General features: G+C 42.7%; 2 protein-coding genes across 4 annotated transcripts; one reads left to right on the forward strand and one right to left on the reverse strand.

The window, feature by feature from the left end:
* Positions 1-7950: 7950 nt before the first annotated feature.
* On the reverse strand, positions 7951-16029 carry kiaa0895 (KIAA0895 ortholog). 2 transcript variants are annotated; one of them, XM_047384514.1, is made up of 8 exons: positions 15782-16026; positions 13882-13946; positions 13264-13804; positions 12707-12850; positions 11709-11841; positions 10609-10914; positions 10425-10522; positions 7951-8475 (listed from the first exon to the last, which is right to left on the reverse strand). In XM_047384514.1, the coding sequence occupies exons 3-8, from the start codon at positions 13546-13548 to the stop codon at positions 8317-8319; spliced, it is 1125 nt and encodes a 374-aa protein (XP_047240470.1). In that variant the 5' UTR covers positions 13549-13804; positions 13882-13946; positions 15782-16026; the 3' UTR covers positions 7951-8316. The 2 variants fall into 2 exon arrangements, with proteins under 2 accessions (XP_047240470.1, XP_047240469.1); XM_047384513.1 differs by having other exon boundaries at positions 13264-13946; positions 15782-16029.
* Positions 16030-16523: 494 nt separating this feature from the next.
* Positions 16524-30090, forward strand: anln (anillin, actin binding protein). Of its 2 annotated transcripts, XM_047384577.1 has the most exons (24): positions 16524-16714; positions 17669-17819; positions 17900-18337; positions 18547-18857; positions 19514-19832; positions 20138-20340; positions 20420-20524; positions 20833-20944; positions 21642-21934; positions 22007-22158; positions 22245-22386; positions 22527-22662; positions 22889-23068; positions 24819-24945; positions 25047-25095; positions 26475-26528; positions 26683-26727; positions 26901-26933; positions 27021-27039; positions 27128-27240; positions 28378-28464; positions 28559-28666; positions 28772-28944; positions 29033-30090. In XM_047384577.1, exons 1-24 carry the CDS (start codon positions 16697-16699, stop codon positions 29145-29147), a joined length of 3483 nt encoding a protein of 1160 aa, XP_047240533.1. In that variant the 5' UTR covers positions 16524-16696; the 3' UTR covers positions 29148-30090. The 2 variants fall into 2 exon arrangements, with proteins under 2 accessions (XP_047240533.1, XP_047240534.1); XM_047384578.1 differs by lacking the exon at positions 26683-26727.
* The last annotated feature ends 27388 nt before the right edge of the window (positions 30091-57478 follow it).

A 57478-nucleotide genomic window follows, 5' to 3' on the forward strand; every position in this document is an offset into this window, starting at 1 on the left:
TGAACAACAAAAGCAGTTATGTTGTCATAATGTGGAGATTTCCTTGTAACCCAGCTAAACAAGAGCTATGGATTACTGAAGTTATTAATCGCTACTTTAAGGAGCGTAGAGCGGACAGCTGAAACATTAGTTTGGATGTAAGGATTAACAGTGAATTAATTACACCGAGAAGAAGCTCTCATTGTTAAAAAAGACTTGTGAATTGTTTAGTGCAGGTGTCTGCAACCTTTACGTCTAAAAAGACATTTCTGTATTGTCCTAGGAAATAAACTTTGTCTGGAGCTGCTGAATCCCACATGACCCCAGGTTATCAAAGTGGATAAATACTAACAATAGAAAATTCCACAGTTTAAGAACGACAAATCTTCGTTATTTTCTTTTTCTGTTGGGGTCACTACAGAGATCTGCCTCTATCTGGCCTTTCCTAGCATCCTCCTTTGTCATACCAACCCTGTGCTCATCCTTCACCTGAACCTGTTCTGTGGTCAACCACCTTAGACTGAAGCAGTAGTTAGGTTTCATCAAACCCTGACACCTTTTAACTATAGCTGCATATCAAGGGATTTAGCATCCATATGGAGTTTGTCCTGTGTATTCCAGTGGTTAAATATGTAGGAATGGGAAATTAGACCATAAGGTTTTAGACATGAAGCAGAATGTGGAGAGTTGGATGCCACCATTCCCACTAAATCTCATTCTGAAGCCTGGGTAACTCGCCTGGCAAAGGTTTAGTATGATTAGTTTGTGATCAATAATAGTAGTTATCAATAGTTTTGATACACTGACATGCTGAAGTATGACATCATATCATGCTCCTACATCAGTACCAGACAAATGACATAATCTAACCCAGCAACACGCACAGGGGTTGGACAATGAAACTGAAACACCTGTCATTTTAGTGTGGGAGGTTTCATGGCTAAATTGGACCAGCCTGGTAGCCAGTCTTCATTGATTGCACATTGCACCAGTAAGAGCAGAGTGTGAAGGTTCTATTAGCAGGGTAGGAGCACAGTTTTGCTCAAAATATTGAAATGCACACAACATTATGGGTGACATACCAGAGTTCAAAAGAGGACAAATTGTTGGTGCACGTCTTGCTGGCGCATCTGTGACCAAGACAGCAAGTCTTTGTGATGTATCAAGAGCCACGGTATCCAGGGTAATGTCAGCATACCACCAAGAAGGACGAACCACATCCAACAGGATTAACTGTGGACGCAAGAGGAAGCTGTCTGAAAGGGATGTTCGGGTGCTAACCCGGATTGTATCCAAAAAACATAAAACCACGGCTGCCCAAATCACGGCAGAATTAAATGTGCTCCTCAACTCTCCTGTTTCCACCAGAACTGTCCGTCGGGAGCTCCACAGGGTCAATATACACGGCCGGGCTGCTATAGCGAAACCTTTGGTCACTCATGCCAATGCCAAACGTCAGTTTCAATGGTGCAAGGAGCGCAAATCTTGGGCTTTGGACAATGTGAATCATGTATTGTTCTCTGATGAGTCTACCTTTACTGTTTTCCCCACATCCAGGAGAGTTATGGTGTGGAGAAGCTCCAAAGAAGCGTACCACCCAGACTGTTGCATGCCCAGAGTGAAGCATGGGGGTGGATCAGTGATGGTTTGGGCTGCCATATCATGGCATTCCCTTGGCCCAATACTTGTGCTAGATGGACTACCGAACCATTCTTGAGGACCATGTGCATCCAATGGTTCAAACATTGTATCATGAAGGCGGTGCCGTGTATCAGGATGACAATGCACCAATACACACAGCAAGACTGGTGAAAGATGGGTTAGAGGAACATGAAAGTGAAGTTGAACATCTCCCATGGCCTGCACAGTCACCAGATCTAAATATTATTGAGCCACTTGGGGTGTTTTGGAGGAGCGAGTCAGGAAACGTTTTCCTCCACCAGTATCACGTAGTGACCTGGCCACTATCCTGCAAGAAGAATGGCTTAAAACCCCTCTGACCACTGTGCAGGACTTGTATATGTCATTCACAAGACAAATTGACGCTGTATTGGCCGCATAAGGAGGCCCTACATCATACTAATAAATTATTGTGGTCTAAAACCAGGTGTTTCAGTTTCACTGTCAACCCCTGTACATCTGCACCCGTCCAAATGAGTTCCACTGCGTCATGCAGGTCACTTGTCAGCTTCTGTGTCCTGAGTCTATCATCTGGCTGAGTATAGGGAGCCACCTAGTGGGCTAAAGATATCGTGAATTTTTGTCTGTACTATTACCTTGATGTAGGTGCCTGTTAATGGTGTTGTCTCCCCTGACTATAACTTTAGGTAAATCAGTGGCAGCAGCAGGGGGCATTCAGGGCACATTATGTCTCGTTGTGTACGCAGATGTTTATTCAGTCATGGCTTGGCTGCCGTTGGTGGATTTAAAGGGTGGGAAAGGTTGAGGCGGTAAAGCATTAATTTCCCCAGACCAGACAATGAAGTCCCCACTAGGCCTGATCTGTTTAGCAGTGTGTGAGCAGGCAGCAAAAACTCAGTGTGACAGCTGGTCACAGCACAACAGACAATAACCATACTAGGGATACAGTACATTTTATGAACCTTGTGTTATCTGTACAGCCTAATGTACACAGGTTCAAGTGTGTGAACACTTCACACTCACTGTGCAGTGTGCCAGGGTTCCTCGCTCTCATTCACCTGTCTTTGGCCCTTGTTGGTGTCAGGTCTCCCAGTTAACTAGAAGCTAAGATGGTGGCAGTGTGTTGAGAGAGATTTGGTTACTACAAAGCATCATCAGTCCAGGCACCATGCATAATGATGGTCTCTGACTGAGTAGAGCTTCACTACTTCATCAGGCTAATGTGTTATTTGTTAGACTAACTATAATTTACTCTGTTGACCAAGATTGTAAAGATCCAAAATTCTTTATTGTCATTATGTCACCATAAGGAAATTTAGCAGAGCCCTGGCTCAAAACATTGTGTGCACAAACAAGGAAACTGACGTTGGTTTCATACACTCACAGCTTACAGACATTAACTTTAAGTACAGAAACCATAGAGAAAAATAACTACGATTAAAAGGAACAATATTTTAAATTAAAAAACATTATATTAAACATTCATGTGCAGGTATTGTTTTTGTTTATATAGAGAAGATGATAAAAAACGAAAGGCAGGTTGTGATAACTGGTTGTCCAAACATGCTTTTTTGTTTCACAGCAGGGTAGCTGACTAGCCTGGCTGTAAGGTGTTCATCGGGTTCATCAGAGAGACAGCCTGGGGGAAGAAACTGTCTCTGTGGCGGCTCATTTTTGCAAATAGCGCTCTGCAGCGCCACCTGAAGGTAAACGTCTACGCAGTTTGTTTCCAGGGTGTGTGGGGTCTGCAAAGATTTTAGCTGCCCTTTTCCTGACCCTAGACCTTTACAGGTCCTGGATGGAGGGAAGGTCAGCCCTGATGATTCTCTCTGTAGAACTAATTGTTCATTGTAGTCTGGACCTGTCCTGATTTGTAGATGAGCCAAACCACACTGAGATGGACAAACACAGGACAGACTGAATGATAGCAGTATAGAAGATGACTAGCGGCTTCTGTGATAGGATGTACTTCTTGAGTTGCTGCAGGAAGTGCAGGTTCTGCTGGGCCATCTGCCGATGTGTGAGGACCATCACAGGTCCCTAGAAAGTCTGGTTCCGAGGAACTGGTTTCCTAAGATGGAAAACCTTTTAGCCAGTTTGAATAATAAACTGAATGTATTGCATTCTTTGATAACTAGGATCAGTTGTATCTACTTGACTTAGAATCTGTATGAATCGATAAAATTGCCTTTTCTTTTCTAAAAAGATTAAATGTGTTGTGATTTAGTGCTAGATACTCGTACTCGTTGTACTCGTCGTCTTCCGCTTATCCGGGACCGGGTCGCGGGGGCAGCAGACTCAGCAGAGACACCCAGACGTCCCTCTCTCCAGACACCTCCTCCAGTTCCTCCAGGGGGAGCCCAAGGCGTTCCCAGGCCAGCCGAGAGACATAGTCCCTCCAGCGTGTCCTGGGCCGTCCCCTGGCCCTCCTCCCGGTGGGACGTGCCTGGAACACCTCCCGAGGAAGGCGTCCAGGAAACATCCGGTATAGATGCCCGAGCCACCTCAACTAGCTCCTCTCGATGTGGAGGAGCAGCGGCTCTACTCCGAGCTCCTCCCGGATGGCCGAACTCCTCACCCTATCTCTAAGGGAGTGCCCGGCCACCCTACGGAGGAAGCTCATTTCAGCCGCTTGAATCCAGAATCTCGTTCTTTCGGTCATGACCCAAAGTTCATGGCCATAGGTGAGGGTAGGAACGTAGACCGACCAGTAAATTGAGAGCTTCGCTTTTCGGCTCAGCTCTCTCTTCACCACAACAGACCGGCACTGCGTTACTGTGGCAGCCGCACCGATCCGTCTGTTGATTTCCCGCTCCATTCTCCCCTCACTCGTGAACAAGACCCCGAGATACTTAAACTCCTCCACTTGAGGCAGGACCTCCCCTCCAACCTGAAGAGGACAAGCCACCCTTTTCCGGTCGAGAACCATGACCTCTGACTTGGAGGAGCTGATCTCCACCACCTGCAGGGGGAACCGTGAGGGACCGGTGCAAAGAAGATTGGGCGGCGGACGAAGGTGGAGACCTCGGCGGCCCGATCCCCGGATGCTTAGGCTGGCTCTAGGGATATAGTGCTAGATAAATAAACTGAATTGAATTAAAACTAAACTGAATTTATCTAAAGTCTGATGGTTCAGGCTGGACCAGTGGACCAGCCAGTCCGCCTCCTGTCTATATGCAGACCCATCATTGTCCTGGATCAGACCAGTGACGGTAGTGTCATCTGCGCACGTCAGGAGTTTCATCTTCGGGTCCGATGAGGTGCAGTCATTTGTGTAAAGAGAGAAGAGAAGTGGGGAGAGAACACACCAGTTGGTGGGCCGGAGCTGATGGTTCTTGTGTGGGACTAGAGGCTCCCCAGTTTCACCTCCTGCTGCTGGTCAGTTAGGAAGTTGATCATCCAGACAGACACACAACCTGCACACAGCCCTGTGGATATGACAGCCCCTTAGATGCTTCAACACCAGTTGGATCCTTTGTGATTTTGTGACTGTCAGGGTCACAGGAGTGTCCCAACCTTTCAGAAAGAGGTAACTCATTCAATTGAATCCAATTATATTCATTTTATCTCTATAGTCCCAATTTACAACTAAATTTTGTCTCAAGGCACTTTTCAAAAAACATCCAATTTATATACAAAGTCAGTTTAATCCTATTTTAAAAGTCAATGAGATACATTCCAATTTAATCCTGGCTATTAAACTAATGAAGCACTCAGAGAACACAGACCTCCGACAAGGTAATAAATAGGGCCATTGATGCACGCCAACTTTTTTCTGTACTAATGAGCTTCTGGCCACTGACAGGGTGAGGAACCTTGTGGGAATTCCAAGTTGTCGCATCATGGTCTGACAATAATACAGAAACCTTGAAAATAATCCCGGATTGGGATTGGGGCTCCACACCACCACCGAAATCCACACCTTGTCTGAAAACTTAATCCAAATCCATTCATAACTTTTTGAGATTTTTTTGAGAAGTATAAAATTGTGTATTTCCATTTGAATGGTTATCATAAGAGTTATTGTAATACTCTCTTATCTGAGCTAGGGGGGCATTTAGCTTTGAAGTAAAACTGGCCTGAGAATGGAGCCTTGGAGAATACTGTGCATGAACTATACCATCTCAGTCCTACCTTGAAGTTTGATAATATTACTTTTTTATAATTATCACAATAGCAATACTATAACATGTGTTGAATGCACTGGCAGGTATTTAAGTAATAAAATAAAAATTCACAGCAGGTTGATCATTTCCTGCCACTCAAAATGAAAAACAAACACACATTTTCTGGAAGATTGGGAGCATTTCAGTTCTGTTCTTTATTGAAGGATTCTTTCATTCAAACAGAACATTGTAATAAACAGTGAAACTGGATTAGTTTAGAATGAGGCCTTTGTTTTAATTAGTTAGCTTAGATTAAACCAACACTAACAGCTCATGCAGGTAGTGGTAGAAATGTAGCTCACAAGTCAGAAGGTGCAAAGAGGTGAGTCCACCACAATCATCAGGACGACCTGAACAGTTGGAAAAATAACTTTTACTATAAAATTAACAAATATTCCCTCTTCAGCAGCATGTCTTTTTGGAACAAGGCTAGTGAAGCAGCCTACTAAGCAGCAAAAACTGTTCATTATCTAACGGAGACGCTACAGAAAACGGTGCCAGAAGGTATTTGTCGGACAGATCTCAACCACAGGATCAGCTCACTTAGATAAGAGGCATTAGTTTGCATGGATATAAAGAATCTTAATATTGGCATTTTCTATAGAAAACAAATGATTTTTAATGTATCTGCAACATGCGTTGATGAGTTATTTCCAATCCAAGCTAATAAACTTCAGTCTAGTTTGGGCTTGTTTAAATGCAACATGGTCTAAACACTGGATCATGGCTTACTTTGTACTCCGGCAGAGGAAAAATGTTAAATTCACCAGTTCATCTGTATCCCAGCCATGGAATTAACCAGGCTGCTAAAAGATTTGTGTTAATATTATTGACCACAGTAAGATTCAGACATGATCTGCACAATGAAAGGAAACACTTAATGATGGTTCTGGCTCAGTCTGGACAGCTTCCCCTGAGGATTGGGCACCTGCAGGACATGGAAACATGCTCACTTAAACAGAACTAAAGGCATGCATTGTGAACAGCTATGGCCAAAAATGTTATCAGTGAGAATAATTTATGTTGTACATAGTTTGCAGGTTGTTTTTAAGGTGACAGTTGAAACTGATGTTAGACCATTGTGCAGAATATTCATATGCATATTAATTCAACCCAAAGAGCTTCATTACCTTCAGTAGTTTGGATCAAAAAGCTGCTTTGGGTTTTGCTTGGGCACTAAATCATCAGCTAATTTTATTTCCTTGCAGTAACAAGCAGGCGTGGGACTGCTCTTCTGTGCATCAAATGGACAGAAGCTGCTGCTACGGATATTACTGGATCATCAAAACCAACAAGGTGGCTCTGGGGAGCAAAAAGTCTTCATTAAGTAGTCGTGATGCTCAACACAGGCTGCAGGTGTGTTTCAGCACATGGGCAGTGAGGTGAAAACTTTGTAACAACTAATATGTAACAATGAGGGCAGCAAGAAGACATTTTTGTCCAAGAAAAATAAAAAGGACATAATGGAATTCTGCAGCAAGAACTGGTGCAAAGTGATGTTGTTCGATCTCCTGCTGATTGTTTGGAACAGGTGAAAATGTGTTTGTCTGCAGAAGAAAAAATAAGGGGTTAAAACAGGTCCGGTGTTCGGTCAAAAATAAAGAATCCTGATAGAAACCATTAGTTATGTTGCTACTCCTGGATGGGAGTGTGATCACTGACAATGCTGCCCAACAACAGCGCCATGAAGAAAGTGTTTCAAACAACTTGAAAGAGAAACCTTCCATCAATCCAGAAACAATCAGCTGAGGACCAGAGGATTAACCATCATAATGGACCCACATGTCACAAAGCAGAAGTGCGAAAACAAAGTTGCTCAAAGATCAGAACATAAATTTCATGTATTTGCTAACAAATGCTTTTTAAGTTCTGAATATGAGAGGTTTTGGTCCTGAGATGTGGGACTAGAGGGGGAGTAGTTTAAGTGTGTTCTTTTTTAACCAAAATTGAATTATTTCAGGAATCTTTTGTCCATTCCTGTACAGTCTCTGATTACATATTAAACCATCCTGGAATGAGCATAGTTCTACTCTGAACTCCTTGAACTGAAAAGATTTGCAGATTTTGATTATGACTAAAGAAGAACTAGATTTAGCCAATTTATAAAATAGATGTGCTTTATAAAACAGCACAGAAACTTTAGACAATGAAACCAGCATCCGGCTCTAGGTGGCAGCATTTAATAAAATGGAAAAAACTTGGCACCTCACTTAATACAGGCCAGGAAAAATACAGTTTGTATTGATACTGCATCCATCTGTATTGGCATAAAAAACAGCGATAACATCAAAACTGAAAACACACCAGTGTCATTTAAAGGGCTTGTGTTCCTTATCTGTGGCTAAGGCTGATTCAACATGAAGAACCTGAACTAACCGATTAGTCTTACAGTTTAACACCAAAGACAGAACAACACAATTCACTGCTTTGCTACCATGTGTGAGGACTGCGTTAGTGATGTGATGCATGCAGGCAGGAGCTGAGTAGAGCAGGTTTTATTAGGGACAGTGGAGGATGAAGAGGGCAGTGCTCAGATGAGGATCTTCAGCTCTTCATCAGTCAGCTGGTTGACCACCATAATTTTTGTCAGCTGCTCAGCATATCTCGCCTGGTCCTGCATGAAGTGTGGGATGCGGACGTTCTCCATCTGACCGAGAGGTTTCAGACGATCCACGTCTTCAAATGACACCTGAAGCCAGCAGAAAGACACAGGACACCATCTTTAGACTGGCTGCCCTGCTGCTCCGATTGGACAAACATGTCTGCTCCAACTCCAGACAATTATTCCACCTTCATCATGAAAACACAACTGGGGACTTCCAAACAGCACCTCTTACATAACATCTATAGCTGGTATGGTTTCATCATCATTGCATTCACTCCTTTGAAGCAGAAGAAGGTGTCGTGTTCCTTCATCAGGGAGGTTATGTAAGTCCATCCTCTGCACAGACACTTCATTTAATATGACTGCATGTCACCAAGTATAGTTACCTTTTAATGATGATGTGCTGAGGGAGGAATAACAGAAGACCAACTAGAATCTTAGCTATAGTGCAAAACATCCAGAGCTCCAAAAGAACACAGCTTTAAAGTAACATAAAGAAGGTATTTACCTTCTTAAGACAGCCTTGCTTTAATATAATGAAACCAGGGGAGCAGCGATTGATTGGCCGGCCGATCGATCAGCCCGATTTCCTTCATTTTGGGGGGTTGGTGATTAGCCGATACTGTCATGTGAAACCAATCTTATCCACCAATCTTATCTACCTGCTCAAATGTCTGAAAATCACCCACTGCCCCCATTGCTCTGCCGTGAGAGAGCGCTGACTGACAGAACTTTCCACCAGGTCACGTCTACATGTGCGCAGTTCACAACTATTGACAATATAAGATTGGAACATTGAAATTGTTGATGTTGTGACCTTATGACACCTGACAATGTCAGTTATAAAGAAACTCGGTATCAACCAAAATCAGAATCAGCAGATCAGGCTTTTTAAAGATCGGTAATCTGTGATTGGCCAAAAAACTGCAATCAGTGCATCCCTAAATGAAACCCTTCTTACTGCAGTATGTTGGAGCAGCTGCACTAATAGCAGGGACAGGTAATGCATCCAGTACATTTCAGGTTCTTTTAGCTAGAAGTATTTACTGAAGAACAAGACGGTGGAGATGGACATGTTTACCCAAACAGTCTTTAGTTTTGGCTAGAGAGCTTCTACGTGTTTTATAACAACAAGTCATTTCTTAAACTGTAGTAATTTGAAGGTATTTGTTCTTCTGCCTTCACCACAGATGATGTTTGGTGACACTTCATTCTTAATCCACAGGGTTGATGTCCAGCCTTTGCAGCTTTAACAGCTCCAATTCTTCAGGGTTTAGGAATGTTTATGGGATTTCTAACCATTCTGACCAGTGAGTTCACTGGTGTTGGAGTCTCTGTAGGCCAGTTTGGTTCTTCTTCACCAAACTCTCTCATCTCATGTCTTTTTGGACCTTGCTCAGTGTCCTGGTGTTCAGTCATGTTGGAACAGGAAGACATCGTCCACAAACTCTTCTCACAGTGTTGGGAGCGTAAAATCGTCCCAAATATCTTGGAATGCTGAAGCATTGAGTTCCTTTCAGTGGAAGTAAAGGGCCGAGCCCAACTGCTTAAAGGCAGCTGCATGTCATAATCCTCCCCCCACCTAACTTTACACTTGACACTGTGTCGTCAGGTAAGTACTGTTCTCTTGGTTACTGAAACCCAAACTGGTCCACTGAGGTTCTGGGATGAGAGGCATGATTCTCATATTGCTTTATTGTGTGAATAGATGAATAGTCTAGGTGAGTCATAAAAACACAATGGTGGTTTGCTGGTATTTCCAGGTGTAAATAACTGATCGTGTATTTTAAGGGACAAACATTAAGAAAGTGGTGATCAGCTCTAAGCTGTACACTCCTTCGCCACAACAAGCCCACCACGATTCTCCATTCCTCACTGGAGGCCAACCTAAGCTTCACTGTGAAACAACAGAAAACTCTGCAGCACATGAAGTCCAAATTGAACAGAAATATTCTAGGACTCTAGCTTCTTGAGTCCTATTCTAGGACTCAAGAAGCTAGAGTCCTTAGGGTGTAACACTTGAGATTCCTCACCTTTCCAAGAGCCATCAGCATTGGAAAGTCAATCTTGTCTCTGTTTCTCAGAATCTTCAGTATCCCCTCCAGATAAACCTGATCTTTACTGAAGCATCCTTCAGGATTAGAGATCAGAAACATTCAGTCAAGTTTGTATAAAGAACAACAGTGAAAATATAAGGCCAGCTGGTGTTCTACATACCTGGCAGGGCTGTGTCGGTCTGGCCTCTCTTGGCCCGGACGCAGTAGTCCCAGCGTGTGTTTGGGTCCTGGACAAAGTGCCCCAGGTTGTGGAACAGCTGACAGAAGGACGTGTGTCTGGCCTGATAGACGGTATAATAGAGCAGAGCAGCGCGCCACAGAGTCGGATCCTTCCTGAACAGAACACTGTGGATGCTGGCGAGGCCTTCCTCTGTTGGGTTCAGAGGCTTCAGGTTGTGCTTCTTCCTTCCGACGCTGCTGCTCCAAGGCTGCTGGCAGTTGTTGATGCCCCGGAAGTAATGAGTGCCTGACAGACAGAGACAAGAACTTTTAACATAGCTGTGGTTCAGTTAGATTTATCAGTGCCGTTATCCGTCTTCCCAACTAAGATGCCCATCATCCCATCCACCACCCATACCCATCAACTCTACCCAGCTTCCCTGTCCCTGCTTAAGGAAAAACTTCCACACAGTATGATGCTGTCACCACGTTTCACAGTTGGGGTGATGTGTTTAGAGTGGTGTGCAGTGTTAGTTTTCTATCTCACACACTGTTTTACATGACAGCCAAAGACTTCAGTTTTAGTCTCATCTGAGCACAGCTGCTTCTTTACTACGTCCTGCTGTGTCCTCTTCGTGGCTCATGGGAAACTTTAAATGAGACTTTCTATTGCCTTCTTTCAAAAATGGCTGTCTTTGTGCTACTCCATAAAGGTAAGATTTGTTTGTCTGTTATAATCTCAGAAAACAGCTCTATTTATTATTTATGTGACTTCTGAAGGCCATTGGTGGAGTTTATTAAGGCGAACCAACCAGAGTAAAGAGGGCTAAAACTAATGCACACCACATCTTTCAGATTTTTATTCATTAAACGTTTTGCAAACCATGTATCATGTAGCTTTAAATGTATGCACTACTTTATGTTAGTCTGTCATATAAAATCCTTGAACTGTTGTAATTTGACTTAATGTGCAAAAGTTTAAAGGGTGTGAATACTTCTGCAAGGCACTGTTGTGCATTGTGTTCAGCTGAAACCAACATGGTACGATGAAACAAATCAAAGTAGACGATGTGAAGTTTGTGTCAGACCTTCTGCACCCACCAATCTCATGCCTTAGCATGCCTTCCAGCCAGTGCTCCCGTGCACTGGAGGTGTTGATGGTCATGGTGGGTCTGCCGTTCACCACCGTCATCGAGGCTCTGGACAGTAGGTCGTCTGTCACCTGGACTACTATCTATCAGCAGAGCAAAAAGTAAGAAGAAAAGTAAGACGTTTATATGCAGTATTGTTAAATGACAGATTGTTTTTCAGTTTTTCCATTTCTTGTGAATAGTCTGTTGCTTTTTATCCTCAGACAGACATGCATATTTTGTATATTTTCTTAATTATCATACTCAGTTGCGCATTTCTCTGATTGTTTTAAATTTGTATGTTTTAAATTTGCCCTTACTGTCAGTCTCTCTTATATTTCTATTCTATCTATTCTAGTTTTGTGCTGCTCTGATGTTCGGATGTTTTTTCTGTTGGCTGTCTTTCCTCATTCCGGCCAGACCAGATTAAATGCTATTCCGTTTTGGGATGATGTTATGCCTCACTTTAGGGAAACCATTAGGGGCTTTAACAGCTACTAATATATATAATTAAAACACCACATGGTAACATCTGATCCAGGACACTGAGGATGACAACTTCATACAGAAATATCCCAGGGACCAAGTTTTTTAGGACCGGCCATGGTTATATGGTCTATATGTGACAGTGCTCAACAGGAAATTATTAACATGCTGATGTAACATAAATTTGTTTAATTTGATCAATTCTGGTTCACAAAAGCAAACTGAAAGAAGACTCGGGAAAAGTGGACACTCTTTGGAAGACATTGCTTTTCCCTGGATTATTTTCAGTACCATGATCTCGTGTGTGCTGTACTGTCAACACGACGCACAACTGAAGCAAAGGAAACGCTCTGCAGGCTGCAGCCAGGGAAAAACATTAAACCAAACTGCTTTTTCTCAAAAACTACAGTCAGCTTGAATCCAAACTGGATGAAGCAATACCAACAGCAGGAATGCAGTGAACAGACTGTATTCTCCTCCTACCTCGCCCACACAGCCTTCCTTCTCCATGTATCTCTTCACACTGCTCCAGATACGACTCTTGGTTAGGAGGATACCACCAGTAAGTTGCTCAAACATCTCATAGCTGCCATATCTCTCCAAGGCAAGCTCCATGATGTTCACCGCCTGCAAGAGAAGAGACCCTCACAACGTTTAACTGTCTTTTATCTGCTAGCTGTGTAGGTTGGTAAAAACCTCTGAGGTGTTGGCGGACGTTTGAATCACCTGTGGACTGTGACCTTACTGTAGGACTACGTCAGGACCCGTGTGTGTTTGTGGTTGCGTCTAGAATATTTTGGTCAGTAAATTAATCTGTGCTGAGCTTAATGTTCCGTTCTTGACTTCTGTTCTTTAAATAGTTCATCCAGAACTTTATTTCTAGAGCATCTATTTAATGTTCTGATACGTAGCTTTTGTTTGACAAGAGTTCACACTCCAGCCGAATTATTTGACAGAACTATGACCATGCATATGTACTCTTGTTATTGTCGCTGTAAGTTCACTAAATGTACTGAGGAGGAGGAATTAAACAGCTGTACCTGTGTTAGAAAGTGATCCGAGGCATTGTTATGGCGTGCCAGGATAACTGCAGAAACTGGGTTGCTGTACTCAAACTGGGGATTGTAGTTAAAGTCAGACTTGAAGAACTTGTCCTTCTCTTTCTCAACATTAGATGGCTTGACGGCTGTGAGGATGCAGAGCTTCTTGACATTTTCTACCTCCTGTGAGGTTGCTGCTTTGTGGAGGGATGGAAGCACAGGACGATGCACATTATGGACGTACGTTTTCCTGGGCTGTGGAAGTGTGCGAGGGGTCATTCCCATCTTGCTGCCCACTACTGTGAGGGTTTGAGTCGGCTTGAGAAGATTGCCGTTGCAGCCTGAGAGGACACAGTTTGTCTGGATGGGTTTTTCACCACCACCTAGAATGTGGGTCTTTTTCTGGGCCAGGCTCAGACGGTTTCTTTTACTGGAACTGCCTTTCACAGAGGTCTTCGGCCTTTTGCACAGGGACTGCTTCTGCTTCTTCTTCTTCTTCTTCTTCTTCTTCACCTCCTCAGCTTGCAGCAGGACGTTGTAACTGTTTGAGCCAGAACCACAGAGGCCATTCAGAACAGTGGAAGAAATCTTTTCAAGGCACACCTGGGTTGGACTCACCACCCTGTCAGCAGAGTTGAAGATGGACTTTTTAGACAAATCTACCTCTGGCCAGTGAAGTTGCTCTGAAAGAGAGACCAGGAAGAGAGGCTGATTGTTCTGATCAGGTTTTCTTCAGCATCACTCTGATGTGCTGCCAGTACAAATAAGACAGACTAATCCTCTTATCTAGGAGTAGAAAATGAAATGTGTTCTGGTACAGAAAAACATGATTTACTAATAATCTCGGTAGAAACACAACTCTCCGTACAACTCAGAAAGCAACACAACAGCTATGAGTCATTCTGATGTAATCTGTTATAAATACTCCTGATTGGCTGTGCCTTCAGCTGCTGCTCAGTCAGGACAGCACAGCTCGGGTTTTTTTAGGATCACGAGTCAGTACCCTGACTTTCAGTGGAATTGATTCCCATCATGCCTGCAGAGGCTGGCAGTATAGAATGAAGAGCTCAGCTTGGACACAGTCACAGAAACAACGCGCTCCCTTCAGTCTACACGGCACAAACGAATGAAGTCAGCGGCACAGTCAGACACCAGGAGGGAACAGAACAATTTAAAGCTCCACTGGTTCACTCAGCTGCCTAATCAAATACCATTACCTAACAGATCAGCTGGGTTCTGAACCATCAATATTAGCTTCAGTCTTTGAGTTATTCTAATGGTAAATACAGATCATTTCAGTTCTGCATATTAGTGTTGTCAGAAGTTAGAGAAAGAACAGAAAGAAGTTTATATCCACTCATGATGGGCCATAACTGTTCTATTCATTTTGGTCCTGGATATGAACGTCTGTCCCTCCAGGGTGGAACACTCATCCAACTTTAATCTAAACACGGTGAAAATTATACTTACAGGCCCAAATAAATACATCCATTCCCCATGAAACAAGAAGCAGTGTTGAAGTCTTTTTTTTTTTTATTGAATTGAATGACCTTTAACCTGATGAGATCAAACTTCTGCTTAGTGATCATGATTTACTGCATCTGCTGATTTCTGCTCATTTCTCAGCATGAAAATGGTTCTGCTTGAGAACAATCACTGGATGGTACTCTCTGAACTGGTACTGCTAATCCATTTTCCAAACCAGTATACTGCTTCTTTACAAAGTGTCATTTATTTGTTTACCTGTACTCCATCGTGTCCCACGATGCTTAAAGACTATTTGTCTTCTAAACAATCTTCATTTTAATTTGTTCTTTCAGTTTGTATTGTAAGCGATTTGATCTTAAAAATGGTTGTTCATTTAAAACAGTAGTGATAATGACCAAAACTGTGCAGCACAGAACAAAATATTGTGATATGTTTTTGTCCATATGATCCAGATCTAAGCAGAACCATCAGTTCCAACACCTGTACACCAGTTATTTGAATGTGTTGCCATATTGCCAAGTCCTGGAGCCCTCAGGGGAAAGAACATCAGTGAGGGTGTTCAGAAAAAAACCCAGAAACCAGGCCCTGACCTTAATCCTGTTGGAAATGTGTGAACTATGCTCCCAGAGAAAAATCGAATAAATTAAAATGAAACAGATGTACAGAAAACAGGCCAAATATCTAGCCGTCATGGTGCCACAATCATTGTTTAATGTAAAATCATACCGCAGGAAAAGGACGCGTTAAAATGATTTTAAAGCCCGAAATAACCAAGAAGAGTGGATGTAAACGGTTTCTTTCCATCTCAGCAGCCGATTAGCAACTGATCAGGAAACATCTGCACTAACTAAGCCAAGCAAAGCCTGTCAGTATGCCGGGAACCTTCAAGCTAACGCACATATGTCTGGGTTAAAATAGCTCTAAGCGGTATCTGTGTGAGCCTCGAAGTAATGAACAGGAGCTGTCAGGTTATCATAAATATTAGGCACTTTATTCATGCTTAAAAATTATAAAACACTTATTATATTACCTGTAACTTTAATTGACTCCAGCATCTTCTTGAACGTAATCTATTCGAAAACGAACGTTTAATAGTCTGCCAAATGAACCCAGCTAAAGCCCCATAAATAAAACGTAGGAAACCACGCGTCGCGAGTGGAATGATGTTTCCAGCCGAGTGGATCTCCCTCCTACACCGACCACTAGCCACACTACTGTCACAGGAATCAACGCATTAAACTGCTCTGCAGTGGCGGACTGGTTTCCATGGTTTCAGCTTTAACGTCGCACGTCTACTGTCCTGGGAAATGTAGTCCTTCTGCGAAATTACGTCATTATAAGCTCCATAGGGGCTTGGCTTGTTATATCTTGTGTCTAAATAAATCTATGATATAATTGCAATATATAATTGATATTTTAAATATATCTACATACAATGTAAATAGTCAAACATGAAGATAGATAGATAGATAGATAGATAGATAGATAGATAGATAGATAGATAGATAGATAGATAGATAGATAGATAGATAGATAGATAGATAGATATTTTTAAACGTTTGTTTTACTTTGCATGGACATGACTCGTGACAAATGTAGGAGTGGTTTATACACTTCATAAAAAAAAAAAAAAAAAAAAACTGCCATTTTTTTTTCACACTCTTAGGCTGTGATTGGGTCGTCAAAGCGTGATGTCCAGGCCGTGGTTTCTGATTGGTTCTTAGGAGTCCCTCTGAACTGTTGGAGTCTGCGTAGTAGTCACAGCGCTGAAATTCAAATTTGAACAGAAACTGTTTGTATCGAAGAAGAGGAACCGAGTAGAAAGGAGCTCTGTGCGCTTCTCGTCTTGTTTCGTTAGTTTATTTTTATACAGAGAGGCAGCGCATAGAACTGGTAGCATACTCCGTTTATTAAGTACTTCTCAAGTGGATACTAACTGTCCGAGATGGACCCGTTTACTGAGGTGAGTTGAAGTCAATGAAGCTAGTTGACGCAAAACTCTTTTGAATTATAATTAATTATAATTAATGTTACCTGCTAACCTAACACGCAGAAATGGCACCAGTTGAATTGCCAGTGAGAATGTATTAAGCGCAGTTTCTTTGTCTTATACCTGTCAGGAGTATGAGGTCATGTGTGGTTAGTTTTTATAGTTGTTTAGCTTTATTTATTGAGCTCAAATACAGACACAACAGTCATGAAACGTTAACCGAATCAGACTGAAGGATTTTTTGTGATAGCTGGCTCAGTCGTATGCTGATGCTGTCTAACTTTAAGGACGGATGTTCTTCTTGTGACCCCAGTAAGCTGGCCTGTTCAGTTAGGCCCTTCAGATGCAGGCAGGCGTGGCTCGTTCCTGAAGAATGTGATCTCACATTTTCCACATATGGGTTGTTTGCTTGGTGAAACTGTGGTGGCCTGCAGCAGAGACTCAGGAATGTGTTGGGGCTTGCACAGCACAGTAAATCAGATTATATGACAGACTTGGCAAAGGGAAAGAGACGAGGAAAAAAAGAGAAGAGAATAGTCCCCTGTTTTAAACTTGGTATGGAGAGCAGTTTTGAATTTAATAAGCTGTTTAGTGAGAAATTCAAAGTATATTTAACTGTTACCAGTATTATTCTTGAGAACTGAAATATATTTAAAACTTAGAAACCTATCTGAGCCGGCATGAGTAAGTTAGGTGAGCAGAACATTATGATGTGACTGTGAACCGGACCTCTGAATCAGCTGTACATTACTTTAATAATCTAACATGTTTTGTGTGTTCTGATTTCCACACTTGTGTATCTGATGGCAAATTGACTGTTGTGCATTAAATCTCTTAAACAGGTTTAAAAAAGCAAGATCATAAGAGCGACATTGGTCTGATCTGTCTTCTGTATGTCTGATTTTCTTATTTTGTTGGTCATATTAGAAACTTCTGGAGCGGACCCGGGCCCGCAGGGAAAATCTACAGAGGAAACTAGCAGAGCGTCCAAATGCAGTAAACAGACAGATGGTCAAAAGGCCCAGGGAGCCTCTAACTGAATCAAACAGTACCATCGCTGACTCTGTCATTGAGAAAGGTGAGCGCATTTGTTGAGATTATTGTCTTTAATGTTGTGTAACAAGTGTTTGTTATATTTTCCTTGCAATCCCTTTCCAGTTCCACAGATATCTTCCAAGCCATCCCCTTCTAAACGCAGATGCTCAGAGGAAAACAACCAAGTGGCTCCAGATGAGGAGAACCAGGTGCCAGTGATGACCCGAGCTGTGGCCCCTGTACTATCAGACCCTCTGACGGACAAGAAGCCACCAGTGGACCCAGCCAGCGTTCGAGCTTCCTCTTCGCTTGAGAAGACTTCGACCCGACCTGTTGCTCAGTGTCACCCTGAGGAGATGAAAACTGCACAGCCAGAGAATATCGTCGCCACTCCGTGTCCTGATCCTCCGAGCAACAGAGAGGCGCCAACGGGACCTTCTGGTTCTGCCCTGCAGAGAAACACGGCAGATCTGGTAGAGGATCTGACTCCTTTTAGTGCTGGAATGAAATCACGCCTGCAGATGCTGGCAGAGCAGAGGAAATGCTGGGATGGCGATGATGGTAAATAGGTTTTTATAGGGATTTGATAGTAATCCCCCGTAGTAACATTCTGAGTGTGAATGTTTCTTGTTTTGTTGGTATTACCTCGGGAATGATGACTAAAGAATTCAGGAATTCTGCAGGTGGTTGCATTTAGATGTGGAAACAAAGTCAGATAACTTTATGCTTCATCTTGACCTAAATTAAACCTCACTGCTTGTTTTGTCCAGACTCTTCAGATGCCGTGCCGGACAGCACCCCCCTGACCTTGTTAAAGAAGCAAGTTGATGTCCAACCACCTACCACACCTCCCCCCTCAGAAGCTCCAGTGGGGCGGAGAGGCAGGCTGGCCAACCTGGCTGCCACCATTGGATCCTGGGAGGATGACCTCAGTCATGCCCACATTCCCAAAGAGAAGCCTGGAACGGCTTCTGTTCCCAAGTTTGCTGTCAAAGCGGCCTCTGTTGCTGTCAGTTCAAAGCAAAGTGCAGCGATGTCCAGTTCAACAGCAGCCAACAAGTCTGCTTCCAACCGTAACCAGGTGGATGCACCTCCATTTACATTGTTCTCAACAGTAAACCTGAAGCAGCACCTTGTTACGCTTCGAAGTGTTAAAGAATCCCTTTTTGAATTAGAGATTTCTGGCTATCTGCCGATTAGAACCAGAGGTGATGTTAAAGCTGTGTGTTTCAGAGAGGACTCGGTGTAAACAGGGTTTTACAAATATTTTAACACAAAGATTGAGTAATTAGTTGTTTTTGTTTTGTTTTTTACATCTCATGTTAGCCATTAGCATCGCTAACAGTAGCATCCTGAAGGACAAGCCAGCATGTCTCTGCAGTAAACGGCTTCATTTTAAATAGTGTCCTACATCTTTTCTGCTTATTTTCACGTAGTTTCTAAACAATTCTCTGATACAGACAATAGCTAACTTTGAGTCTTCTTCACCCACTAACAGCTACCACTGTTACGTCCCACTCAGTGCTGTTGTCAGGGTAACCTGGTATTGCTCAGAAATGATGCGTTCACTGGTCAGAAAAAGGGTTTAGGACCAGCTGGGTGCTAGTCAGGGCCGATCAAGCTCAACATTATTTGATTCCATTCATTAACTAACCGTTTGCCTCAGCTCTATTTTGTCTCCTTAAAACTAGATCATAATTATATTCAAACTAAATCTGTGATGTCTTTGTTTTTCAGGAGGCTTTGTATTCTCCAGTTAAGTCTAGTCAGGTGGTTCTTCCAAGGGCCCAGAAGGCTGACGTTCCAGCATCTAAACCCACTGTTCAGTCGGTGCCAAATCCCCTGAAGAACTCCAACCGGGGAGCCGTCCTCCAATCCAGTCCATACAAGGCAACCTCCTCAGATGCAACATCAGGACGCCAGAGTCCACTAAAGACTCAGGTTTTCCCCAGGAGTCCTAGTCACACCGCCAGCCCCCATAGGCCAGAACTCTGTGATAAACTCATCAGTTCTGCTTCATCGGGCCACCAGGAAACAGTCACTGTTGGAGGTCCAGGTGAGTCCATTCAGAAAATAGGAGTTTCTTTGTTGATGCACTTTGTTAGTTTAATAAAAACTAGATAAAAATTAGGGACACGTGCCGATGCATATCAAAGAACCTACTGCAGTTTTTCTTCCTATGTGTTATAGTTAGACGACAAAGAAATCCGTATTGAAATCAGCAGGTCAGATCTTAAAGAAAACTGGAAATCCATATTAATTCTATAATCCAAGGAACCCCTGACTGTTAGATCTCTAATAATTCTTTGTTCTTTAATGAAATGCAAAATTGACCATTTTGATTATCTTCACTCCGAACAGGTGTAAAATCTTTCCTGGAGCGCTTTGGAGAGAGATGCCAGGAGCACAAAGGACAGAGCACTCCGGCCAGAGTTCCTGCAGGAGCCAAGATGGCTCCGATAACTCCATCAGCCACAGCAAACAACAAGCTGGTGCAGGAGAGGCTCCGCACCGCCCAGGCTGCACACACAGCCACTGCTGAGCTCACTCAGAGACAGAAGATGGTAGGTTTAATGTTACACATGCCCCAGTGTGCCCACAGTCTGTCATTGTGAAAGTAATAATAAAATCACCTCGCTACAGGAGCGTGAGTCTGAGCTGGCTCAGATCCGCAGCCGCTTCCAGAAGGGGAAAAATGTGTGGGAAAACAAGGATAAACAGGCGGACAAGACAAACGCACACGTCAAGGTTGGCTTGTTAGCTTCTGATGCACAGATGACACTTATGTTAGACCTCTGATTATAGAAACAATATTGGAGTCTCATATATGTAGTTCGTTAATGGTTTATTACTATAAGATATCTAAGAAAAACCGGCAGTCTGATCCCAGGCTGAATCTTACAACCTTGGAACTGCAGTATAGAAACAGTAACGGTTGTCCTGCAATGAGTTAACTCTATAAAAATAGACAGGGTTCAATGTGATGATTCATAAGCCAAGCCTAAATGTCTGTTTTCTATGAACAGAGGTGGGTTAATCGATCATATGCTTAGCAGGAACAACCTGTTGAACCTTACCAGAGTGAAGTTTCCTCGTGTGACCCACAAGATGAAGCCGCAACACCTTCTAGTGAGGAACTGAATACACCTATCAAGAGTCCTCCTCCAGGTACTTCATCATATCTGTGATTATTGTCTGGACCTTTATGTGACTGAGTTGATACCTTGATGTTACCTAACGTACTGTTTAACGCCTGATTTCTCTACTGCATAGCACATGATGAGTGTTTATGCTGTTTCCTGGAATGAAAAGTTTCAGAAAGCTAACATCTGGTGATGGTTCTGTCTGCAGAATACAGGTTACACTGAGCCCAAAGATATCATACTAAAGCTTATGCATGATGCATGGGTAGCACCAGTATGTAGAGAAGTGATCAAGATAATTCCAATGGCGGGTCATTTATAGGCTACTTAACTGTATAACAGCATTAACGGTATAATCAGTCTGATTAATATCTTATGTCTCTATCAAAAATCCATCTGAAAGATTAACTTTTCTTTTCATGGCAGTCTGAATGACATACTTCATAGAAAGTAATGAAAGGAATATATAAGAAGGAAATATTTACTGTCACAATCACAATATTAACACTTCAGGTGGAGATTAGATGATTATGTTGGACCCAAACACCAACAGACTCGATAAATCACCTACTGGTAATCATTCTAATCTATTTCCAGGAACAACTGAGGAAATGAATTCTGTGGGGAGCTGAGAACGAGCATTCAGATTATTCTGTGATGATAAATGAGCAAACAAAATCATGTTTAAATGACCTTCTAACATGTGTTGCATTAAACCGCAGGTCGTGGAAAAATGATGACCCCTCCAGCCTCAACCTCTAGCCCCATGCAGCCTGTCAGCCAAACTGTAGAGAAGCTGAGTGAAGAAACTCTGGAGGTGATCCAGGAGAAGGAGATGAATGTGGACCAGTCCATCAACTCAGCTGTTATAAACGAGCTGTTTGATGAAGTCCTGGAGCAGAGTGAGGATGAAGAGGAGGAGGAAGATGCTTTAAATATCTCCTCCATGTCCCTCCTTACTCCACTGGCAGAGACTGTCGCTGCTGTAGTGAAGAGTCCAGAAAGAAGATTAATGGTGAGAACCATCCTGCATCTCTTTCAAATACAAACAGCTTTACTGAATTACTTACATCACTGCTTTCCCCAGACGTCAACTCCAGCCAGTTCATTCCTTGTGAAGAGCAACAGCCCAGAAAACAGAAGCAGTCCCAGTAAGTTCCAGCAAGCCAACGTGGCAAGGACCGCCTCCTCCTCTGACAGTGTCGACATCTCACACGAGGACCACAAACTGCCGTATAGGTAGGAACACACGTTATCCCCGGCTGTTAGCGGCCTAGTCTGTAAAGGCGAACCTTAAACTAAATCTAAAGGTGTGTGTATGTTAGCATCGATGCATACAGATCCATTAGAGTGAAGGAACCAGAGAGGCCTGCAGTAAAGCAGGTTATTGTGAGAAAGGAAGATGTTTCTAGGAGAACAGAGGAGCCCCGGGCAGCTAGTCTCTTCAGCATGAAACAGAAGATGAAGGTACGGACTTGATATCCTGGTAACAATGTACTCATCAACCGTTTCTGCAGTTACGTCTGCAGATTCGTTTTAGACGCAGCTTGCTTTTTTACACCAGGGAGCATTTCCTATGCAAAATAACCAAGTATCTGTTTGTTTAGATATTGACCAATGAGATAAACCTACAGCAGACAGTCATCCATCAGGCCAGCCAGGCCCTCAACTGCTGCGTTGATGAAGAGCATGGCAAAGGATCCCAGGTGGAGGCTGAGGCAGAGAGACTGCTGCTCGTAGCCAGTGAGTTCATCCACACTGTGACTCTGAATATTGGCATATTTATACTTTTAGTTAAAGGTCATTTATTTATTCTTAAAAGGAATTTTGTCAACATCAAATCCAGAAGCATAACTTCAAATTGCAGTTTGAAAGCACTGTTCCACTCCCAGGATCCTGGCAGGATTTAATGCTCTTATTAGTAATGTAATGATCCATGGCTGACTTCATATCTTTCTGTCTTTCTAAGCGGAGAAAAGGGAAGTCTTAAAGGCAGAGCTAGACTGTCTGAAAGGAGACCCAGTAGGGCAGAAGAAGATTCCTGCTACAGAACCTGCTGCCGTGTCCGCCTCCAAGGGTTCCATCACCCTGCAGGACCTCCGCCTGCCTCTTAAGGCTGACTTTGTTTGCTCCACTGCCAACAAACCTGGTAAAATGGAGTCTTCTTCAGACATTGCATCTGGTCACCAATGCTCTGCCTGTGGAACTACAGGTCCTTCTCAAAATATTAGCATATTGTGATAAAGTTCATTATTTTCCATAATGTCATGATGAAAATTTAACATTCATATATTTTAGATTCATTGCACAATAACTGAAATATTTCAGGTCTTTTATTGTCTTAATACGGATGATTTTGGCATACAGCTCATGAAAACCCAAAATTCCTGTCTCACAAAATTAGTATATTTCATCCGACCAATAAAAGAAAAGTGTTTTTAATACAAAAAACATCAACCTTCAAATAATCATGTACAGTTATGCACTCAATACTTGGTCGGGAATCCTTTTGCAGAAATGACTGCTTCAATGCGGCGTGGCATGGAGGCAATCAGCCTATGGCACTGCTGAGGTCTTATGGAGGCCTAGGATGCTTCGATAGCGGCCTTTAGCTCATCCAGAGTGTTGGGTCTTGAGTCTCTCAACGTTCTCTTCACAATATTCCACAGATTATCTATGGGGTTCAGGTCAGGAGAGTTGGCAGGCCAATTGAGCACAGTGATACCATGGTCAGTAAACCATTTACCAGTGGTTTTGGCACTGTGAGCAGGTGCCAGGTCGTGCTGAAAAATGAAATCTTCATCTCCATAAAGCTTTTCAGCAGATGGAAGCATGAAGTGCTCCAAAATCTCCTGATAGCTAGCTGCATTGACCCTGCCCTTGATAAAACACAGTGGACCAACACCAGCAGCTGACACAGCACCCCAGACCATCACTGACTGTGGGTACTTGACACTGGACTTCTGGCATTTTGGCATTTCCTTCTCCCCAGTCTTCCTCCAGACTCTGGCACCTTGATTTCCGAATGACATGCAGAATTTGCTTTCATCTGAAAAAAGTACTTTGGACCACTGAGCAACAGTCCAGTGCTGCTTCTCTGTAGCCCAGGTCAGGCGCTTCTGCCGCTGTTTCTGGTTCAAAAGTGGCTTGACCTGGGGAATGCGGCACCTGTAGCCCATTTCCTGCACACGCCTGTACACGGTGGCTCTGGATGTTTCTACTCCAGACTCAGTCCACTGCTTCAGCAGGTCCCCCAAGGTCTGGAATCGGCCCTTCTCCACAATCTTCCTCAGGGTCCGGTCACCTCTTCTCGTTGTGCAGCGTTTTCTGCCACACTTTTTCCTTCCCACAGACTTCCCACTGAGGTGCCTTGATACAGCACTCTGGGAACAGCCTATTCGTTCAGAAATGTCTTTCTGTGTCTTACCCTCTTGGTTGAGGGTGTCAATAGTGGCCTTCTGGACAGCAGTCAGGTTGGCAGTCTTACCCATGATTGGGGTTTTGAGTGATGAACCAGGCTGGGAGTTTTAAAGGCCTCAAGAATCTTTTGCAGGTGTTTAGAGTTAACTCGTTGATTCAGATGATTAGGTTCATAGCTCGTTTAGAGACCCTTTTAATGATATGCTAATTTTGTGAGATAGGAAATTTGGGTTTTCATGAGCTGTATGCCACAATCATCCATATTAAGACAATAAAAGACCTGAAATATTTCAGTTAGTGTGCAATGAATCTAAAATATATGAATGTTACATTTTCATCATGACATTATGGAAAATAATGAACTTTATCACAATATGCTAATATTTTGAGAAGGACCTGTATCTTCTGATATCTGGTATTCTGCTGTTTGCCAGCTTCACTGTATAATTATATTCTCTTCCCCCCCCCCCCCCTCCCAGATTCAACTAAACATTCATTTTTCATCATGATGCGCGCTGGAGCCGAGAAGACTGTGGCTACTCCATTAGCCAGCACTCACCGTGGCCTCAGTGGAGACACCCTCACCTTCCCCACCAAATTCACTCTGTTAGTCACACTGCCTGTACCAAAGAACTGACTTATTGGTTCTGACCCGGTCACTGTTTGAGGAGGTTTAATCACATTCCTTTCTCCTTGAACATCTTCAGGTCTGATGTCTCCAGTGACTTCAAAATAGACCTGGAGGTTTACTGTTTGGTACGTGTATTCTTATCTCTGGTTCAACTTGAAGTTTTTAGCACAATAGTCATAAAGAACCTACTGATTGGAAAAACTCTCCACCTGTCCTCGTTCTACTAGTCCTTACTGCACCTGTGACAAGTGGCTGAAAACGTTTATCAACGTATTAGAGCCAGTAGGTGGAGATGCAGCAATCAGAACTTCACAATATTCCTTCTCACTTATCTTCTGTAAGTAGTGGTTATTAATGCAGAAGAGCGTTCATGGTGGTGTATGGAGCAGTCACTGGAAAACAGCCCTGTACTATTTTAACACCAAGCAGATGGATTATAAAGATGTCATTTTGAACCATCTCTACCATGATGCACTGCTCCAAGAAATGAAAGGAGCTCTTTTTAATCAGTTTAATATCAAGTCAGTGAAACTCCTGGAGTATTGATCTGGTTAGTTCAGTAGGTAGTAGAGGGGGTTGTTAGTCAGTGTCAGCTGTTTTGGTGTTCATGAAATTAACAACAACTGCACTAAATGAGACGACCCCAAAAACAGGAATGGTTTTCCAGGTGGAGGCCAGACATTTTTTCCTTGCTTTTCAGTAGTTCTGCATTTGACCAGGGTCAGTGTCGCTACTAGATAAACGATGGCACCCTGACCGCCATCAGATATCGGCATAAGATCTTCAGACCCTTTGTTGGTGCAGTAGGTCCTGGGCTTCTCCTGGTCCATGATGATGCCTGGCCTGATGTGGCAAGAGTCCGAATGCTCCGATCAGGTTTTATGCTACTGATACCGATCAACCATAAGTGCAGATCACCAATGATCACTGATACAATCATATGGATTGGCTGTACATTTTTTGATTAAGTTCTAAGTGCTACTGGCTTGGAGAAAAGGTCCATAAAATCACCTTCATTTAGACAAAAACACGTTTTTACGTACTTTTTCCAAGAGCAGAAATACAAATAATTTGCAGACACAATGCAGCAACTATTCAGTCAAAAGGACAACTGAAGAACCTGCTATCAATAACCAACAATCTTTATCAGACTGAAAACATCTCAACAGGCTAAATAATGCAGAAAGTCAAATAAATCTTACAACATTGTCTAAATAATGTCAAGTAAAAGAAGAAAATATTCAAAGTCAAATGTAGGTTGCATTTTTCTGACTGTCCTGTGCTTGTTCTTTAAATGTCGTATTAAATTCGCTGTGTTGATGCTTGTTTGGAGAAATAAGAACTGAGTGTGTGTTTTGGTCAGGGCTGTAAGTGGAGGGTCTGAAGAAATGATTTTCATTTCCACAGGGAGAACATGTTTCCACATTCATTAGAAAGTTAGTTATATTTAAATGCTTTTATTGATTATACTGGTTTATAATGGATTTGCTATGGATTGTTTCAGGTACAAAAACCTGAGATCTGCAATGAGAAGAAGAAGAAATCCAGCAAATCAAAGGTACCAACCAGTGTTATCTAATGGGAAATGTTTAGTGATGTGTGCATCACAAAATTTGAATTTCCCTTTGGGATTAATAAAGTATTTTTGAATTTAAATTGAATTGAATTTGAATCAAGATGTTTAAGGAACTATCGTGTGTGTATGTCTCCAGACGATCTGGAGGCATGTTTCTGAAGCCCACAGTTTGTGTATGTTGGTATGGACTCTTTGTTTCTGCTCCTCACATGTGGGTGAGGGGGCACAACCTCAGGGGGTCACACTGTGTAGTGGAACCTTATAAACCAGCTCTGATGTCATTAAAGCTTTTTATACTGCAAACATTGACTGGCTTTCAATTCAAAAAAACCTGTTTCTTCCTTTTGATTCCAGGCTATCACTCCAAAGAGATTCCTCACCATTACGGTTAGTATTTGATTCCTCCTGGTCCCTCAGATACAGCAATGAATACTCATCTGCAGTTCATTGATCACTTCTTTAATATTCTTACAGAAAAGTGCACAGACACCAGGTATGTCAAACTGTCTACTTCAGAAGCTGGAACTGTTGGAAAACAAGCAAACTGGTCATTGACTCAATGAAAATGTCTTTATCCTTAGTGGTGGCAAGCCCTGGGGGTCCCAATGCTGTACGCACCAGTAACTTTGTGCTGGTTGGATCTCACACTCTGACTCTGTCCTCGATTGGGAAAAACAAGTTTCCTCTGGAGAAGGTATGGTGGCCAATGAAGACACCTGCTCACATCTTTCTCGTGTTGTTTTTCCGTGTTCTCTTTATGCATAAAGACGACTTTAGTTTGTGTTTTTCATTGCATTAAGTGCTTTAAACGTACTGCTTGTGTAGAGAGCCACAGTATCTCTGCTCTTCCTGTTCAAACATTCACCTGCTGTGATGTCTTTGTTTTAGATCAAAGTGAGAGAGAACTGCTCAGTGGAACGTTTTAGAACATGGTCTGGAGAGGGCTAGAAAAAAAAAACCACGTTATATCTTTCATCCCAGACATTACATGTTTATTTGACCATTTTAGCCATCACTACTTTGATCTTCACTTGCTGACTGAATGCACCCTCTTTCAGAAATCTAAAAGGGCCATTATGCTGCATATTTGGCCTCGAGACAACTTTAAAGTCAGGTCAAACTGGACCTGTGGTTCTTAAACTCAGTCTAAATGCCAAACAAAGCATAGAAGTGGATTTTATTTTTTTTGGGACTCTACAAAAACAATAAAGAATTAATCTTTTATTTTGGATTCTCTGTTCTTCCTTTAGCTGTTATAGATTGTAAAATGGAGCTGATCTAAGTTGGTCCAGGTCCACAAGAACAATGACTGGTTCTGAAGCATTGTTTCATTATCTGTAGATTCCACTACTATTCAGTCAAGATCATAGCTAATGCTGCGTATGCAAACAACCAGAAGTGTGGAATTATGGAGTTTCATCACTTTTCAGATGAACCCTAAAGCAGGGGAATTTGTTGTGTTGGAGTAGGAGCTTCTTTGGACCTGCTGTGGCTCAGTAGGAAGAGTAGTCGTCCTGCAATCGTGAATGTTGTGGGTTCGCTTCCAACTTCCTCCTGTCACATGTTGATGTGCCCCCTGGGCAAGGCACTTAACCCCAGGTTGTCTACCGATCTCTGATGTTCAGTGATACATACACAACATTACAGATCAGACATGCTGTGTTGCTGAAATTATGGAACCAAAAGGCCGTGGCTTCCAACTTAACACCACCCAACCCAACCCTTGACTTTACCAACAGATCTGATCTTATGCGCTGCTTATTTAACCGCTTTCAACCCAACCAATGTGACGTCTACGTTTTTTATAAAGTACCCCCTCTCTGTATCGAAGGTGCCGTTCTTGTGCCCCCTGGAGGGCCACATCCACCTGAAGATGCAGTGTGAAGTGGGTGTAAAGGTGGAGGAAAGGGGCTTCTTGGTAAGTAGCAAAGATGAGTAGAAACACAATAGGTGGATTTTTGTCATTTCCCTTCTAATCACAGTGAACCATTGCTTCTGTTCTATCTCTGTAGACCATGTTTGAAGATGTAAGTGGGTTTGGAGCGTGGCACAGAAGATGGTGTGTTCTGTCAGGATACTGCATCTCTTACTGGACCTATCCTGATGATGAAAAGCGAAAGGTACCACCAGAAATAACTTCCATATAAAACTGTTTGTTTAGTAACAAGTCCTTCATTAAAAAGATCCTCAGAAACAGTCTTCATAGTCTGTTCCCCTCCTGCCAGAATCCCATCGGTCGCATCAACCTGGCCATCTGCACCAGTAAGAAGGTGGAGCCAGCCAACCGAGAGTTTTGTGCCAGACCAAACACGTTTGAACTCATTACAGTTAGACCACGGAGAGAGGAAGACAAAGAGACGTTAGTCAGTCAGTGCATGAACACCATGTGTGTCACCAAGTAAGCTCCTGCGATGTTTACCTTCTCAGAAGCTGTGTGGCTTTTAAACGAGTGTCCGGCTGTAAAACATTCTTGGTTTTCTTTGCAGAAACTGGTTGAGTGCCGACACCAAGGATGAGAGGAATCTGTGGATGAAGAAACTGAACCAGATTCTGGTGGATCTGCGGATGTGGCAACCAGAGGCCTGCTGCAGGCCTCTGTAATCACAGCCCCCGACCACAGTCAACCTTTATAGCTCTCTGGACTGTCTTATCAGTGATAAACAATTAAGTGCAATATATAATATGAAAAATGTTTAATATTTTACCATGTGGATATTTGATGGGAGATGACCAATCACATCCACTAACTTAAATCCAGAGGAGGTAAATAAAGCCATATGTTGGACATTTGACAACAGTATTTTGTTTAGGAGATAAGGCTTTGGAACCTTATTTTATTCATCGCCAGCCTTGTTTTTCATTCTTACGTTTTCTGATATTGTTTAATGCAAACGTTTTATGTCATGCAAATATTTAGTCTGTGTTGCTTTAACTAATTTGGTGTCAATGATGATTAATGCATTTACTATAATGAAAGTTCAGGGTCACTACTAAACTGCTAGACTTTTATCACATTTTATCCTGCATGGCTGCCCCAACCAACAGCAGTGCTTTTCATACGTTTCTATTTTATATATTTGCTTTTCTGATTTGTGACATTCACCAAGATGAACCTGTTTTTAAAGGAATTTCTACACCAGACTTTATTCTGTTTGAAATCTGTAATTGTTTGAATGTGGAAAGTTTTGGATAAATGGGAATGGGGTCTGTTACATACTCTACACTGAGTCTATACGTCTGTCGGATGGTCAGGTGACTCTTACTGGTTGATGAATGAATATGTAGTTAAACGATTATTCCTTGACTGAAGGAAGATGGAGGAAGCAGACTTTTAGCCCAGACTTGTTCACGGCTTGTCGGACCGGTACCCACAGTGATGTGCTCGTCCTGTTCAGTGGTTTAAAGTTCTGAACAGGAATGCATTAACTATTGATTTCGTATGTCACAGACCTGCAGGTGCTGATTATGTGTTTTTCAATATGATTGGTTAAAAGATGGCCCTTTTTCACCATGTTGAGAATGAATACAGGTTTTTTTAAAAGTTCATGCTGTTTTGTGTTATTGCTAATTAATCTACTGTTTGGGGATGTCATACATGTCTAGTTTAGTTAACGTCTGTCACAAACAAGCTCTCTCAAAAGGTTTGGGTCAGTGTATTAGAGAGCTTACAATGAGGGCAGGTCTACTATCAGATAAATTCAACTAGGGTGTGCACCGATCTTTAAAAAGCCTGACCTGCTGATTCAGATTTTGGCCAATTCCACCACCAACGGACAGTCAGGTGTAACAAGGTCATGTGGGGTAACTATTGTTAACCGTCTATGTGCAGACATGATCTGGTGGGCAGGTCTGTCAGTCAGCCCTCTCTCAGGGCAGAGCAAAAGGGGACTGGCTGATTTTCAGACCTTTGCAGAGGTAGATGAGATCAGTTTCACATGTGTCAGCTGATCACCCAAAATGAGGCCAATTGATCACTGCACCCCTAAATTCAACCAGGTAAAGCCAAGTACCACATTCACTCCATCAACAAGTTCATGCTAGATTTTAGCATTCAGTTTGTGAATTATGGGAAGGTCAGGCCTTTTTCACATCTTACTGGAGGCTTCTTTTTTAACCTTCTGGGGTCTGTTTCACAAAGGGTTAACATGTTCTGAGTAGAAAGCAGATACTCGGGGTTGTTGGTAGCAGGTTACTCAACTCTGAGTCCAAGCTCTAAGCTATTATGTTTAACCTTTACCACCTGAATTACGCACTGGCTATATTCAACATATGCATTTAATGATGTGATTGCCCAAAAAATGGAACGTGTAGCAGGCCATCTTCACACTGCCCAAATTTAATATTTTACACTTGAAAATAACATGAAAATTATTGGACATACATTAACGGTCAAAGGTTTTAGATACACTTTCTCACTTAGTGGGTCTCTTTATTTTTATGACTATTTAAATTGTAAATTCTCACCCGAGGCAACAAAGCTATGAATGAACACACATGGAATTATGTGGTAAACAACATTTTTATATTTTAGATTCTTCAAAATAGCCAGTCTTTGATGACTGCTTTGCTCTCTTGGCATTCTCTCCATGAGCTTCATGAGGTGGTCACCTGATATAGTTTTCCAAAGAACGTCCTTGTTGTGATGGCCCTGTGGGTACCTAAATAGTTTGAGTTGTTGCAGGAACGGACCCACTGGTTGGAGTGCAGCAGGCGTACTAAGTGGAAACACCTGAGTTGGTCCTTCACCCCTAAAGGCCTGGGTGCTGTACACCAGGGGGGAACGGGCTTATCTCTCCCCCTCTTGGCCACGGGTGTCCTCCAGGGTTTGGTTTTGCATTGGCTTGGTCTGCTTAAGTTTGGTTTGCTTAATTTAACACTCAACATTTACATTCAACATTGTCAACCATACACATTGACATGACTGATTTTACTGACTCAATACACTGAACTGTTAGTTTCTGTTAAGTTAGTTTAAATAAATATTTGTAAATCATTTTCTGATGTCCTTTCCATTTTTTGTCGTAAATCATGAGCCAGGTTGTGACAAGGTTCATTGAGAGACGGCCAAAGGGTTAATATTTCAGTCATCACATCAAATGGCGGCTACGTTAGGAATCTAATATATAAAACATATTTAAAGTACAATTTGTTTTTGTTTGCTACATAATTCCGTGTGTTCATTCACAGTTTTGATGCCTTCAGTGAGAATCTGTGTACAATGTAGTCATAAGCATAAAGAAATTCATGAAATTAGAAAGGTGTTCTAAAACTTTTGACCAGTAGTGTATGTGTCTAATTTTGTGCTTCCTGAACATGATCAGATTTGACCCCCATTAAAGCAAATGTAAAAATGGAAGAGGCCAGCCGAACGGTTGGGAGTCCACCACCACCACTCAGAGGCAGAAGAGATGGCCCTCAGTCACAATAGTGGGCGATCTATTGCTGAGGGCATCTCTGAGGAGACGTCTTCTGACCTGACCATCCCTCAGGACACAATAAGGTTAGGTTAGTTTCTGAAATGTACATTCATCCACCTATCCATCTTAATCTGGAGTTGACACTCTAATTCTCTTGTAAGTGTACAATTTATGATTAAAGTCACCTTTACATTATTAATTATATCTCATCGGTAAGGTGAAGTAGAGGTTTGAGTTATATAAGTGAAAAACTGTGTTGTGGGCAGTGTTGGAAAAAGAACTACACAAAAAAACATGCAAATGAAGTGGTTCACTTGTCTATGGTGAATGTGTAATTCAACACTTAAATTTGTCTGACCACTTATGGATGGTCTACTGACTCCTGTGGAGCCTTCTGTCCCAAAACTATTCCATGCAGTTGTAAATGGTCTTCATACTTCACCGGTGTTTTCATAATAGATTAGAATGCACTCAATTTAGTGTCTTTCATCATAGAATGATGATCATGACACTTTCTCTGCTGCCACAGAGAGGGAGCAGGCACAGATGCTTATTGAGGTATAGTCCTTAGAAGTGTAATCTAATAGTTGGTTATACTTTGGAGTGTGTAGCAGAATGATAGTTGGACATTTTTCCCAAACAGGATCCGTCCACCTCTGGAGCACAACTTGCCTCTGTAAGAAGTTAAACCTTGGTTCATAACTTAATATGAAAATGAGTAAACATACAATTTAAATAGAAGTATATTTGTCCCTAAAGCCCCCTGTGAAACAGCTGTACAATGTGTACTTACAAGAAAACATAAACTCCCACCTCATGACTGCAATAAAGGAATTCCGATCTCTTCAGGCAGGGAACAATATTATGTCATTAATATGAGCTCCTATTGGTGCCTGAGTAAAGAACTCACCTCTATCTGTATGTAATTTACTTATTTTGACCACTTCTTTTATTCAACTGGTACTGTAGTATGTGGATACATATATGTATTTTCAAAAGTTTCTCCTATCCTGTTGTATAAATGTTAACCTTTGTTCCTTTCTTTATTTCTTCTTCCTTTCTCCTTTCTGACCTTACATCATTCTCAATTAGTTTATTTCCTTCTTTCCTGTCCTTTTGCCCTACCTTTCTTTTTTTTTATATATCTTTCCACCTTTATTGTCCTTTTCTTTTCTATCATGTCTCCTTCGTCCCTTTCTTACCTGTGCCCTTTGATGTCTTTCCGTCCTTCATTGTGTCCATCCTTCTTTTTACATATTCCTCTGACCTTACTTCCTTGTGTTCTTCTATCATTGCATCCTTGTTTCCTAACTCCCTTCCCAAATTGTTTTGTGGGAGTGGGAACTCTGGAAAAGGTGTAGGATCCCTGTTATCCACTGGGTGTCAGCAAAGGCTAGATTTTGGCCACTGGTATGAATGCCTTCGCTCCTTTCTTGATTTGTTGTTAGTTCATCGGTTTTTTGGTGTTTTAAAAGATCCAGCACAAATTACTTGTTAACATTTTATAAATGTTTTTCCTAGTTCAAGACCTTGTAAGCATTCTATGGAGGACCGATCCTGACAAAATGAAAAATAAAAGCAGAAATATATATATTTTGTTTTTCCTTTTCCTTAAACATGCATTTTTATTAAGAAATGTAAATATTTCCTTTTTCCTTTTCCTTACACATGCCTTTGTTTTTTTACATTTTCTCGTCTCTCTTTTTCCTTTACTGTATGCATTTCTGCTTCATTATGCAAATGAGGAGGGCTGCCTTCTTCTCTCCAGCTCCTCTACTATTGGTCAATTGAAAGGAAGGAGGAGGATCCATGTGTAGGCCGAGGCTGTGTCCCAATACGGGGATGGATCCTTCCAAGTCCTTACTTGTGGGCCGATTACATCACAGCGTGGCGCAGAAGGTCTGTCAAATGCAGCCGACAAATGTGTCCTTTGCTCAATTTGAAGGATGAGTTGTGTGTATCCTTCGGGGTCCATTTTTTCCCATGATTCATTGCGGGTCGAAGCGGTTTGGTCAAACAGGGGCAGCCATGGCAGTCGCGGGGGCAGCAGACTCAGCAGAGACACTCTCTTGGCTGGCCCGAGATGTCTCTCGATCTCCCACTCCATTCTTCCCACACTCGTGAACAAAACCCCGAGATACTTAAACTCCTCCACGTGAGGCAGGAACTCTCCTCCAACCTGAAGAGGACAAGCCACCCTTTTCCGGTCGAGAACCATGGCCTCGGACTTGGAGGAGCTGATCTTCATCCCAGCTGCTTCACACTCGGCTGCGATCCACCCCAGCGCATGCTGTAGGTCTTGGCTAGAGGGGGCCAGCAGGACCACGTCATCTGCAAAAAGAAGAGACTAAATAAAGGGTCCCCGATTCCATACTCCATACCGATTCCACACTCCTTGCACCACGATGGACACAGTCGAATGCTTTCTCCAAGTCCACAAAACACATGTGGACCGGTTGGGCAAACTCCCATGAACCCTTAAGTACCCTGTAAAGGGTATCGTTGGGTTCCTCTGAGTTTGACTAATTAATACTCTCTGAGTTTGACTAATTAATACCTAACAGGTATAGAGCTGGTCCAGTGTTCCACGGTCAGGACGAAAACCACACTGCTCCTCCTGAAGCCGAGGTTCGACTATCGGCCGGACTCTCCTCTCCAATACCCTGGCGTAGGCCTTACCAGGGAGGCTGAGGAGTGTGATCCCCCTGTAGTTGGAACACACCCTCCAGTCACCCTTCTTATGAAGGGGGACCACCACACCAGTCTGCCAGTCCAGAGGCACTGTCCGCGACCACCACGCAATGTTGAAGAGAAGTGTCAACCATGATAGCCTCACAACATCCAGAGACTTGAGGTACTCAGGGCGGATCTCATCCACCCTCGAAGACCTGCCACCGCGGAGCTTTTTAACTACCTTGGTGACTTCAGCCTGGGTGATGAAAAAGTCTAACCCCGAGTCCCCACCCTCTGTTTCCACCAAGGAATGCGTGATGGCAGGATTGAGGAGATCCTCGCGGTCCTTCCACCGCCCGATAATGTCCCCAGTCGAGGTCAGCAGCCTCCCACCCCCACTGTAAACAGTGTTGGTGAAGCACTGCTTTCCCCTCCTGAGGTGCCGGACGGTTTGCCAGAATCGCTTCGAGGCCAATCCTTCTCCATGGCCTCACCAATCTCCTCCCAGGCCCGAGTTTTTGCCTCTGCCACAGCCGAGGCCGTGGCACACTTGGCCTCATGGTACCCATCAGCGGCCTCATGAGTCCCACAAGCCAACCATAGCCGATAGGACTCCTTCTTCAGCTTGACAGCGTCCTTTACTGCCAGTGTCCACCACCAGGTTCGGGGATTGCCGCCACGACAGGCACAGCAGACCTTACGGCCGCATCTACGGGCAGCAGCATCGACAATAGATGCGGAGAACATGGTCCACTTGGACTCTATGTCTCCAACATCCCCCGGAATCAGGTCAAAGCTCTCCCGGAGGGGGGAGTTAAATACATCCCTGGCCAAGGGCTCCGCCAGACGTTCCCAGCAGACCCTCACCATCTCCTCTTCCAGTGGATCCAACTCACCACCAGCTGGTGATCAGTGGACAGCTCAGCCCCTCTCTTCACCCGAGTGTCCAAAATATGCGGCCGAAGGTCTGATGATACGACAACAAAGTCGATCATTGACCTTCTGCCTAGGGTGTCCTGGTGCCAAGTGCACGGATGAACACCCTTGTGTTTGAACATGGTGTTCATTATGGACAATCCGTGACTAGCACAGAAGTCCAATAACGAAACACCACTCCGCACTACCGATCGGCCCTTAGACCGAAACGACCTGTCCCCAACCCGCAGGGATGTGACCCTCTCATCCACAGGGGTAAACCCTAACATGTAAGTCGCTACACTGTGCGTGGGCTCTGGGAAATAGTATGGACGAAATTTTATAGTTAATATATTCAATGTCTGGGCTGCAGAGATGATTCTTCACGGTAGCATGTCTTGGATTACCCTAGATTACATCTGTTTTTGACAACCACTGATAATCCACCTCCTTTGCTTTTGCTGTTCCTCATTAAATCTCTGCCTGGTCATATGATTAAAAAGCAGAGGGATGTTGGATTTGGGGGATATGATCCTGTTGCTGCAGCTCAGTGAAACACATAATACTCCATTCCAATACTCTGATCAGGTCCTTGTCAGTGCTTGAAGTTCATCTATTTTGGTTTTCAGAGATCTCAAATAGCCCATTATGATCAATTAAATAGATGGTTTAAACGTCCTCCTTTTTCCTTGTTAATTTGCTACTGCTCTGAAATCTTTTTAATTCATCTGGAATATAAAGTTGTAGTATTGGTTTTATTTTAGCTTTTAAGATGTCAATCAGCTGTTCCAGATTGTAAAAAAAAACATCTCAATGTGCTTACGCATCATAACAACTGCCCAAAAGTAAAAAAGAAGTATCTGCAAAAACCCTTCCAGCTGCACAGTATCCAAAGCTAGAAGGAAAAATTCTGCAAAGGTCTGAAAATTTTTAATAGCAATATTTCAACATGAACATAAGAAAGAACAAGTTTGAAAAGTAAAAATCAGAAGGTATCTGAAAGAATTACACCAACAAGTTACTGCCTGTCTTTTTACAGACTCATCATACAGCAGGGCACCCTACCCCCTATCGGTGAAGATGCTCCCAAGCCTCACACGCTGCTGCTGGTCAGTCAGGAAGTTGGTGATCCACTGACAGATGGAGGCTGCCACTGTAAGCATTGGTGCAGTCTCAAGTTGACTGCATCATCTGCTGACCTGTTTGCCCTGTAAGCAAACTGCAGGGGGTCCAGCAGGGGGCCTGTGATGTCCTTCAGATGCTTGGGACAGTATTGGGCATGTTACTTTAAAAAAGTAATCAATTATAGTTACTAGTAATTAATCCCAAAAAATAACTGGGTTAGTGAATTGCTCAACTATAAAAGTAACTAGTTAACAGGGAAATTGGCATATTGTGTTACTTTTTTAAAGTTTAAATATGTAAATTTAGATTTTTTTCTAGGGTTTCACAAGCCAGTGTCATAGGGTGGAATTGCATAGACCGAACTAACACCGAACATTTAATATGTACTTCACATGTACATTCTTGCCTTTTACCCCAAGGAGAATAAAGTAGTGTATGTCCTTCCACTTTGAAAATCTTTCCCTCCAGACCCGCCATTGTTGCAGCTTACATATGCTAGTTTGTCTGAGCAGGGCTGTTGTGTGCGTTTGTGATTTATTTGTAAACTAAACGGTGCCTCTGATTGGCTTACCATTAAAGCTTACTCTATGTTAGCCAATCATCATCACTTTTGCGATTGTCTTGCCTCTCCTTTCACCATAGAAAAAAAGCCCCTTTTAATTGATGGTAAAGGCGTAGCGATGGAAAAAGTAATTCATTTAATTACTCGTTACTGAAAAAATAACGCCGTGTCACGACCCTGGCTCAAGTTAGAGAAAGGGGGAATTACATTCACAACCAGATGTTGATAGGCTTAAAAATTCAATAATTTATTGTTTGGTTTTCTTTTTCAGAGGGCTTCAAGGAAGGAAAACAATTAACCAAAAGTTCCAAACATAAATATCTCCAGAAAACAAAACAAATACTAATACAAAAATAGTCAGTCATTTTCTACCGCTTATTCCATAGTGGGTGCCTATCTCCAGCAGTCTATGGGCAAGAGGCGGGGTACACCCTGGACAGGTCACCAATCCATCGCAGGGCAACACACAAACAACCATGCACACACTCATTCATACACCTAAGGGCAATTTAGAGAGACCAATTAACCTAACCTAACAGGCATGTCTTTGGACTGTGGGAGGAAGCCGGAGTACCCGGTGAGAACCCACGCATGCACGGGGAGAACATGCAAACTCCATGCAGAAAGACCCCTGGATGGGAATTGAACCCAGGACCTTCTTGCTGCAAGGCAACAGTGCTACCAACCGCACCACCATGCAGTCTGCAAGGCAACAGTGCTACCAACTAGCAAAATACAAAAATATGTACCCTAAAATTCTTTAAAACACAAGGCTTGAATGACTTAAGACCACAAAAAGTCAGCTGCTGCCGACAGCATCAACACTTAACCAAAAGAGAGAATACAAACTGATAAGTCATTTCAGAGCCCCACTAGCAGATACAGACAAGCTAGTAACACATTCAGCTTTTACCACTCTTACAAAATGTTACAACAAGGCAAAACCTCCAAAAACATCAAAAGAATAAACCACTCAGCAAAGAAGTAACCTGCTCAAACAAGACACAGCTGCACTGGTTGTTAGGCAATGCTGGCTTAAATAAGGAGGGCTCTCCAAGGATTGGTGTGGCAATCAGGTGAACGTCCTATCCAGAGAGAACAAGTTGAAACAGGAAGTGACTACACCAAAACACAGTAAGAAAAACACAGGAGTAGGACTGCACCGTGTTCCCACAGCGGAGCCAGCAGGCAAGAAGCTGCAACTGCACCTGGAATTATACAAGTGAAGACAACCAAGGAAGTCAAAACAAACTAAAAAGGCCACTGGCCATAACACGCCGTTTATTTTAATGCTGTTATTCACTGACACTAGTGCTCAAAGGATTTCATGACCACAGACATCATGGTGACACACCTGTAGTCATTTAATACTGTGATGGTGGGTTTCTTGGGGACCATGATGATGGTAGAACCATAGTCATGCCCAGAGGGAACGCCACACCTTTGATTATCTTATTGCCACTACATGTTTGTTGCACAGCAGCCTAGTCCAAGCTAAGATCAGTTACTCTGGCTTCAGCAAACACTACATTATACTCATGATGTATCTGTACAGATCAGGAGTGAGCCAGGGATTTCTTTTTTTTTTTTTACAGCATTTTACTCTGTATGTTTTGAGAGGTACATATTTTTCTTCCTAGATGAAGCCACTAAAGGAGCTACAACCAGTAATGTTTCACTTGTCTTTCTCATAGAAAGTACTCCTGGATCAGTGCTTATGTGTTCTTTTTCTGTCTCTGCTCTGTTCTCTCAAACCCCCAGTCGGTCGTGGCAGAGGGCCGCTCGCACTGGTTCTGCTCGAGGTTTCTTCCTGTTAAAAGGGAGTTTTCCTCTCCACTGTTGCTACATGCATGCTCAGTATGAGGGATTGCTGCAAAGTCAATGCTGCAAGTTACTGACTTGATGCAATCTGCTGGGTTTCCTTAGACTTTTAACCAAGTTGAATAAACTGAATCTGACTGCACTATTTGAGAGTTAGGATTAATTGGAATGCATGTACCTGACTTGAAATCTGAATGATTCCACTGAATTAACTTTGGAAAGTGCCTTGAGATGACATATGTTGTGAATTGGCGCTTTATAAATAAAACTGAATATTTGTGAACATAGGAAACATTTACCACTAGGCATAAACTGAACTTAACTGCAGTTGGGATATATGTAACTGACTTAAAATCTGTCTGTATGACTAAACTGATGATATATTTCTGTTTAGACACTGGATATGACTGTCTTGTAAAGACATTTGTTAAGGGCACTATATAAATAAAAATTGTACTAAATGTTTGATCAAACTTAATGTATAAATCTCATCCTAGTCAAGGAGATGTAGGTTTTTAGGTCAGTGCCAGATCAATAATTGTGCTTTGATTTGTGGCTTGATTTTGGAAATTGTTATTTTTCAAACTCTACTGATGTCATTGGGAAATATTTAAGTGGACTGACTGAATTTATACATTGGTTTTCTAATCATACTGACCACTTAAAGCACTTTACCCTCACACATTCATACGCCAATACACAGATTTGTAGGCAACTTAGAGTTAAGTGCCTTGCGCAGGGGCACAGCATAAAATCAATATAATGAAAATGGCGGGAATGGTGTATAATGCAAAAACTACTATCAATAAAAACTATGTAAACAAACTTTGTGACCACAGGAATTTCTTGCCAGCTGAAAAAAAACAAAAAAAAAAACCTTGAACGGGGTCAGTGGTGACTGTGATTTTGTGGTGTCAAGTCTAGGTCCTGGAGGATGCCTCTGGGTAACTGTAGGAGCTTGTGCCTCAATGTCAGGCTCACTTGGAGAGTGCCACTTGTCCTCATTGTCGTCTCCACGTCTAGAGGTAACCTGACTTGCCCGCTTCAAGAGTTGTTCATCTCTGTTGGCTTGGATGAGCTGCTCCTTTTTCTTGGGACTACGTAGCTGACAGGCAGGTGGCTCATAGTCATCTTCTGCACCATTGTCACTGCAGAAAGAGAAAGATATACGCTGAAGGCTGAATTTATCTGAATGACATGCTAAACCTTAAGTTGCATCTGACACTGACTTATAAGCTTAGAAACACAATGCTAACACTTCAGTGACATATTTTGTAACCATAATAGTTTGCAGAATAGACATCTCACCTTGAAGAGTAGGATATAGCCCCAACCGAAGTACTGGGAGGCTGGGTCCTTTCAGTGGTCCTTCCTCATCCTGGCTGTAAAAATACACATACATTTTTCCCACTGTACACAAAAATAATAAAATAAACAACATACAAAAGCAATTATGTAATTCTATAACAGTAAAGTGGTATTGGTAAAGTGGTAATGCTATAACAGCCATAAAACATGCCTTCAACCAGTTCCACAAACTAGCCTTGCAGCCAGGGGGGCTAATATAACCAGCTGGATTAATCGCAAAACAAACCAACAGATTAGAGACAATTGCAATTCCCCCCTCGTCTTTACGGCCAGTCTGTTCTATAGACAATGTAGCCTTCAGTGCTGTGATGGGAGTCTGAGTCTTTGTCAGTGACAGATTTATTAAGCCACATTTCAGATAATTACATTGAAATGTGTTTGTTGTAGCCAAATATGAAAAAAGGTAATCTTAATGAACATTTGAAAGTGTAAAACTAAATCCAGTCCAGACATTAAAATCAGCAGGAATGTTTAAACGTCATTGAGTCAGGGTCTGATTAGGGTGTTCACTGGCAAAAAATCAAATCAACAAAGCAATAGAATCCATCACCCTCAACCAGGGGTGAAAGTATTTTTAAATTCTTTCCGGTACTTAGGGGCGGAGCTAGAGGGGGGGCTGGGGAGGCACTGGGGGCATATATGCAAGTATGCATATATATATATATATATATATATATATATATATATATATATATATACATATACACGGGTTGGACAATGAAACTGAAACACCTGGTTTTAGACCACAATAATTTATTAGTATGGTGTAGGGCCTCCTTTTGCGGCCAATACAGCATCAATTCGTCTTGGGAATGACATATACAAGTCCTGCACAGTGGTCAGAGGGGTTTTAAGCCATTCTTCTTGCAGGATAGTGGCCAGGTCACTACGTGATACTGGTGGAGGAAAACGTTTCCTGACTCGCTCCTCCAAAACACCCCAAAGTGGCTCAATAATATTTAGTTCTGGTGACTGTGCAGGCCATGGGAGATGTTCAACTTCACTTTCATGTTCATCAAACCAATCTTTCACCAGTCTTGCTGTGTGTATTGGTGCATTGTCATCCTGATACACGGCACCGCCTTCAGGATACAATGTTTGAACCATTGGATGCACATGGTCCTCAAGAATGGTTCGGTAGTCCTTGGCAGTGACACGCCCATCTAGCACAAGTATTGGGCCAAGGGAATGCCATGATATGGCAGCCCAAACCATCACTGATCCACCCCCATGCTTCACTCTGGGCATACAACAGTCTGGGTGGTACGCTTCTTTGGGGCTTCTCCACACCGTAACTCTCCCGGATGTGGGGAAAACAGTAAAGGTGGACTCATCAGAGAACAATACATGTTTCACATTGTCCACAGCCCAAGATATGCGCTCCTTGCACCATTGAAACCGATGTTTGGCATTGGCATGAGTGACCAAAGGTTTCGCTATAGCAGCCCGGCGTGTATATTGATCCTGTGGAGCTCCCGACGGACAGTTCTGGTGGAAACAGGAGAGTTGAGGTGCACATTTAATTCTGCCGTGATTCGGGCAGCCGTGGTTTTATGTTTTTTGGATACAATCCGGGTTAGCACCCGAACATCCCTTTCAGACAGCTTCCTCTTGCGTCCACAGTTAATCCTGTTGGATGTGGTTCATCCTTCTTGGTGGTATGCTGACATTACCCTGGATACCGTGGCTTTTGATACATCACAAAGACTTGCTGTCTTGGTCACAGATGCACCAGCAAGACGTGCACCAACAATTTGTCCTCTTTTGAACTCTGGTATGTCACCCATAATGTTGTGTGCATTTCAATATTTTGAGCAAAACTGTGCTCTTACCCTGCTAATTGAACCTTCACACTCTGCTCTTACTGGTGCAATGTGCAATCAATGAAGACTGGCTACCAGGCTGGTCCAATTTAGCCATGAAACCTCCCACACTAAAATGACAGGTGTTTCAGTTTCATTGTCCAACCCCTGTACATCCACTAACATTTACTTTTCCTTCCCATAGAATGTACTCCTGGTTCATTGCTTCTTTGTTCTCTTTGTGTCTCTGCTCTGTTCTCTCAAACCCCCAGTGGGTCGTGGCAGATGGCCGCTCACACTGAGCCTGGTTCTGCTGGAGGTTTCTTCCTGTTAAAGGGAGTTTTTCCTCTCCAATGTCTCTACATGCTCATCCAGGAGGAGGGAATGCTACAAGTCTCTTGACTCGATTCAACCTGCTGGGTTTTCTTAGATAGAAAAACTTTTTATCCAATTTGAATAAATAACTGAATCTGACTGCACTGTTCAATGATTACGATTAATTGGAATGTATGTACCTGACTGTTGTGAAGTGCCTTGAGACGACATGTGTTGTGAATTGGCGCTATATAAATTGAATTGAATTGAATTGAAAATAATTGGAGGAGCTGAGCATGTCACCATGGGGGTGTCTTTTGCTTATGGGTGTATCCTTTGTTGTAAACCTGACTGGATGACCATGTCACCAATGGGTGTAACTTCCTTCACTTGCGTTTTAAATAATTAGCTACTTTTCTTTTTTCACATAGTTATACACATACATAATACAAACTGATATAATTTTAAATATAATTCTGAAACACCAACTTTGGTACTAGGATCTTTGGTCTAAGTGCAGTTGGAAAGTATCTTATAATCTGCATTTAAGAGGCGGAGGGGTCTGTATGAGTAACATTTCTTTTTGTCTTTCTCAGGCTTTGGAAGCAGAAGAACTGTTGCATTTTTCAATGAATTTGGTATTGTTTTTATTTTCAAGAGATTCTTTAATCATGTTTGTGAGGGGGATTAGTAATTTTTTTTTAAAGGCTTTGTACTCAACAGGGAAGCTGTCGGGGCGGGGAGGCTTCTTTTTCTGTAGAGAGTTAACAGCTTGAAGTACCTCCATTTCTAACATATCTGCATCACAGAGTTCTTTATCCCCATCTTGTCATTTGGAAGGAGTCATTCCTAACATGAACCTCCTTGCTCCAACATTGTCACCATCCTGCCCAGTTTTATAGAAAGGTTTGATATAAGGGTGCGGTAGCTCGGACATGGCTGTCTGAATGTTAGGTTGAATGTATATAAATTAAATGTTCACCATTATCACACATATATTTCTTGTCTATTCTAAAAGATCAGATGCAGATGTGACCCAGAATTCTGTAACATTGTGCATTCACTTGTTATTTTGGTCTATGTGTAGCTGGTTTCACAACACCTGAAAGCAGAATCAGCTGTTCCTCTTTCCACTCTTTAACTCTTCCTGACCTGTCTCGCACCCCTATTTTGTAACCTGATATGTCTGTTTACTTTGCTGTATAAAATAAACTCCGTCAGTGATCACACCTCTGTAGTCCACTGCAGATCAGTGTGATTACCCTCGCTGCGAGTAGAAAGAGTCTCTGTGTCGTTCCTCTGAGTCTGACTGTTGGTTTGAGCTGATCACTCATTCCACACCCCAACACTGTATAAGGCAAAAATTAGAATCACTTGACAATGTAGAATATATATATATATATATATATATATATATATATATATATATATATATATATATATATATATATACATATATTTCAGTTGTTCAAGAATCCCTCATGAGGACCAAAATATTGAGGCACGTGACGTCGCCTGGTACGGCAGAGCCGGGGTCCCACCCTGGAGCCAGGCATGGGGTCGGGACTCGTCGGAGAGCACCTGGTGGCCGGGTTGCTCCTCGCGGGACCCGGCCGGGCCAAGCCCGAACGAGAGACGCGAGGCCATCCCCCAATGGGCCCACCACCTGCAGGGGGAACCGTGAGGGACCGGTGCAAAGAGGATTGGGTGGCAGACAAAGGTGGAGACCTCAGCGGCCCGATCCCCGGATGCTTAGGCTGGCTCTAGGGACGTGGAATGTCACCTCGCTGGGGGGGAAGGAGCCTGAGCTTGTGCGGGAGGTTAAGAGATAGGCTCTGGAACCCATCTCCTTGAGAGGGGTTGGACTCTCTTCTACTCTGGAGTGGCCCATGGGGAGAGGCGGCGGGCTGGTGTGGGTTTGCTTGTTGCCCCCCAGCTCAGCCATCTCGTGTTGGGGTTTACCCCAGTGGATGAGAGGGTCGTATCCCTGCGCCTTCGGGTTGGGGAGAGGTCTCTGACTATCATTTCAGCCTACGGGCCGAGTGGTAGTGCAGAGTACCCGGCCTTCTTGGCGTCCCTGTCGGGGGTGCTGGATAGTGCCCCTCCTGGGGACTCCATTATTCTGCTGGGGGACTTCAACGCCCACGTGGGGAACGACAGTGACACCTGGAGAGGCATGATCGGGAGGAATGGCCTCCCCGATCTGAATCCGAGTGGTGTTTTGTTATTGGACTTCTGTGCTAGTCACGGATTGTCCATAACGAACACCATGTTCAAACATAAGGGTGTCCATCAGTGCACTTGGCACCGGGACACCCTAGGCAGGAGGTCGATGATCGACTTTGTTGTCGTATCATCAGACCTTCAGCTGCATGTTTTGGACACTCGGGTGAAGACAGGGGCTGAGCTGTCCACTGATCACCATCTGGTGGTGAGTTGGATCCGCTGGAGGAGGAGAAAGCCGGACAGACTTGGCAAGCCCAAGCGCATAGTGAGGGTCTACTGGGAACGCCTGGCAGAGCCCTCGGCCAGGGATGTATTCAACTCCCACCTCCGGGAGAGCTTCGACCAGATCCCGGGGGATGTTGGAGACATAGAGTCCGAGTGGACCATGTTCTCCGCATCTATTGTTGATGCTGCTGCCCGTAGATGCGGCCGTAAGGTCTGCGGTGCCTGTCGCGGCGGCAATCCCAGAACCCGGTGGTGGACACCGGCAGTAAGGGATGCTGTCAAGCTGAAGAAGGAGTCCTATTGGCTGTGGTTGGCTTGTGGGACTCCTGAGGCGGCTGACGGGTACCGTGAGGCCAAGCGTGCTGCGGCCCGGGCTGTGGCAGAGGCAAAAACTCGGGCCTGGGAGGAGTTCGGTGAGGCCATGGAGAAGGACTACCGGTTGGCCTCAAAGCGATTCTGGCAAACCGTCCGGCGCCTCAGGAGGGGAAAGCAGTGCCACTGTTTATAGTGGGGGCGGGAGACTGCTGACCTCAACTGAGGACATTATCGGGCGGTGGAAGGAGTACTTCGGGGATCTCCTCAATCCTCCCATCACGCATTCCGTGGTGGAAACAGAGGACGGGGACTCGGGGTTGGACTCTTTCATCACCCAGGTTAAAAAGTTCCGCGGTGGCAAGGCTTCGGGGGTGGATGAGATCCGCCCTGAGTACCTCAAGTCTCTGGATGTTGTAGGGCTGTCATGGTTGACACGCCTCTTCAACATTGCGTGGCAGTCGGGGACAGTGCCTCTGGACTGGCAGACTGGGGTGGTGGTCCCCCTTCATAAGAAGGGGGACCGGAGGGTGTGTTCCAACTACAGGGGGATCACACTCCTCAGCCTCTCTGGTAAGGTCTACGCCAGGGTATTGGAGAGGAGAGTCCGACCGATAGTCGAACCTCGGCTTCAGGAGGAGCAGTGTGGTTTTCGTCCCGGCCGTGGAACACTGGACCAGCTCTATACCCTCTACAGGGTGCTCGAGGGTTCATGGGAGTTTGCCCAACCGGTTCACATGTGTTTTGTGGACCTGGAGAAGGCATTCGACTGTGTTCCTTGTGATGCCCTGTGGGGGTGCTCCAGGAGTATGGAATCGGGGGCCCTTTATTAGGGGCCATCCGGTCCCTGTACGAGCGGAGCAGGAGTTTGGTCCGCATTGCCGGCACTAAGTCGGACCTGTTCCCGGTGCATGTTGGACTCCGGCAGGGCTGCCCTTTGTCACCGGTCCTGTTCATAACTTTTATGGACAGGATTTCTAGACGCAGCCAAGGGCCGGAGGGGGTCTGGTTTGGGGACCAGTAGATTTCGTCTCTTCTTTTTGCGGATGACGTGGTCCTGCTGGCCCCCTCTAGCCAAGACCTACAGCATGCGCTGTGGTGGTTCACAGCCGAGTGTGAAGCGGCTGGGATGAGGATCAGCCCCCCAAGTCCGAAGCCATGGTACTCGACCGGAAAAGGGTGGCTTGTCCTCTTCAGGTTGGAGGGGAGTTCCTGCCTCAACTAGAGGAGTTCAAGTATCTCGGGGTCTTGTTCACGAGTGTGGGAAGAATGGAGCGGGAGATCGACAGACGGATCGGTGCGGCTGCCCCAGTAATGGGGGCGCTGTGCCGGTCCGTTGTGGTGAAGAAAGAACTGAGCCGAAAGCAAAGTTCTCAATTTACCGGTCGGTCTACGTTCCTACCTTCACCTATGGCCATGAACTTTGGGTCATGACCGAAAGAACGTGATCCCGGATACAAGCGGCTGAAATGAGCTTCCTCCGTAGGGTGGCCGGGCACTCCCTTAGAGATAGGGTGAGGAGCTCGGCCATCCGGTAGGGGCTCGGAGTAGAGCCGCTGTTCCTCCACATCGAGAGGAGCCAGTTGAGGTGGCTCGGGCATCTATACCGGATGCCTCCTGGACGCCTTCCTCGGGAGGTGTTCCAGGCACGTCCCACCGGGAGGAGGCCCAGGGGACGGCCCAGGACACGCTGGAGCAACTATGTCTCTCGGCTGGCCTGGGAACGCCTTGGGCTCCCCTTGGAGGAGCTGGAGGAGGTGTCTGGAGAGAGGGGCATCTGGGCGTCTCTGCTTAGTCTGCTGTCCCCGCGACCTGGTCCCGGATAAGCGGAAGATGACGAGTACGAGTACGAGTACGAGTATTTCAGTTGTTAAAGAACTGCCATGTATGAAACGATGATAAACCATTTTCTGATGCATAACCTTTTATCTTCAGTTTCCTTCTTTTCTTTTGATCAAAGCTAAAAACTCAGCCACCGTGGCTTGGAGGTACAATAACAACATTCTTTGCAGTCAATTTCTGTCCAGTTTCAATAACTCCTATCTTTCTAACTTTCATAAATATCCATCCAGTGATTAACATACTTCTTTCTGTTTTCCCTCTTTCCTTTTGCTTGTTTAGGACAATTCTGGAGAAGATGGGCCAGCAGGGGTAGGTCATCCCCTTGCAGGCCAAAAAAAAGTGGGACAATATGAAAAAAAATATAAAGTAAGTTCAGAACTTTTCATGTCACACACAAATGAAAAAATATTTCTAAAAGTCTAATTAGTTTCTCTGTTTAGTCAACTCTTTTTCTTCCTTCTAACTTTAGAATGGCAAATATCCAGGGTCAGTGAAAAAGCCCACTGCTGCTACTTGGCCTTGGTTTGTCCTTATGGATGAGGTGTTGGGACAGAGGTCTTCCACAACACCTCCTGTCCTAATTGCCTCCATCCCTGAGGACACTCCAGGGCCAAGCGGAGCGGTGGTCAACCAGATGGAGAAGGAAGACAGTGAGCCAGCAGGAAGGGGTCAGAAAAGAAAGAGGGACAGAGATGATGGAGATGATCAGGGAGGACATGAGGGCACAGAGAATGGACAGACTGTTTTCCATCTGAGAAAGAATGGCACCAAAATAAGGTGCTACGCAAGAAATATTAAGTTTTGTTCAGATTGTTTCTTAAAGTTTTAAGGTGTTCTAATAAATTTCAAGATTGTTTTTGTCACTAATGTTATTTACATTTGATCTAACAATACATCAACTTCATTTAAGTTATAAACAGAATTTATTATGAAAATTACTGTGATGGAAATTCTTGCAGTAAGCATTTCACAGTGTATAACCTTTTTTACTCCTCAGAATATCTGTGTTAGAGGAAGAAGCTGTAAAGCCATTATCAGAAATCTGATGGTTCAGACCCATCTTTAGGACAATGTCAGTTAGGGCAGTTAGGTCTGTTCCTAGATAAGCTTGTCACTGTTGAACTCAAGAAGGGTTGGGGTCATAGAACATGGACTCTTTGCAGTTGAGATAACACTGTCTTGTTCTGGTATAAATACTGTGTGTAAATGTTGATTGGGGCTCTGTTCAACTGACTTGATTGGTGACAGAGTCATTCAAACGCTGAATGCCTTTGAATAAAACTTATAAAGACAAAGTCCGGATTTTCTCTTGTTATGAGTCAACTTCTACCAACTTTGATAAGAAAATTCCACAACAATTTTAGCGTCACGAACAGGATCTAACGTGCCAGAGGAGACCGCAGGACGGGGACACGGACGCCTGGCCAGCCTGGAGACATTGTTCTCAGTCCACTTCTATATTACGGTAGTGGAGTCCGGGTGCCCGCCTGCGGCTTCTGGCTGATTGGATACGAACTAATTGTCTACAAATATATCTGGGTGAGAAGTTGCTCTGTATGATATAATGTATATTATTATTACACATTAACCATCATCTCCTAATTAATTAATTAGGTTCCAGAGTTGCGAGAGGGAGGACATCAGCTGAGGGCCCGGTTACCCTGCAAAAGGAATGGCAGGGAGGTTCTCATTGGTAACAATAAGATAAAGCAGAACACAGGGTTTTGCGGGTGGTTTTTAGCAATTTTCTACACCTCATAAAGGAGAAAAGCCAGACGGCAGACGTACTGCTGAACAGGTTAAAAAAAATGGTTCCGGAACCTTGAGGCATCAGGGGTGTCTCCTTCTTCAGACTCTGATTTATAAAATAATGAAAGGAAAAAGTGGGGATGATTGTGTTAAATGTGCTTTAATTTCTATGATAAGTTTGGTTTTTCACAGCGTGGAAGTTTGAGTGTAAATAAATTAAATAGTTTAAATAGTTTCAAGTAAAACAGTTGATGGAAAAATAAATAAACATAAGAAAAAGATTAAAAAGCACAGAGTGCATCAATTAAGGGGTTAAAGAGTTAAAACTTTCCTGAAGGAAGTTTTGTTTGTCTTAAATATTGCGATCAGTCGGTAAAGAAGGTAAAAGTGAAAAGGGACATTAGAGATGCGAAAAGAAAGTTGTTTTAGAAAGGAGTATAGTTCATGTTGTGGAAGGAAGTGACAGGCAGGTGGACAACTGACTGACTGACTGATAATATTTCTTTGTGCAAAATCTGAACCTATACTAAACTTTTCTTTTGCCTCTCTCACACACAAATACACACATATATGGGATTTAAGTTCAACATCTGCGTTTTTGAGTCTGGATTTTAGAAACCTGCCCTTCTCCATGTCTACTCCACCAGAGATGCTTCTCCAGAACGGCCTGAAAGAGAGAGATCTGCCTTCCTGCATGTTGAAAATCGCAGTGTGACTTTCTACAAGAAAAAAAAACAAAACTCAGAAGAAGTCTGGACCCACTGAGATGGACAACGATCCATGCTGTTTGCAAGAGCCAGAAGAGCGATACACTGGATTTATATTGAAAGCATCTTATGCGGGCAGAAGAGAAACCGGAGCAAAGTTTCTTCTTTCTCCCTCCTGGAGAAGTTAAAGTGGACAAAGAATGATTGAATGTCTCACCAACAGACCTGGGAAGGGCCTGGTTGTTTTTTTGGACTGATAGAGGACTGTGTGCCTGACAGTCTGACTCTGGAGCGATTAAGAAACTGATGGGGGTAACGTACAAAAACACACACATTTGCATAAATCTTTTCCTATTTTCTGCAATGAAGAACGCTTATTAACCGCTGCTCATGTGACGCTTGCTTGACATGGACAGATATAGAGGTTTAAAATATTATTTAAGGGTTAGAAAAGTATCTTTAAAAGGGTGATAACTTAACTCATTTGATACTTTCCAGTTAATTCTTTTAGAGAAGCAAGTTCTCTTTTGTTGTGGAATATTCAGGGTCAATTATTATAGTTATTAAAAGTTATTAAATGCAGAGGAAGTTACAACATCTCCAAAACTCAGCAGTAACCAAGTGTTTCTATGTTATTCTCAGGACAGATCTCATGAAGGAGCATTTTTAAAACCCAGCGAATGCGTAAAACCTGATGGGTTTCTCCTTCAGATATTATTTTCTGTTGTCAGATTTTGTATTACATAAATCTAATGGGTAGAGATGTCCTTAAAACAGGCTTAGTTTTACTGCAGATGGTCTTCATACAGTCTCTGACACAGTACTTACAGTTTGGTGCAGTTTTTGTCCGCAAGTGTTAACTGACGCTTATGGAAAGTACAAATTCATTGTTTTTCACAGCAGCTGCTGGGATGAGGTTATATTAGGTTTTTTCTTCCCTCTTCTGAGTCATGCAGCGTGTTGATTTATACTGTACCTTATATCAGGTCCTGACAAAAAACTATGAAAGGTTTGGTTCTGCAGTTTCCTTTTTTCTCCCTGTGGAGAACCTAATCAGTTCTGTGCTGCACAGAAATATTAAAACACTTGTTGTTTTCTAAGATATCACCAGCTAAAAACTTTTAAAACCTTTGAGAGTAATTGGTTTTGTTAAACACATTTTCCTTGATAAAACAAACCTTTAAAATGAGAATGAAAAATGGGGTTATTTAGAAAGATTGTGATTGGACAGTGGTACCACACAAAAATTAAACTAATCTCATGTTTCCTAAAAGATTCTGCATGAAAAGGCCTTCAGAACCGTGGAGTTATTTTCCACCACAGTAACAAGTTTTTTAAGCATGCTTTTTCTTTATTTCAAAACAGATCTGGTTTTTGTTTTGTTTTTGGCTTTTTAGCATAATGTTTGTCTGAAGCTTCTTATGAACTGGGTTAGGAGCAAATATGATCTGAGGTAAATTAGGAGCTGTGAACTAATAATTTTAAATCTGATTATTGTCCAAGCAGAAATAATATATTTAGCCAATCCTTCAATCTCTGCAGAAAGTTAACACCATTGTTCAATGCAGTAGTACTCAACTTGTGGTTCCTGGACTCCTGAAGCCCGTAAGCCATAGATTTTGGGTCCATAAAATTATAATATTTAATTAAAGGTAGACCGATTACTTATTAAAACAGATCTAAGACAATGATGGGTTCCAGTCATTTGGTGGCTTTGAAATGCAAGAATACTCAAAATTTCTACTTTGGGGAACACAGATTGGGGTTGAAGAGTTTAGTTTTGGAACCAAGGTTAGGATTTTTATAACAGAATCCAGACAAGTAAAATCCTTCATTTTAGGAAAAGAAAAGAAATAAAGGCCCTCTTAACAGTAAGAGGATGGTCGACTCAAACTCAAGTCTCCTTGTTTGATTTCTTAGGGTTTAAAGATTAAAGGAATACATATGAGTACAAAGGTACACAAGGTGATTTCAGATTACTAAGAGATAAAATATTGGAACATTTATCAGCATTTGGATTGTAAAAGAGGGGTTCTAGTAATAAGTTTTCCCCAACTCTCAAAATTTAAATAGGCCAAATTAAAGAAAATGATGTTTGTTCTTTTTGAAACACTATGTGGGAAAAAGTCCAGTTTGGAGACAAGCTTCTTATCTTCATTTCTGATTAAGTCAAACACTGCAGTTTTTGTTTAGTTTGGGTATAACATAAAAATGTCAACGCCGACTTTTCTAATTTCCCCTCGGGGATCAATAAAGTATCTTTGAATTTGAATTGAATTAAAATACTTCTTTGCATTTAACCTGAAATTCTGCAATACAGCTGTGATCAAATTGAGCCAAACAAAAAGAGAATTATAACAATAACTCTCAGGATTGTAGTTATTATTATAGAGTTACAGTACAAAGAATTAGCAAAAGGTTTCAGCATCAGTAAATTTGGATTCATATAAGAGAAAACTGTTGCTGTGCTTCTAAATACTTTGAGATATTTTGGACTATGCGCACTCATTTTTTAAAAAAGGATCCTGAAGATTATCATAACAACATTGATCAATTATAGCATTAAAAGATATGGCTGAGAAAACATATTCTGAAAAGAGATTGTTAAAAATTTCTTTGAATTCTTGAAGCTTCAAATTTGGCCATTTGTCTGTCTTTGATGTTTTGTCTTTGTTTTGTTGGAATGAATGTTTGTTATATATGTTGCATGAAACAATAATCCATGTTTAGAATAATGTTTCTAAATCCCAGATTGATTAAAACTTTGAGTTTTCAGGAGAGTTAAGAAGCAGCTTGTTTCTGAGGCTGCCAATCAAAGGTTAGTTCTGCCTGACTCCGCCCACCTACCAGGTTGGTTCATGCCTTTGTTGTCATGGTAACGCTCAGCACCTCCCTTCCTGAGTTTTAACACTGTTTAAGAGACAATAGAATCAAAACGCTTGTAGTGATTGTTGCCTTAAAAACATGTTTTTTTTTTTTTTTGTATAATGATTAAGGATGTAGCATGACTTTTAGATTTATGTGTTTTACTATTAAAAGGTTAATGAAATAGTTTAAACTAGTTTGAAGAATTAGATTTGCATGCAGAATCATTGGTGATTTATTAGATTGAAAGTTTCCCTGGTACCATTAAGCTAGCTGGCAATTCAAGATATGCAAAAGTAAGGAATATATATTTTTGATAAAGAATCTGAGTCATGACTTTATACTTGGTGGGAATTATTTATTAAATTCAAATTTGTAGGGTTTATGCATCTGAATTACATTAGATGTCCATTAATCTAATACTCATCTTCATACAAGACAAATCAGAATGATATGTGACTAATTTCTAAGTGAGACATTGATGAACTGAATAACTAAAGTTTGTGTTTTGTTGTTAATGGAACTGAATTGCAGTTAAAAACATCTGGATTTTCTTTATGTTGCTTTTGTTAAATTCATAGTGACACATAGTTATGTCAGAATTCATTTATTTGGTTCTATGAAATGTGATCTTGGTTACTAAACATTTTTGTTCAGACTTTTTGCTGGATTGTCGCATGGGTTGGACCCTGCGCCAGAAGAGGGGAATGTCAGAATAAAGTAACATGGGGTTCCAAAAGTTTTTGCACTCATGGGAAAAAGGGTAGCTCATACCTCCAGTGAGGACTTAGTGACAATGCGAGAGAGACGTTGTACTTTGTTTATATAAATGGTGCATAGCTCCCTAAGACCACATTATGAAAACCTCTCTGAAATTATGGTGTTGATTCTTTTGTGAAATTTTATATCTCCACAGATTAGACCATTTTTGAAATTCTTTGTGGGTTTTCTGAAACTATGAAATAATGACCTGTAATCAGACCTTCCTCAAACATCATGTCACCCTTTTGATATTCAGAATATTTAGCTGATGGTCACTGCTAGTATATCTGGTGAAGTCAGAAGATCAATTCTTTTGATTTTGTTGGATGTTTTGATGAAGTTCATGTAGTTAAGCACTTAGGTTTGAGAATGGGACTTTGAATTGAAAATTAGCCAAGTGTTGTGAAGGCTCTGTTCTCACTTATATGAGATTGAGACAAAGGACACAGGCAAATCTCAGTCCTTTTGAAGTGCTGTGTGGCAGGTCTCCTAATTTGGACATGGGGATATTGCCAAGATAATTTTCTTCCACATCTTTGTGTGAAGATAGGATGTTGTTTTACTGTCAAAACCTGTCCACTGTGTTTTCTCAACTTTCACAGATGGTGAAGTCTGCATTACCAGAAACAGCCACTTCCACCCTCCAGTCCTTTATTCCTGGCGACTGGATTCTGCTCAGAGAATCTAGGAGAAAACACAGGAAGTCCAGGCGCTGGAATGGCCCATATCAGATCCTACTAGACACCCAGGAAAGCTGCAGGAAAGCTCTAGCTCCTCCAGCTTCATCTGGCTTCCAGGACAAGTCATCTTCCAACTGGATCATCCACGGCTGAAAGGTGTTGAGGACAGCGGATCACCACAAGACAAAGAACTGTAAGTTGATCACTGGCGAGTGATTGAAGAGGTGGTTGAAGAACACTGTTCTTACAAGGTCACAATAATCCCTTGGGCAGTGCAACGTTATTTCAGAATCTACTTAAGGCCATCGCATTGCCTGAAAGTTAGAAATCATAAGGTCATTTGCCTCACTGCACACACACCACAGTGAGAGATTCTTTCCTCCCACTTTGACAGCGAAACTGACTCTGAGGAGGAAATCTCGGATGCTTTTATCTAACTTTTATGTTTATTGCTTGATATTTATCATTATGGTATTATTACAAATTTGAATGTGTTCATTTCCACCGTTGCTTAGTTGGACTATGGAAGCCTAACTTCCAGCAGGTTAGAGTTCCTGTTTCTAAATATATTTCTAGAGGAGCTTCCTACGACCGCCCACCTGTACCAGACTGGTAACAGGCAGCTTGAAGCCACTCAGGAGAGACAGCAGGATTTTTGTTTTTTTTTGTTTTTTAAGTTGTGTTTATAATTTGTTTTCTTTGGGAAAAACTGTTTGCTTTCAGTACCAGAAGAAAGGACATTCCATTTCAAGGTCACAATGCAGCTATATGGAAGATGGTTTGTTCTGATGCTAATGATTGGTATTGCAAGTATTTTTATAACTCTTGTTTTCATTTTGGGAAAGGTACAGCAAAGACAATGTGTGGTTAATCTGACTAATAATATTCATCAGCGGATTCGAAGAGAGATTCATCGCTTTTCTGACTACTATGATCATGCTGATAATGTTTGGTGGCAACTGATGCATCAAAACTGTGAGGAATTATAGTGTAAGGGAAAGCAGAAATGCTTGTAGATTTTCTAGTGAGATTAATTTAACGTGTGCGTCTACAGGAACTCTTTATAGAATTCGGGGTATTAGAAATCCGATTAAAGATCCAGATATTTGTATTACACAGGAGGAAAGTACACCTTATTTCCTTGGGAAGACAGTAGGTTGCGAAGCTATTATATCTGTTTTATGTGCTTTAATCAACAGACATAAATTTGAGTCATGTCCTATCAGAACTGATCCTTATACTATTTCAGAATCTTTGGCTCCAGATCCTTTTGTGTTAACTTTTAATCTTACTGCTTTATCTGAGGAAGGTTTCACTGTTCTAACTACGGAGCAGCAGGCTATAAGAACTATAAGTTTGCAAACTAGAATGGCTTTGGATTATCTGTTGGCTGAGAGGGGTGATGGTTTTGAAGAATTTTCCTTTAGTTGTGATTATCTTGTAATCGGAAGAAGGGAGTGTGATGGAAATTCTTGCAGTAAGCATTTCACAGTGTATAACCTTTTTTACTCCTCAGAATATCTGTGTTAGAGGAAGAAGCTGTAAAGCCATTATCAGAAGTTTGATGGTTCAGATCCATCTTTAGGACAATGTCAGTTAGGGCAGTTAGGTCTGTTCCTAGATAAGCTTGTCACTGTTGAACTCAAGAAGGGTTGGGGTCATAGAACATGGACTCTTTGCAGTTGAGATAACACTGTCTTGTTCTGGTATAAATACTGTGTGTAAATGTTGATTGGGGCTCTGTTCAACTGACTTGCTTGGTGACAGAGTCATTCAAACGCTGAATGCCTTTGAATAAAACTTATAAAGACAAAGTCCGGATTTTCTCTTGTTATGAGTCAACTTCTACCCACTTTGATAAGAAAATTCCACAACATTACAAATAGCATTTTAAACAGAATGGGGGAAGAAAACATTCAAACAGATCAAGATTACAAGACAAAAGGCATAAAATAAAACTATGTACAAGTATTTACAATGGCGACAGCAGGATCAACCTGAGTGACCAGTTCCTGGTAAAACCTCTTCAACAGAACAAAGAGGCAGATGTCTTTCTGAACAGAAAGTCTGGCGGTGTGGCTAAATCTTTCACAAGGTCAGAGGCTTGGATGGGACGCTGCAACTGAGACCTGTGGTTTGTCTTTCTGGATGGTGAGCGAAGCATCACACAGGTGGTCTGCAGATGTTTGTGATGCCTCTCTCCGCTGTCCATGGTATCGTCCAAGTTGGTTTAAAAGGCTGGCTGAATTGACGGCTGCCACATCACTAAGATGTAATCCGAAATATGCAGAATTAGAAGATTGTGCTCAGAAAATACTACAATTAGTTATGCCCCTCAAAAATTAATCACATCTATAATATTATACTTGCCTGCACACAGTAGTCATGTTCTGGTGGTACCTCCTCCAGGGCAGACACCTCAGCTGAAAGCTGGTCCTGCCAGAGAGCAACGCTGGCTGTCTCAGTCCCGACCTCACTCTCATCCTCTTCTACAGCCTCCTCTGGGTCATTCTCTGGGGCCATGACATCCCCAGCACCAAGGCAGATGTTGTGTAGGATGGCGCATGCTGTTATGACCTGAAAACAATTTAAAAGAGGGTGCATGGGTATCCTCCATCAGCAAGGATAAAATGCCCTGGAGGAGGATAAACTGTACAGAGGGCCGTGGCGGAGCACCCTAGTCATGCACTGACCCAGGCTAGCCCACATACGTGTCAATAAAATGGCCCCGATGGTCAGAAGCTGCTTGCAGGATTATGGAAGGGAAGAGTTTCCTGTTCCTGTAGCACTGACCATCAGGTCTGCTTGGACTCCTGAAGCGGATATGGCAGCCGTCAATTGCACCCACAGCTTTAAGAAAAGCTCTGTGGCGTGCCAGCCCTGCAAACGTACGGGACACTGCCTTAAGTCCTCAGGGGTCTTTAGAAGGTAGATGACCTGGTGACGAATTGCCACGATCTCCTCTGTAACTCTGTGGACGATGCGATGGACAGTAGAGCGAGGCATCCCAAACACTCTGCAGACCACTCTGTAGGATGTGCCACTTGCCAGCCAGAATAGAAAAACCAAGGTCTCAATAGTAGCACCCATCCATGTTGCCTATCCTGGTGCAAAAGATTAAGCAGCACTGCCAGAGACTCCCTGCTCAGCCGAAAATCAGGGCTGGTGTCCTCCTGGTTGAAGAAGCGTTTCAGACTGGGACACTCAGGTTGATCCTGCAGTAAAGGGGTCCGGTCTAGAAAAGGGAAGAATGGAGATGGAAAAACACATTATTTTTAAGGCATGCTTCTGGATCAAAGCAAGTAGATACCAATACACCAAAAACACTGCATTATTATATAATTATCTAAGACCAACCAGAGGGGATCAAATACTTTATAATTCCCATCTATCTTAAAATTGAAAATTGTTGTTTATAAATATATATAAAATATGTCGACATACATTTGCCATAAAGTTGCTATCTAGTTGTTTATTGGCTAGAAGCTTTAAGTTAAATCAAACCTCTGAAATGTAAATGTGTTTCAGTACTTATAAAAATGTTTCGAATCTTGTTAAATTGTTTT

The sequence above is a fragment of the Girardinichthys multiradiatus genome, chromosome 13 (genome assembly GCF_021462225.1).
Source record: "Girardinichthys multiradiatus isolate DD_20200921_A chromosome 13, DD_fGirMul_XY1, whole genome shotgun sequence".
NCBI classification, from domain to species: domain Eukaryota; kingdom Metazoa; phylum Chordata; class Actinopteri; order Cyprinodontiformes; family Goodeidae; genus Girardinichthys; species Girardinichthys multiradiatus.

Excerpts from the sequence above, each read along its gene's own strand:
- anln (XM_047384577.1), top strand. Across the intron at positions 25,096-26,474 it reads ACCTGGAGGTTTACTGTTTG|GTACAAAAACCTGAGATCTG; the intron begins GTACGTGTATTC and ends GGATTGTTTCAG. Across the intron at positions 26,728-26,900 it reads CCCACAGTTTGTGTATGTTG|GCTATCACTCCAAAGAGATT; the intron begins GTATGGACTCTT and ends TTTTGATTCCAG.
- kiaa0895 (XM_047384513.1), bottom strand. The coding sequence starts at position 15,806 with ATGCTGGAGTCAATTAAAGTTACAG. Across the intron at positions 13,947-15,781 it reads GGAGTCAATTAAAGTTACAG|AGCAACTTCACTGGCCAGAG; the intron begins GTAATATAATAA and ends TCTCTCTTTCAG. Across the intron at positions 10,915-11,708 it reads CATGCTAAGGCATGAGATTG|GCACTCATTACTTCCGGGGC; the intron begins GTGGGTGCAGAA and ends TCTGTCTGTCAG.